Genomic DNA, 60,483 nt, shown 5'->3' on the forward strand with positions numbered 1-60,483 from the left:
TCGATAAGCCTAGCTAAAAGACAACTTCAGCAAAATTATTCTACCATGTATAAGGCCACTATGAAGCTGCATGGCTATCTTTTATCCACAGATTGAAAGTTGGGTTGAATCTTTTTATTCTATTGGTTGATCACACTCTATTGAGCCTAACACCGACTCAATTACACTGTATTTCCATTCCAAATTGATTCCCATTATAGCAATAACACTGTATTCAATATCTTTTATAAAAGACTACAAGAAGGGCACACCGGGTATTATAAAAAAAACTGGTCTCGCGCAAGTGGCATATTGTTTTGCCAAAAATCTTATTATTATTATTATTTTTTTTTCAAAAATCCAAAGAAACCCGAAATCTTGCTATTTCGTTCAATTTTCCTTGTTTTTGAATTAAATAGTCCTTGAACTTTAAAAACCTAACAAGCTTCTACTTTATAAATGTCACTAATATATATCTAACATATTTAATACATTTAAAATTAATGAATCTATTAAACATAAAAATTGAATTGTGTGCATTTGTATTGCTTCCAAGCTCAAACCATTGGAATTTTGATACTTTCTTCTTGTTATTGAACTTTGCCCTTGTGAAATCCTAGTCTAGGCTGGAGAGAACTTGGAGAGAAGGAAAAAAATTAAAGGATTAACGACATAAATCTGATAGGAGAAAATGGCTGACCTTTTGAAAGAGCTAGTTAAAAAGCTCGTGCGATGCACATGGTAAAAAAAAAATTAAATATAAATTTTACTAAATGAAATATTTTTCTTTTAAATATTTAACATGATTTATAAAATAATGAAAAAAATAAGTGAAATTTGAATAGACACGAAGTTTGTATTATTGGTCTCAAGGTCAGAGGATCAATTCTCCTACCACACAAATTAGAGAAAAAAACTCACAATGATTAAAAACCGAATATGAAATGTGTTGAACGTAGTTGAAAATCACTAGAACATAATTGTGTAGTGAAATATAAATCATGAATGAACATACATTTTATTAAATATAAATTTAAATATTTGACATTAAATTTAAAAGGAAAATGAGATCGAAATGGAAAAAAAATAAAAAAAAATAGATGAGTTTAGTAAAAATACATAAAGATGATGTAATTAAACAAAAGTTATATATTAGATTGTATAAATAATTGTGACATAATAAGATATCTTATTTCATGAGTAATTATGGTATGATTTCTTCTAATGAACTAACTTACAAAGAAAAAAATAAATAAATAAGTACTTTATATAAGAATTACAAGAGGAAAAAAATAGTTGGGATTTTCAAATTAAAAAAGTATTAAACTATTTTTTTTATAGAAGATTTCCTAAAATTTTCAACTTCTCTGTCCATATCTCCCTAATATCTAAAAAATTCTTTTATATAAAAAAACAAAATAAATATAAAAATATGATTGAATTTTGAAGTATCTCTAATTAGTCAAAATTGCACCAAGCATAAGTCAATTCACTCTTTCTCTAAGTATTTGCACATATGTTACTCTTCTCTCCGTCATTCTAGCGGAATAGAAGAAATGGTCATTAAAAATGAAAAAGAATGAAAATCTATATGAGTTTTGTGAAAATACATAAGGATGATGTAATCAAGCAAAAAATTATATATTAACTCATATAAATAAATGTGGCGTAATTAGATATCTTACCTCATGAGTAATTGTTGTGTGATTTCTTCTAATGAATTAGCTTATGGAGAAAAAAATGAAAAATAAATAAATAAGTATTTTATATAAGAATTACCGACATTGACATTTTTTAAATAATTCAATAAGTATTTAGTTAAAAAAAAAAAGTATTAAGCAAATTAAACATTCACCATTAGCATACAATAAAAGAGAATAAATATAATGAAATTAGATATGGAAAGAGAGGGAAGAAAATAGTTGGTTGGGATTTTCAAATTAAAAAATATTAAATTATTTTTATGGAAGATTTTTCCTAAAATTTTCAGCTCTTCTCTTCATATCTCCCTAACCTCTAAAAAAAATTCTTTTATATGAATATCTTCCAATAAAATAAAATAAACATAAAATCACGATCGAACTTTAAAGTCATCGGTAATTGGCCAAAATTGCACCATCACAAGTTGGTTCAATACTATCTTTTTCTAAGTATTTACAAATATGTTACTCTTTCTCTTTGTTATTCTAGTGGTAATAGAAGAAATGGTCATTAGGAAGGAACATATAACTCATGAGATGAAACACTACATCCAATCTATTTTTCTACTTCACATTTGATGGTCATTGGGAAGGAACATGTGACTCATGAGATGAAACACTACATCTAATCTATTTTTCTATTTCACATTCAAACGTAAATCTCATTTTAATTCTTCTATTTTTTTTTTCCTTTTATAACAAAAGAACATCTTCAAGACAAACCTTTCACTTCAAAAAAGTTTTCTCAAAACACACTACGAATTTACTCTACTCTACATTCAAACTTAAATCTCATATTAATTCTTCTATTTCATTTTCTTTTTTTAACAAAAAAAACATCTTCAAGGCAAATCTTTCACTTCAAAAGATTTCTCAAACCATACTACAAATTTAGTCGTTAGATTGATAACAATACCTCTAAAATGAGTTTCAAGCCCTCATTTTTAGTCTCCATAATTTCTTGAAAGATTTTACTTCTCCGATAAAAGAAAGGTTTTGCGGCATCTCGATATTTAGGATATTGAAATTTTGCAATGATAATGTAATGTGTTGGCCATCAAGTTCTTTATTTTTAAAGGTACATCATACACCCATATACTTTCAATGGAAGAGTTGTGTCTCATCATCATCAAACTCAAATAGTCATGACTCTTCCACATTAACCAACACATTAAATGCGTTTGAAACTTAAGAGATACAATGTTTGTTGAAGGGCAACCTAATTAGTTAGGAGGGCAAGAAGAGAATTTTTAAAATACATAAGGACAAAAAGGGGAGGAGAAAATTATCATTTATAGCTTCTTTTAATATAGTATAGATATAGATTAATATAAATGATACTTTCCAAATTCCAAAATCTAACCTCAAGCAGTCTAACCCTCGAGGCGGACTCAAAGGCAGTTGCCATGCATTTAGGATATGAAACTTTCATGTTTGTATTCAAATAAATACTTGAATTTGAAGAAAACAAATGTCAAATAGTTAAAAACTTATTAGATACAAAAATTCAAAACTCTAAACTTATTAAATAAAAATCAAATATTTAGGCTCCGTTTGATAATCATTTCATTTTTTGTTTTTTTTTAAAAAAATTAAGCCTGTTTTTTTTCCATTTCTTATAATCATTTACATCTTTCTTAAGTATAATGGTTGAATTCTTGGTCAAATTCCAAAAACAAAAACAAGTTTTTAAAAGCTATTTTTTTAGCTTTTAAAATTTGGCTTGGTTTTTAAAATATTGGTAAAAACTAGATAACAAAGGAAGAAATTTAAAGGTAGAAGTAGTATTTATAGACTTAATTTTCAAAAACAAAAAATCAAAAATCAAATAGGAACGTTAAGAATTTATTGGAAAGTTTTTATTATACGTCTAAAAGTTATGAACCTATCTTATAAAAACTTGAAAGTTTGAGAATTAAGAGACTTAAAACTAACTGTAATGATTTTTTTTTTAACTTTTCTTAAAATTTTAAAGGTATTTATGAAATTTTTGAAAATTCGAAAATATTTTTTACAAAAAGCACAAAGTTTAAGAGTATTTTCTATAATTTAATCGTGAAAGAATAATTTGAAGCAACATAAGTAGTAGGATTTGAAAGAAAAGCTACAAAATAGTTTCAATACAACAGTTCATGCGACAATCATCTACATTGATTCACATAATAAACAAGTTAAAATATAAATTTAATGTATAAATTTGGTTTCTGCACTTTCAAAAATGTCAAAAGTTCTTGAACTTTAATTTTATTTAAAGACATATTAGATACTTTTAAAAGTTTGGAGATAAAATAGACATGAACATCAAAATTCATACAGTAAACTTGTAATTTAACTTGATAATAAATTAAAAGTGATTTGTGGACTCCATAAAATAATAACTCGAGTGATCGTATACAAATATGAATGACAGCTTTTGGTACTCAAATTCAATTTATATAAATAATTAAAAGTAATGTGGAGACTTGCTAAAACAGTAGCTTAGATGACAGCAGAATATGAATGGTAGTAGTTGGTCAATTATATCATGAATAATCAAACAGTAACATGGAAATCAATAAAGCAATAAAGTTGTAAGCTAGTAGGCCAAATGGTCATGTAAACCACACATGGTCGTGGAAGACTAAGACTCCGTTTGATAATAATTTAGGTCCTATTTGATAATCGTTTGAATTTTTATAACTGTTTTTGAAAAGTTAAGTCTATTTCATCAACATCTGTTACAATGATTTACATTTTTTGTAAGTATAATGGTTGAATTCTTAGCCAAATTCCAAAAACAAAACAACTTTTTGAAAGCTACCTTTTTAGTTCTCAAAATTTGGCTTAGTTTTTTAAATCATTAGTGAAAAATTTAAATCAAGTCTATTTCTTGCCAATTTCTTACAATAATTTGCATTTTTCTTGAGTACAATGATTGAATTCTCAATCAAATTTTAAAAACAAAAACAAGTTTTTAAGAGTTACTTTTTTAGTTTTCAAAATTTGGCTTGGTTTTTTAAACTATGGTAAAAAGTAGATAACAATTGAAGAAATTGGGAGGTAAAAATAGTGTACACATACTTAATTTCTAAAAACAAAATGGTTACCAAATGGAGTTTTAGCTTTTTATTTTTTTGTTTTTAAAAATTAAACCTATAGACATTACTTTTACCTCCAAATTTCTTCCTTTGTTATCTACTTTTTACTCATAGTTTAAAAAACCAAGCCAAATTTTGAAAACTAAAAAAGTAACTTTTAAAAACTTATTTTTGTTTTTAGAATTTGGTTGAAAATTCAATCATTATACTCAAGAAAAATGCAAATCATTGTAAGAAATTGACAAAAAAGACTTGATTTAAATTTTTTTTTAAAAAAAAAACGAAATGGTTATCAAATAGGACCTAAATAATTAATCTTCAAAATGGTAATCGATATCATATCTACCAAACTATGTTGAGATGGACCATAGTTGATGTTAGCATTGTTCTATAAGCTACAATTTATAAGGAATTCTCTCAATTGATTGGGTATCTTCATACCTTAATGCTATCTCAAAAGTAATATCAAATACTCAAATATAATTAACTATGTATTAAATGATATCTAACTTTTTTTTTATATAATGTCGGCTTATATATTATTTAATACCTTTGATTCAATTTTAGTCATAAAATTATCTGCAAAAAAATAAACAAACACATAAAGAGAGGAGTCAAGGACAATATTCCGAATCCCACTGCCATCCCCAGTAAGAATCAGAACAACGTCAAACCAAATAACTGACTCTTTTACTAGTGGGTCCATGTGATTCAAAACTGGTGGACAAATTTGAGACATTATCATATTGCATTGAAAAATACTGTTGGATCCACTTCAATTTGTCACACGTTTATGGGACTTTCGAATGGATGATCCATTTTCAAAATGGAACATTAGGTTAAGATCTCACTTTCATTCTTTAGAGTTTTAAATTTTCCCACTCTTCTTTCTCTCTATCTTCTCTTGCTACTCGTTCTTGCTCTTTGCTCCTTGGTCTCAAAGTTTTCATTAAAAGAGAGTGAATAGTAAAAATAGCAAGGATCAAGAGTAAGGAACGAAAGTGATGATGTACATTAATGAGAGCAAGATACGGGAGTATCAAGAGGAAGGAACGAAAGTCAAGAGAGTAAAAAATAAGAATTAAAAGCGAGAATGAATCACAGCAAGAGCAAGAGCACAAGTCCACAATAAGATCGTTTATGTAACACCTGCTATTAATGACACAAAAATGGGTCAAAAAAATGAGGTTAAAACGTGGGATGGATTCCACTTTGGACCCAAAATTTAGGTCGACTGTACCATTATCTCATCGTTGACCTGTTTGTCATTTGCATTTCATAAGACATACATTTTTCCTACGTTGAACAAAATGGGAAAGGGAATACACCTGTTTCTTGTCAACTGGAAAGCAATGTTAAGCAACAATGAAATGGTCTCTGCACATCAAACAAACAAATCTGCAGATACAACATATTCAGAAAGCCTAATGGAATTAAATTTCTTTTCAAGTGTATGTGTAAACTGCAAAAATAAAACGTATAAGGTAAAAATCATTACATTCAACACATCTATTTCATCAAAAATTTAGCCGCATCACCTCATTTGTAGCCGTGATGCACAAGATACCAAGATCCTACCCCCTACAATTCTTGATATTGCTCGTGAAAAGCCTGAAAAATTAGCAGCTGAGGCTCTAACGACGTGGACTTCCTCATTTCTTTCAAGATGCAGTGACTTGTGTAGATGAAATCATTTGATTTATCAATCGTCCTGCCTCGAGATAAGCAAGCTGTAGCCGAATCCGTAAGTTGAGATTATAAGTTCTGACTAAAGTAGATATTCATGAAATATCTTGAAGGGTTGAAGCCTATCAAGATAACTGCAGGTAAAAAAGGGAAAATGAAATTTACTTTCAGCACAAGAGCTACGAAAAGGGGAGTTGTTCTAGGTTTCATTATGACTTACAGATTGGAGTAAGGACAAAGACCACACCAATTGGATAGAGGAAGAATGTAGTTTTCTCCAAAAATGGCAATACTGCATGAAGGCACACGGTCAAGTCAATAATTTCGTGGATGCAAGCTTACGGCTAATGGGAAACTGGGAAGACAAACTCAAATATATCAGTGGTCTCAGTTATGGATTCATATTTGACTAGAAAACAGGAACTTAGGCCCACTTGATTTTTTTTCCCCATAAGAAACGGCAAATAACATGTTTGTTTCTTCCAATTTTTCAATTATAGATTTCACCTTGTTAAAGAAACACTTGATTTATAGTTAAATTTTAAAATAAAAACTACATTTTTTTTAGTTTTCAAAACTTGACATAGTTTTTGAAAACACTAATAGAAAATGGATAACAAAACCTAGAAACTTAAGGGTGAAAGTAGTATTTTACAATTTTGATTGCCAAAAATCAAACATAAGAAATCAAATTGTCATCAAACTAGGCCTTAGTTATTGATTTCCTTCACTGATGTGTCATTGATCAATCCTCCCTCCAGTAACATCTAATATCATTGGGTTGTCTCATACCAACACTGATTAATTTGAAAAATATAAATGATATCATTTGAAGAAGACTATGTTTGTGGACTAAGAAGAGCTAGGAGTTGGGGACATGCACTTCCTCTCACCTCCACGAACGGCAAACTCGTATTAAGTTTTAACCAACACTATTCATCTCATTCACAGGCCATCCGTTGAATTAAAGTCTGTCTTTTCTTTATTTTATTATTTTTTTACTTAATTAAAATCTGCCTTAATTTCACCAGCTAACTCCCCCCCACTACCCCCTCCCTCCGTCCTACCCTTCAACCACGCCCTTAACTCATTAGATTACTGAATGAGTTTGACCCAATTTCTTTGCTGGAAAGTATTTTTTAACTAATTAAAAGTATCTTTTCGAACAAATATAGTTTTTACTTTACTCTTCGGACAGGCACAGGCACATAACTAATCCTTCTCCTATAAGTACTTGCGTATAAATGTCTTATCATTATGTCGAAAAGAAAATCTTCAGAAGCCATCCTAAACCACACTTAATCTCACCTCAACGTGGTAGATACAATAGGTTAAAATCCAAAGCACTTCCTAAATGGCACCCACCTAAAATTTCTAGAGAACCAAAAGTTCTAGCCATGAAGAGAAAAAGGCTTGTCCTCTCTGGTTCAATATTGCTTGAGTTATTTATGCAATCAACAAAAAGAATGTGTATGACCAGATAGGAACATGAAAGAAAATATAGCTTACCGTCATAGCCTAAAAAGTTGACATAATGGTAATACGAAGTCCCAATCATGAAAAGCAAATTTGACAGCAATAATGGAATGAAGCCATGGGCCACCAGAAGCGGTGACATAAAGTAATGGATAACTGCAACGAAACCAAGACTTCAGACTAGCATCATAGAGGCTGGAAAACAGAACAAAAACGGAAGCCCTTACCATACTTACCATAAAGCAAAACAAACATCGGGAAGAAAGAATTGCAGTGCACATCAAATGCATAGAGCCTAGAACCAGTGAAAATAAATAAATAAATAAACGATATATCATCCAGTAATTTAGAAGGCTCAAAGGAAAGACATTGGGTAAACATAAAAGAATACTAAAACCCAAAAGGCCACTAAAAACGCAATTCTAAGTTCCCATTTGATAACGATTTCATTTTTAGTTTTCTATTTTTGAAATTTCTATTTGTTTCCTCCCAAATTTTCTATTAATTTTTACCTTTATTGGAAATACTTGAATTCCTAGTCAAATTCTTAAAACAAATACTACTTTTTTAAAACCACTTTTTTTAAGTTTTCAAAAGTTTGCTTCGTTTTTTAAAACATGAGTAGAGAATAGATAATAAAAATAGAAACTCATGAGAGGAAGTAGTGTTTATAAATTTAATTTTAAAAACCAAAAACCAAATGGTTATCAACAAGGCCTAGAAATTGCAAAAAAAAGTAGTTTGGTCCTAAAAACTGATGTTCGACAGAAGTTTAACTGAAGATATAAGCAATCTTGAATAAAGCTAGAGGTGAGAGTCGTAGATCTTGCCATTCAACCCGTTGCTCAACTACATGACTGCCTGGTGTCTCTTCCCGAAGGTAAGCATTTGTTAGCAACCTGAAAATACGTTCAAGTAATGTAATTGATCACTATAAATTACAGCAGCATACCTCTTTTCCCAATAAGAGTTATATCAGCATACTGAAAAATTACTTGAACAATAAAGATTGGAAATGATTACGTAAAAATGCTCAAGTGGTCAACTGTGGTAATAATTCAGCATTGAAAGGTTGATAAAGGCTAAGAACCAACTTCAACATAATTTAATTTAACGAAGATATCTACAATAAAATTAAATCAGAGAACAGAGGATCTCAACAAGGAAAAGGGAAACAGCTAGATTCCCTATTCTAAGCCACATCTCTTAGCTGATTTAAAAAAATGCACAAGTTCTTTTTTTATTATATTTTTGTTTTTGTGAGAAAACTTGATTTTTATTAAGGAAAGATGAGAGAATACACCTCCCAAAAAAAGTCCACAAAAAGGAGCCAAATTACAAGAACAAACTCTAGTTAAGAGAAATAAGATCAAGCGAATAATTACAAAAAAGCCTAGAAACTGGAGCCTAGAGAGAAATAGAGAATCTAACAAAGGACCTAACATCATTAGAAGAACTACCATACCCTCTCTGAAGACAGTTTCTCTCACTTCAAAGCCCCCATAAAATAGCACACACACCCTAATAGAATGCATAATTATTCAAATGCATGCTCAACATACGATAACAGGAAAGTAATAGATTTACTATACTACATCAAATTAGGATGGTTCATATCCTCAGTGCAGTCAACCATTGTCTAAGAGATATGATCCACCAAAATACACGAAAAGAGATAAATCCTTCTGAGAATGTTTTTATCGTGTAGTCGAATTAACTGATCACCCTTTATAACTTTCCTTCATGTTGTCCATATGCCTATTTCACTGAGTGCAGAAACAAACAGCTGAAATTAAAGAGATAAATCCTTCTGAGAATGTTTTTATCGTGTAGTCAAACTAACTGATCACCCTTTATAACTTTCATTCATGTTGTCCATATGCCTATTTCACTGAGTGCAGAAACAAACAGCTGAAATTAAAGTCGGGGGAGCATTAGAAAAGGCACATCTTATAAGGACCGTTCAAGTCCTAAGGGAAAATCAGGACAGACAAGAGAACAAACTATCAGTCAATATGTAGTACATAAGCATTCGAGATCATAGCAAATGATGAATAGTACTTGCGTACATAGAAAAAAAAATTTGTTGGTAAAATCATGTAGTAACATGCACATACAACAGGGAAATAACTTACCAACAACAAGTTGCCAAAATCGCCCCAGTTATTAGCAAATGGAAGAGCAGTACAGAAATAACTACAAAAGAGGCATGTGCAGCACTATGATCATATCTGAAATTATTGACAAAATTTGACAATCAGAAAACACAACTGAGATAAGTTAGCTTAATTTCTAAATAGGGAACTTCATACAAAGAAGTATATATGGGGGGAAAAGGTCCAATTGTACCCATCAAGAAAAAGGATATTGGTTATCACATGAAGCGTACAGGTATACATATTTCTTTCGTGTACCTCTTGTTTAGGTAATGGTGTGAGTGCATGTATATTTTTCTTGGTGAGAAAGAGGGAGAGGCTGAAAGACCTTCTCAAGACTTTTGCTCTCTCCCTCACACACACACAAATATCTTGGGTACGGCGTACCATAACGGATGTGTGCTTCATAATAAAATAAATCAACAAAGCGATACGGCATAGAAGCATTGGCTACACTTACGCAGCACAGTAAGCCAGAGTCGCAACTGCCAAAAGAAGACTGCAGATCACAACAAAAGCAGGATCGTCACGTGCCCACTGATTCTTAGTTTCTGACACAAGAAAAAAGCAAAGAACTTTTCATTTTAGTTTTAATATACGGAAAACCTTTATACTATACATATTACATCTATTGTTACAAATATATATATATTCTTTATCTTTTCTCCTTTTGGAAAGGGAAACAAATTTCATTAATGCAATGAAATATGCGAAAGGGAGGAAGGCCACCAAGGCTAATGTGTGTTACAAAAATCCCCGCCAAAAAAGAGTATCTAGCTTACACCAAACGAAATCCTAACGAAACAGAAAGAGGATATGAGAAATATCCAACACAAAGGGAAAAAGAAAGGCGTACAAACAAATAGGAACTAAGAATAAGATCCTCAACATAAAAGATCCATCTCTATCACTTTACACTTCAATCTCTTATGCACAAGGCTCAATCACCGATTCTTTCAAAAAGCATCAATTTAACAGAACACTTGCAAAGCCCACACCAATACCTCTCAACAAGTTTCAACACAACTGGAAACCACTATATGAATAAGAAAATAATTAGAAACCAATCTGTTGATTAGAAAATATTAAATTTTGACTTGAAATTCTACTTTTAAAGCTTATGATTTAAGATTCATGATAACTTCTCCACCCTATAGCTTCTGAGATTAACAGAAAATTATTATGAGAAACATCCCAACACAACAAAAAGGGGAATCCTAACAAGCAAGAATTGAGACCTAAGGGAAGCACACAAACCATCAAGAGTCAGAGACCTAAGAATCAGTCTCCGAAAATTTAATGGTCCACCTCCAAGGCTCCATCACCTATTTCACCAATATCTTAACTAAAAATTTAAACTACAGCAATAAGCTTCCCCTATGTATCAACCTGAGTATAAAAACCCTGCATCTTTTTATGAAAATATTTTGTTTTGAATTTAAGTATATATTCACTGCCTTCACCTAGTAGCATGTTACATTGGTAGTGAATCTAGTGATTATCTATAAGAGGAACTCACCACAAAGTTAAGGGGTACAGTGGATATTGAAAAAGATCCAAAAAACTTGTAAACTGGACTACACATAAATAAGCTTAAATCACGAGTACACTAACAGATTCTTCAGCACCATTACAATCAGCAAAAGAAAACAGAAAAGAACTCTTTGATGTGAGATGTACTTACGTTTGTGATACTTGGTATGCTGATAGCTGCGTCCATTGCAAAATTCCAACAAAAATCCAAATACCAACGATTAGGAATGGGCTAAAACTAAACTTGAAACAAAGTTTGCTTAAGCTCTTAGTGAGTGACAACAGGCAAATAAGAACTAATTACTTACACAACTTTTGGTGAAGTGCATAGATGAAGCATTTGCCAGAATGTATATTCGATGTCCATTTGTTGCCACTGCAAGCAGAGAGATAAAGTGATAACTTGTTAAATTTATGGAAGCAAGCAAGCTACGTCAGGTGAGAAGACAATTGAAAGAAAATTAGTTTCATTTTAAGCCCAATTTCCGACAATTTATTTTGTAAACAAGAATATGACAAGATTTCAAGTAGAACAGAACTAGCCAAAGCATGTTGAGGAAGCAATAAATTATATTACAAATCCAGAGAACAACTGAAACTTGTTCTCTTCAAACACGACCAAGCTCTGAACTATCCAACTCACTGCTTGAATTCACAAGATCCAAGACTCCACGTGGCACCATACTCAATACATCGAAGATCAAACAGTAGTTGAAAAGCGTACTGTAAATAACGAATAACGGAACAAGCAATGATCTAACCAAAAATAAGCAGGTAAAAAGAATCGCGGCTAAAATACAAAATAAGAAGAAAATTTCAGAACGAACTAATAACAACACTGAGAAAAATGATAATGGCATAAAAATTCCTCAAACAACGATAACACCAAATCAGATAATCTCATACAGCCTTCATCAGGCATATTCGGGAAGATGAATCGTCTACAAATTGGAAGCGTAAAGTAGCAGTTTGATTAAGATATGGAACGGATCTGCTAGAGATGGAAAATAGGCATAATCTGAGGGAGAGAGAGAACCTTGACGATTCGACGAAGGTACTGCAGATACATGGGATTAGCTCGAGATGTAGAGGACGAGGAGCGTCCTCTGGAAGCTGTGGGCAACATCTCCGCTTGCTTCAAATTGCGCGACCTCCTTTCTCCGGCGACAGTTGAATTGTTGTAGCCACTTCTTTGCTCTGAGATCTGAGAATTCTCCGAACAAACTATCTCCTCTTCTCCGTCGACGAGTTTCAGAAAACGGGCGAAGAAGGTGGAAATGATCTCTCTCTCTCTCTCTTCAAATGTTAAAAATGATTTTGGCCCAAAAGCTTATAAGCATATTCTAAAAATTGTTACATCTCTTACGAGTCACAACATTATTCTTTATCTAATTAATTAAACTTTTCTTACAAAAAAAAAAAACAATTAAAATTTACCATATTCTTAAGTAATTAATTAAGTTTTGGTCGAAGTAGTTTAACTCAACGATAATACCTATATTCAAGGTTTGAAGTATTAATATCGACAGTAATATCGAGATCTTAATTTCAATAGAAATATCGATAAAATGTCGATTTCGATTGATATTTATGGAAACTATAAAAACAAAAAAAAAAATCAAAAAAGTAAATTTAAATTAATAAATAAACATTTTATTATTTTCAAACAAGTAAACATGTCTATCATTTTTATTATATTTTTATTAATGACATTTTGATGCTTACTCTTTTGTGCTTAGTAGATTTTTCTATAATATGATGGTAATATCGATTCATCCTTCATGTCGGTATCGAATGCATGGAAACATGAGAATATCAATAGAAATATAGACATGTCAATGGAAATTTAATATTATGCTTGTACTATCAATTTCAAAATCAAATGGTCAATTCCCCCACCTCATATATTGTAAAAAAAATCTTCCCTAGAGGTTAAAGATTCAATCATTCATCCCGTTGTAATATTAAAAAAAAAAAAAAAAAAATTGTGGTCAGATTATTTTTCGTATCCTCACCTTAACTTGTTTTTGTTGGTGTGCAAATAGAATTTGTCTTATTTGCACATGCTCAACATGACTTTTATAGAAGAGTTGACTTACAAAATTAGAGAAAAACTTGCACATAGTACGATATTTTGTTTGATACACTAAGTTAGAAAACACAAAGGTCAAATTTTTAAAACTATTCCAAATTACACCCTCTGGTGTTTTAATTTGAAATTAGTGAGAACTAAACTTATGTTTTTTGTTTGGTTATTACTTTCTAAAATGTATTAAAAACCCAAGTCGAGTTATGAAAAGAGTAATTAAAAACTTGTTTTTTTTAATTTTTGACAAAAAACGATTTCTAAATGGTTCAGTGGTTCTTTAAGTAATGTGAAAAGCAGAGAACATATACAATTTTAAATAACATAAAATTAAAACCGAAATCACAAAATCATTATCAAACATTAAAAAATTGCACAAACCAAATACATAAAACAACCAAGACCAAAGTTTCAACCATGTAAATTATTTTCTATTAAAGAAGAAAAAACAAAGTAAATATCAAAATGGATGAGGGATTTAAAACTCAAGACAGAACAATCATTGAATCTACACTTTAATAGAAGAGTTTGACATGGCTTGCCAGTCTTTTCTAATACAATACAAGAAACTTCCATTTAAGCTACCCGCAGGAAACACTTTCAAGGACCTCTGCAACTATTCAAGTCCCATACCAAGAGAACGCTTTTGATTTCTACCCACACCAGAAAAGAGAGTACCCCGATCAGATGGGTGAGATGAAAATACAAACGCCTTTGATTACGCTTGAAAATAGACATTAAACTCACAAGCAATTCGTACCGTGTCACCTCCGATGTCGAATCCGCTGATGGATTAACTGACTAGAAGGGTAACAATGGAGGTTATGCTATTCGGGGAATAGGAATACTATCTGTAGCAGGTAATGTCACCGAGCGCAGTAGCTCCAATGAGAAAACGAGCCCCAGGAAATGAGAGAGAATAGTGTTCGCAGAAGCCTGCAAGTAGGAAAGTTAAAAGAAGTCATTATATGGCGCAGGGGTATCTCATCAAGAATCAATGTATATTTTGGTATGCCTCATACAAGTTTGGTTCATTGGTTCTTTTATGCATAAGGCTCTTTTGGTTCTTTTCAAAAAACACATATTCCTTTATACTCTCATGACTGCTATTAGTTACAGGAGAAGAAGAATGATATGCTCTAGTGATCAATAAAGCATACATAACATTCACTGTTGCCATTGTTTAAACCACTATGGTAAAAGGCAGCAAGGAATTGCCAATTCACATGACATTTATTACACGTTTATAGTATGTTTGGAAACATGCTTTTATGTTATTCAACAAAATAACAATTGATGGAATCAAAAAACATACCTGTACTAGGAATACATCCAAAGCAAGAACAGGGCTATTCCCAGGGGAGGCTCCCTGGTAATATGGAATTGCTGAGGATGTAAGAGCCTTGGCAACTAACAATCCCACCGTTGCTTGCATCCCCAGAATGGCAGCACCCATGCCCAGTAGGTTCACTACTATCCCATTTCTTAGGCTATTCACAACATCGGCTCGGGGAGGAGCCTGAAATTAGGATCAATAAATAAGAAGAGGGAGCATGAGTTCTGTCACATTGCTAATTTATTTTATACATCCTCTATATTTAGCAGTGAAAATTCTGTCAAAATAGCTACTCCAGTTACAATATAATAGTGCAAAAATAAATGGAGGAAAGAAAGAAGGATGCCGAAAGCTGGCTGTCTGACCAAGTTGCATTTCTCAAGAAGGGAAAGAAAAGAAAAAGGAATCGTAACATAAATAGAAATCTTCTAGAGTTGAAGTGCCTGTAGAGTGGTCTCTCAGCAAGGCACCAATGTTAATGTCAGCCTAAAGTTCATGATGTTTATGTTTGGGTAGAAAAATGATAAAAAAGCTGATTAAGCCTTTTGAAATCTTTGCTTAGAGTAAAGACGGAATAATCCAAGTTGTAAATGTACAGATTTTGTTTCATTTTTCAAATAGATAAATGTCCTAACAAATAATAAGAACTCTTTTTTATAGCAAAGAAATCCTGTTTATTAGCAGATTAAATTGGATGAAAGAACATGGTTTTGCAGTTTAGTCTTACAGTAAATGGTTTCTTGCACACTAAAGCCTTACAGTAATCACAAGAAATCAATTAACATTTAGAAACTCTGCAATTATAATACCTTGGACGGTTGATTTGCAGTCCGTTGAAGTTTATCAGAAAGCCGAATGTAACCAAAGGACCAAAATACAGAAATGAAAGCTGCCACAATACCCCCAGCAGTAGCATAAAAAGTGGCAGGTGATGTAATTTTCCCGGTGATGACAACAGAGAATGAAAGAATGACGGCAGCGACAATTGTGCACACCAACTGTCCCCAAAATCCGAGACTACCCAACCTCTTGAAATACTTCGATGTCTTCTCTAATCTCTTTGCCACCTAAACCATCAAAGCAACTTAGTTCATTATATGATTTAGCAATAATGACAGTGATGCAGTAGTCTAGGAACCTCTAGAGAAAAATCACAAGAAATCATTATTCAATTCAAAAGTAGTGACTACAAAGACATAGCACTTAACCATATGTGCTGCCAAGTAACCAGCAATTACATAGTGAACTACTTAACAAACCACAAACTAACTCAACTAACAGTATCAGCAAGGCAACAGTCAGAAGCAAGGCAAACCAACTATGCGACATGGGAAATACAATATTAGCCTAAATGACATGATCAGATAGTTTATGTTTGTAAGAGTTGTAAAGAACATGGTATTTTTGAAATTTAAATAAATTTATAACTTGGTGGTCCAGTTTATTCTATTCCAGTCTACTTTGATCATAATAAAGAAGTATTTTAAAGACCTAAATGACCTGTCCATTTGCAATATTAAAGAGACTATGCAGAGGGACAGTTTCAGAAATAATTCAAGCATCATAAAATCCCATCATGGCCTCCCATTTCATAATACACACATAAGACGAAGGAATTTGATTCAAAATGCGATGATATTCTATGGTGATGGTCATCATTGCTGTCCTCTCTTACCATTTAAAATTTTTCCATAATGTACACCGCATTTGTCTAGACGACCCCCCCCCCCCCCCCACTCTCCTGGGTTAAGAAACATCAACAGCTGTATTAATCACAGAAAGGCACTCCCAAAAGAGCAAAAGAAAAGCCTTCAAGCAAAATGAAGACGAGGACCTAATTGGAAAAGAATTTTTTATGATTTGAACACCACCATGAAGGGATATGCTTTATATTCCTCCCAAAAAAAAAAGTCCATAACACCCTTGTATTTAAACAATCTCTGGCTTTGTTCTTTCCATAAGAGCCAGAGAGAGGCTCTAATAGCATAGTCCCACAAAATCCTTGCTTTGCTTGTGAGAAAGCAACATGTCTCATTCAAAATGAACAACCATAAGCGGGCAAAAAGACAACCCAAATTCCCTAATCAAACACATCCAACCATTAAAGGCACAAGAACAATGGAGGAAAAGGCTGCCTACCATTTCCTCATCCTTCAAACAATGGCAGCAAACTGAGGGAGGTGAGGCCCAATTTGGAACTTCATTTGGAGCTCACGTTTACACATTTGCCTACTCACTTCCATCACTTTCTCACCTGCTCTCTGCTCAAGTAATTTTTCTTCTCTAGGCGTTACAGTAGTACTACCATTGGCTTGATTGACTTTGTATTCAAAGGACTATCGGCTATAGTCTTCATGCATCCTTTTGGCATGATTATTGGTTAACTTGTGGAATCCTCACTACAGCCTATCTGAGATTGTTTAACTACTGCTAGGCCTAATGATTCTGTAGCACAAGTCTGCAATGGCGAACATCGTGCTTCATTTTGGTCTTCACTCAAACCTTAATGACAATGAAGCTGCTAAATGGGCTAGTCTCTCTCATTTTCTCTCCTTAGTTAATCCAAGGAATTTTGACAGTTCATGGTTTTGGTCTCTACAGTGCGATCATTGATGGAGGATTTAACACATGCAAAGAATTCATCTCCTAACTACCTTTATTCGGTGATTTGAGAGGACGCTTATCCAAAGAAAGTTAAAATATTTCTATGGGAACTTCGTCATGAGATAATCAACCATGTTGATCGCCTTGAAAAGAGAATGCCTTATATTTGCCACTCGCCTTCATGGTGTGTGATGTGCTTTCTAGTGATGAACATTCGTGCCATCTTTTTCTCCACTGTTCATTTGCCTCTCCTTATTGGTCCATGATGCTGGACGCTTTTTGGTGGTCATTGTCTATGCCTAGTAATATAAATGATGTTCTTGGTTCCATCTTTGTGGATCATCCTTTCCATGGTGTGAAGAAAACATTGTGGCAGCTGGACTCTTTGTTGTGAACAAAATGGGAGAATTTCCACGGACTCTGCCCAATAGCTTTTTAGATTTAATTTTATTTTATGCTCTACATTGGTATAATAGTATACATCTTTTTTATGATTATAGTCTTACTATAATTTTCAATGGAAAAGCTTCATTGCGATATACCTCTTGGTGTTTTTGAGAGTTTTTTTCTCCCCATTTCATTCATTAATGAAGCTGTTTACCTATCAAAACAAAAAAAAAAATGGTAATGCTCTTCCCTTGTACGAAATCACTCCTCTTTCACTACTTAGATTAACGCTAATTAGCCCTACGATATGTTAAATGTACAGACACCTTTCCACACTTATCAAGTTTACAGAAGATGAAAAGTGAATCTTAACCAAACAGAAGTTGATAAGAGCTAGCCTTCACGGTAATATGGTACAAGGTATTGAACTAATATTGAGCCAATGACAGCTATCTGGCCCATGTCGTGGTATTTGTAAGGTCTCCACAGAGCATGATACTTTCCTCGATAAATACCAATTCCATATACAGTGTAAGGATGATTGAGACCATCGAATTGAGTTGAGCCTATTTCCATGCTAAGTTCATTCCCTCATACTAGGCAACTCTTGACGAAGTCCATAGTAAAATTATCCCATGACAACAGTCAAATAAGTTGTGGCCACAGATAATAGTACATTAGGAGATTTTCATTAACACACCTGAATGTCCCCCAATCACACTACAACAGTATTGTTTTGGAGTAAAGAAATGAGAAGGGGTCCTTAGTTACCAAATACAAATGCCCTTTAAACCATAATTTATCCAACTCCATAATAAGGTGTGCGGGAGAGAGCTGGCCTTCCATAATGGACCACTTGACTCAGTCTTGGGCTAGGTAGAAGTTTCCTTTTACATGCTCCTTCACTGCTTTAATATGCTCTTCTTCACAATAGAGAAAGATATTAAAATTACCTATAAAGGTAAATATGAAGGAGCACCCACTGCTTTATTCTCTAGTTTATGCCAGTATTGAATTTAGAAATCATAATCCAACAACGTTGTCAACCACATGAGAGGTCCATATTTGCTAGCCTTTGTTCTATCAAGTATTAGAGTCTTATTCAATGTGGGTAACAAACCTCCATCTTATCAAGTAGACCGCCAGTTCTAAAGCAATGATAGAATTGCATGAATTTCTTCCCATGGATAGGTTTCTATTTCGCTTGGCATAGAAGGACCTGTTAATAGTAAGTTAATCTTTGACTCTTCACTTGCAGCACAAACACCCCATAACCAAATGCGTCGACTTTCACAATCACTTTAGAAAATCAGGGAAAGCCTACAAAAAGGACATTCTGGTCATGGGAGTTTTGCGTTGATCAAGATATGCTTCAATTTATGGGTACCAACCAAATTTATCTCTTTCCAATTGATCAGTTGGGCCCATTCAGTGTTACTATAGCCAACCACAAATTTTTTGGATGTGCCACTGCCACATAAGTCCTAAAAGTCCAATCCTTATTCTCAAAACAAGACCAAGAGTGCATGGCTTGAATTTAAGTTTGCTGAGATCTGCATATACCTCTTCCTCAAAAGAATGGCCAAGATTTCCAACTTCACTTGCTCAAAATTGCACCATTGATGATTGATCTAACAGGCATTGTTTTCTCAATACCTCCATAACATTTCATTTCACAAGTGTTTAATATCTTCCTATGATAAAATGTTGTCAAAGAGACGAATATCTTTAAAAAGTTTGTACTGAGTTCATCACCTAGAATGTTCTGGTTGGAGCATTAGTGAGCCCAAATAGTATTCTAAAGAATTTGTAGTAGCCTTCATGGGTTCAAAAAGCAATCTTGGATATCATCTACTTATACTTATCTAGCAAACTAGGGATGTGCAAGCAATCAACATATTAAGGTCTCGTTTGATAACTTTTGGTTTTTATTTTTGGCTTTTGAAAATTAAGCTTACAAACATTACTTCCACTTATTGATTTCTTTGTCTTATTGTATACTTTTTAGGAGTTTAAAATCTACGCTAAGTTTTGAAAACTATAAAGGTTGTTTTTCTTTTTAAAATTTGATTAAGAATTCAAATGCTCACTTAGGAAAGATGAAAACCATGATAAGAAAATTGTGAAAAAACAAGGACAATTTAAAAAACAAAAAACCAAATAATATATCCATTGTTGGCATTGATGCTAAAAACCAACTCTTTTAGCAGCAACACACTTTGGGATGAGACAAATGTAAGTTTCATTAATGTTGGCATTGATGATACCTTTCTTAAAAAAATCTTGAAACACCCTCAATATGTCGGGCTTAAGGATGTGCCAAGATTTTTTATAGAATTCGGAAGTATATCCATTGGGGCCCGGAGATCTGTTGGAACCAAGAGCGCAAACTGCCCCCCAAATTTCCTATTCAGTGAAAGGAGATTCAAGCTGCAAAGACTGCTGCATCATGAGGGAAGGGTGTTTGCAAGTGGGAAAGGCAGCAAGGCTATTCTTCTTTGTGTACAGTCTTGTGAAAAAACTCAGGAATTCCTCGACAATTTCTTGTTTCAGAGAGAAGATTAATACCGGCAGAGGATATGATTTCGAGAACAGTGTTTAATCTTTTCCTAGTGGCAACTATACGATGGAAAAACCGGGTGTTTTGGTCGCCTTCACTAAGCGAAGTGAGCTTGCATCTTTGCCTCCAAAGGGTTTCCTCTTTAGCCACCACCGAGATAAGTTGAGCCTTTAGGCTCTTCTTTTGAGCTCTCAAGACAGGCGAATGATCAGACGACTCCTCCATACCGTCAAGTAACATGATTTCCACAATAATCTGATTCTTTTGAGTGTGCATGCAGCCAAAGGTATCTTTGTTCCAGGCTTTTAGGACCTCTTTTAGACCCTTAAGCTTTTTAACAAAATCGTGCCCTGGGTGCCCGATCAAAGTATTCCTCCACCAATGATCAACAAGGTCTCCAAAATCTTTATGATGCAGCCACATATTTTCAAAGCGGAAAGAGGTAGGGCCCCATTTGTCAACACCAATGGATAGCAGGATAGGGAAGTGGTCGGATGTTGGTCTCCCCAGTCTCTTGGAGGTAGTGTATGCAAATTTCTGTTGGACGGTATCCGTGATCAAAAAGCGGTCAATGAGTATGAAAACCGGGTAGTGTCTATAACCTGACCAGGTATAGGAGCCATTTGTAGAGGAATATCAATAAGATCAGCCCCACCAATGAAGGCGTTGAAGGATTTCATGCTAGCCGAGAGTGGCTTACCACTGGATCTCTCATGGGTCCATCTAGAAACATTGAAGTCACCACCCAAAATCCAATTTTGTGTGCACAGACCTTAAAGATCATACAGCTCCTACCAGAAGTGAGGCCTGTCTTTTGCCTGAGAAGGGCCATATATACCAGATAGCCAAAAAGAGAAACCATCAGCCAAGAAAAACTGAGTAGTGAGAGAGTAAAGACCTTTAAAAACCTCACCAGCCACGATACATGGGTCATTCCACATGAGAATGATACCCCCTGACGAACCCGAGGCCTCCAACACAGAGCAATTGATATGTCTAGAACTCCAAAGAGACTTAATGTAAAACGGTCCACAACTTCCAGCTTGGTTTCCTAAAGAATGACCATTGTCGGGTTTTGTTTTAAGATGAGATTTTTCACAACCGCACGCTTCTCCCAAGCCTTGATACCTTAAACGTTCCAGTATTTCTCTCAAGCCAAATATTCCATAAGGACAGAAAGAAACAGTCTACCAAAGACATGCTCCTCTATCACGAAAAGGGGGTGGAATAACATCTCTTCCATCATAGCCCTACACGACCTGTTGGGAGCCATCTGAATCCCAAAAGACTGCATGAATCTATCTCAAATCACTGTATCATACCGACGATCCCATCAAACATGGTCCAGACCCATACTCTACACCACTAAGGACCAAGCATAGCAGAAGATTACTTAATACAATCTATAGTGTTGCTCCCATTGGCGATCTGCCAGGAAAAATATCTGACCTTCTTGGAGATTCAAAGCTTCACAGCCAGGAGAACAAGGACGAGTGGGAGGGCTAGGCCCACACGAGAGAGAGAGAAGAGCTAAATGGTTATGCAGCTAAAACCTTCAGTGGGAATTTAAGAAACCATCCATAGTCATTCATGAAACTAGTAAACACAAAGGTTCATCTATGATTAAACGAACACAACATTCTCTCACGATTTCAACCAAAGAATTCAAAGCAAGGTCAGCCTAGTTTTCAATGCTACATTTCCTGGTCAATTAAACATCACATCAAAAGGGATAAATAAAAGCATTAGAAGAAAGAGAACCTGAGCCAGTTTTGCCTTATCAGCCTCATCATTTGGGGGAACCGCCGGGGAAATGGGACTAGATGAAGCGTGTGTTTCCGAGAAAAACTGTCCTCTTCTATGCTCCAGAGTACCAAAAGTCTTCAAAAGCAACAACGAAGAAGAAGAAGAGGATCGAACGGCATTAAATGAAGAGAGGGAATTGGGAGGAGAATTGAGATTGGACGAGTGGCGGACAGAGAAGGGCCGGCGATGGAAGCGGCTGAGATGTAAATCCGATGAATAAACTGCGGCGGCGGCCGGGAATGGACCGCTGCGAGCTACCGGCGAGAGTAGCGACTGCATGATTGACGATCAAATACAATTGTGATAGCGCTGCAGGCAGAGAGCCTACAGTGGATGTTGTAGTTAGCGTTTTGCTGGGTTTAGGCTTTTGGCTCCTGGGGTTGGGTTCTACATTTTTTTTTTTCTCAATTTTTAAATTTATCTCAGACATTAAGGATTGTTTGGACGCTGAGTTGAAATGGAATGTCTGAAGTTCATGAAGTGCAGAGTTATTTGGTTTGAGTTTATATGTGTATTTGTGATGCAGGGTTGAGTTCATGTATCTGGTATCTAATGAATTTTTTGAACTCTAAATAATATGTTTTTATGATTACTATTTTTATTTTGAAATTTTTTTATTCAATAATTCCATCTAAGTTTGTTTGAATAAAATATTGATTGCAATTTTTTTCTTTTAATTTTTAAAACTTTTCTTTCTTTATTTCTTTCTTTCTTTTTTGGCAACGAACAACAATTAACCTATTAGAAATATGGTTAAGTAAAATGAAAAACTAAAACAAAATCAAAACTTTTTATTGTAGCTCATTTTTCTCCATGAATTTCATTATCATATTTTTTTCTTCTTATTGTTGCTCTATATTTTTACTATGTTATGAATTTTTTAATAAATTTCTCTTATTATCCTAACAGCCAATGAAATGTCACTACATTTCTTTCACTTTCATTTCCTCTAAATTTGGAGGATTATCAGAGAACAAATCTCTACTTTTCACTAATTCTTGCTGGAAAATGTTCTAGAAAAAAATTTTCATTTTGTGGTTTTTTTTGTTGTATTTACATACTTTTCGTCTAAATATTTTTAACACTCATTTGATATGTGAATTCATTACGTATAGATATTACACTTAATGTAGACAAAATAATATTTTTTATATAATCAACAACCTTTCAACATACTTTAATTCTTGTTGATCATCGAAGATGATTTTCGCTAGATATTGTAATCAGAGGTGATTGTCAGAGTTCGAAGTTAGTTGCATGAAGGTGGTATTAGAGTTGGTTATCAGAGTTTGTCATCGAAAGTGGTTGTCAAAGCCTCGAGTTGGTCGTCAGAGTTGCTCGCTCAAAGGTGATCATCGAATGTGATTTTCATCAGAGTTTATAGTCGGAGGTTGTTGTCAAAGCCTACGAAGGTGGTTATCGGAGTTGGACATTGGAGTTTGTTGTTGGAGCCAATTGGTCGTCGGAGTTGGTAGCACAAAGGTGGTCGTCGGAGTTAAGTCATCGGAGATGGTTGTCGAAGGCCAGAATTGGTTGTCGAAGTTGGTCGCGTGAAGGTTGTCGGAGCTCGGAGTTAGTTGGGAAGCTATCATCAAAGGTGGTTGTCGGAGTCCAGATTTCATCGTCGGAATTTTTGTCGGAGACCGAAGTTGGCCATCGGTGTTTTCATCGGATGTGGTTGTCGGAGCCCAGAGTTAGTTCTTGAAAATACAACTCCATCAATATTTAATGTTGGTGGGCCAAACCATGAGGACATATTATACCAACTCGACTCAACTCATGTTAGTGAGCTAAACACCCTCTTAGGTATAAATCTAGTTATACTCACCTATAAATGTCTTTAATAAGTTGAATTACAGGACAAAAAAATTTTGGCCCCGTTTGGTAATCATTTATTTTTTATTTTTAGTTTTTGAAAATTTAAGCCTATAATATTACGTCCACCTCCAAATTCCTTCCTTTGTTATCTACATTTTATCAACGATTTAAAAATCAAGTCAAATTTTGAAAACTAAAAAAAGTAATTTTTAAAAATTTGTTTTTGTTTTTGAAATTTGGCTAATAATTAACATCTATTTTAATTTATATTGTTTTTGTTTTTTTAGTTTAATTTATGTCATTTTTTAGAAAAAAAAATAAATTGATGGATTGATGGCGCCATTGTCGATAATAGTATGCAAGGAATCACAACCATTTATATGATAGTAGGCTGTAACCATTTAGAATATCTTACGGGTGCATCCATTCAAGAAAAGCAGATCTCCAAAATAGCCTGAACAAAATTAAAAAATAAAAATAAATAATAAAAGAGACTTAATTCCACCATCGAAATTTGTCATTACTATAGTATTATAACTTATAGCTTACATGAAAATTTAATATATTTAATATAACTCTCTCCTCCTTTACAATGGTTCTTTCCTCTCTTTTTAAGAAAACCAATCTATTTTATTCACCTAATTCACTCCTTTTTCTCCTCTTCCATTTTCTCTCCAAAATAACGTTTCTGTTGTTATATTTAACTAGTATGAAAGAAGCTAACAGAAGAGTAGCTCAACTTGACATAAAGCTTGTATAATCAATCCCGAAGTTAGAAGTTTAATTATCCACCCTATCATATTGTAAAAAATAAAAAAAATGAAAAAAAAAAAAGAAATTAATAGGAAAAAAAACACTTTTTTAAAAAATGAAATAATGACATATAGAAACCTCAAATCAAATAACTAAGCATAAGATAAGGTTGTCCTCGTTCAAAGAAAATGACAACCAACCAAGAAAGTTTGTAGACCAAAATGCATCATCGTCTTCTACAAATGAAGACATGCTCAACTCAACAAGAACCCCAACTCAGTAGCAACCAGTGCACAACGGAATATGAAAGGAGATACTTTTAAATAGTAATATTAGAATCCACATTGTGATAATGATACGAATGGAGGAATCTCAATCATGTCATATAAACATCAGAAAAGATGTTAATAATGAATCCTACTTGTCCAAAATTTTCAATCAAAAGAAATTGGTTGAGTGAAGTCAAATGAAATTGAAGAAGAATCAAGTTTCATATTAGGAACATAGACTTCGAGTGGTGGCTTCATGACTCTTGGATGGTCACAAATTAATGTTTGGCTGATTAAAAACAAAGAATTTTGGATTCATGGAGTCCATTAAATGTATTTTTAGCCTGAAAACTTTTCATATATTTTGTAGGTTATGTTTACATAATGACTTATTATGGTCATAAATTGTGATAGTTACAACCCTTAGATGCCTCATAAAATATCTAGGGTCTTGTTTCAAGGCAATATAAAGCTATGTAAGTTGTGCTTATTAGATATGAGAGGGTTTTGAAAATGTAGTATTTTGGGTTTTAAACCTTATAAAGCTTTTAAGTTTTATGTCTTGTGTTTTCTTATGATAGATATGGTGGGTTTTGGAAATGTAGTAATTCAGAAAATTCAAGTGAGGATTCATCTATCTTGTTGTGGAGTGTTTTGAATACTAGAAGTTGATGAAAGTTTCAAGTTTTGTCTGATCATTGAGGTAGTTAGATCATTTGAATAACCTGTAATCTAGCATACTTTAGGGGTTGAGAACAAAATGGTTTCGGGGTTGGGGATAAGTTCTTTTGGTCTTGTAGTTCAACATGGTTCTAGATCCAATGCTTGGATGTTTCTTATCATTTTGATACCAGTGGTGCTTTGATTTCATATTATTTTGATGCTAGAGTTGTCTTGATTTACATCATTTAACTTTTATTTGACCATTTGATTTTAAAGATACCTTGCACTTTTATACTTTCAAGTTCAAAAATGTTTCCCATTAGTTAACCACGTTAATTTATTATATATCAATAAAAATGAGAAAAATTGCATATATTTAAAAAGGTCAAGTTCTCCACATTGATTTTGAAAATTTGCATAAAATTTAATTTAAATTTAACTATATATATATAATGATCCAACTTATAACTGACATCTACCAATGCTATTTGACACGGATAGGTTTATCAATATCTATATATCACTGATAGACATCAATAATGACACTTTCAAGTTAAAAGATGTTTCCCATTAGTTGACCATGTTAATTTATTATACATCAATAATGACAAGAAAATTTTCATATATTTAAAATGGTCAAGTTCACCATATTGATTTTGAAAATTTGCATAAATTTAACTCCCTCCCTCTCTAGATATAATGAACCAATTTATAACTGACATCTATCAGTGCTAGTTGACATTGATAGATGTTTATCAGTATTTATATATCACTGATAGATAGTGACATTCTTCTATATATGAAAAATAGTTTCAGCAGTTTTATCATTTAAAATAATTACTCTATATATAAAGACTACATCATTTTTTAAAATAAATTTACTCTACTTATAATAATCCCACCATTATTTTTTTTATAACTATATTTTAGACATTTTACTTTTTTTCGTTTTAATCTATACTCTAATGTTATCTTAAATTACCAATTGATCCAAAAATTTAAGTTAATGGGTAAAGGTAAATTTAATCTTATATCATCTAACATCCTTTTGTCCTTATATTTTATCTTTTTCACTCCCTCCGACTTTTATCCATTTAAGTTGACGGTAAATTTAATATTATATTAATACTTTGATAAAAAGAAAACATGTGTGTTACCAATTTTGTAAGCAATGGAAATTCTGTTGACCCTTTTTTAATTTCAATTTAGTTATTTTTTATTGTTGTTGGATAAGAAGGCCCCCTATGTTAGAATATGATATTTCTTTATCATCCATTTTTGTTTTTGATACACTTTCCATGACGAGCGATTCCAAGATTAAAACAAGAGTAAAAAAATGTGCTTGTGACAATTTTTTTTGAGTCATGAAAATTATTTTTTGTTGTTGAAATTGTCAATTTGCTATGTTTTAAGGGAAGATTTCGAGTTTTCAGTCTTTGAAGAATTTTGTGAAATCTATATTTTAACTTAAGTTTTGGTTCTTGTTTGATTGTTGAGAAAATTGATGTAAGAATTGGATAAATGGGAGAAAACGAGAGTATCTATACGGAAAAAAAAATTAAAGGTATCTATATGAGTTATTTTAAAGTTGGTTTTTCCCAACTCAATTATAACTTTAAAGAACCTACTCTTTGGACATTGAAGTTTCTTATATTTATGTTTAAGCTTGCTTGGAAATGAGAGAGCTCCTCATTTAGAGTGTTTTTGAAATTGTCATTTTGCTATGTTTTGAAGGGAGCTTTTGAGTTTTCGGTCTTTAAAGAATTTTGTGAGATCTATATTTTAACTTTTTGGTTCTTGTTTGATTGCTGAGAAAATTGATGTAAGAATTGGATAAATGGGAGAAAACAAGAGTATCTATACGAAAAAAAAAATTAGTATCTATATGAGTTATTTTAAAGTTGGTTTTTTCCTAACTCAATATAACTTTAAAGAACTCAACTCTTTGGGCATTAAAGTTTCTTATACTTATGTTTATGCTTGCTCGGAAATAAGAGAGCTCCTCATTTAGAGTGCTAACATTTAAGAAGATAGGAAAATAGTAGAAAAATGGAGGAAGTTTTAGAGATTGAGGAATGAAAGAAAGAGATTAAGAATGTATTGAAAGAAATGAGGAGGAAAAGATGAGGAACGAGAAAGTGTTAGACCATAGATTGAAGTAGAGGAGAGAGAATTAAAGAGGGAGGTGTGATTGGAGTATAGATGAAGAGTTTACGTTCATATACTAATGACAAGCATTTTTTTTATAAAAAAAAAAAAAAAAACTTTTTATTGTCTCAAAAGTTAATGGTTTTGATGCAACATTTGATAGTTCAATGGTGTTTTTGAAATGAGGTATTATATTTTTCAACTCTTCTTGAAAGTTGGAGGGTACGTATGAAAAATTTTGAAATTAGGGGTTTTCGTAAAAAAACTAACCATAAGAAAATTTTTAATTTTGTTTTCTAGTTTTAAAGTATTAATGAAACTTTTGAAGTGATTTTGAAACAAAATACAAAGTTCAAGAATAATTTATAAATTTTAATCTAAAATTACTAAATTAGCGCTAAGAGTACAAATACAAAAATGAAGGTTAAGCATATAACTCGTTCTCTAAAATTTATTGTCACCGTTGCGTACACAAAAAATAATAATAATAATGATTTTGTTAAAAAAAAATAATTGAATAAAAATTGTAGGACAAAATGCACTCTTGAGCTTTAATATTTTAAGGGATTGGATCCCTTCGATTAAATATAATAGGAACGCATGAAGTTCTTGACTTATGTCTTTTAGTAAGGGTGAGTGTCGGTAAAACGGATTGGTTTTCCATGAAAATCATCGTCGAAACCGCCATATTCGGTTTGAAAAGTCTCAAAATCGCACACTTTATTTTGGTTGTATAAACCAACCAGTCTGGTAGGTTTAACCGACCAACTTTTTTTTTCTATATTCTTATTTTTTTTTCCATTTTTTGTTTCATTATCTTTTTTTCCTTTTTTTTTTCACTCTACTCATAATTTTCATGTTCCAATTATTTTAATATATACAAATATCCATTAAATAATACATAATAAATTAGTCATGTAAATTACAAAATCTCAACATAATTTATAATTAATAATAATAGAAAATTATTGAGTATCAAGTAGTGTCCACTATTCAATACAAAATTAGTAAGTGATATCCAGTCCACTATTGTATCCATTGACGTTATAATACTATCCAATCAATATCCCGATAACAATGCACAATCCATTATCCATACAATAAAACTGAATTTAAAAGTTCCAAAACAAATAAACTTAATTCATCCAAATTCAAACGTAATTAGGTAAAGTATCTCTCTTTCAACTTGTCGACGTCTTTTTCTCCATCCATGACAGCTCGAAATCCTATAAAACATACAATTAGAAATAAAAAAAGAAGAATTGAAAATTAAAAATTAAAATCAAAGAATTAAAAAATATTTTGAATACTTTCTTCAAACCTTAAATCTTCTTCCATGTCTTGATTTTGAAGGTCAAGATTGATTGGGTTTGAATTTAACCAATTTTGAGTGCATATAAGAGCTTCCACCACTCTTGGAGCCATTGAGCAACAATTTAAATTAACCACACATCCTCTAATACTAAAAGCTGACTTAAATGCTGCAATAGATATTGAAATGGCCAAAATATCTCTACTAATACGACTAAGAACCATAAATCGATGCTCATTCTGCTTCCACCAATGAAGAATGTCGAAACTACTATTAGCACACTCCACGAGGGATTCCAATAAATATACATCAATCTCTGACTCCCTATCAAAATTTATAGTCTCAGCAATTCGAAATCCACATGTGTAGCCCCAATCCTTTTCCATTACCACTTCCATTTCATCTTCCATGCATAGCTCCAGTTTCAACAGTTATATTTCATTTTTATAAATATGTCTTTCAATATCTATTTTTCATTAACATACATCTTCAGGATATCCCTAGCCATGGTGAATCGAGATGGAATGACAAACTTAGGTTGCTGGGAACATGTTAATTTACTGATAAATCCCTTAAAACCTTTCTTCTCTACAAACTTGAAAGATAATTCATCTACGATTATCATTTTAGCCAAAGCTTCACAACAACTTTCTAACTAAATGATTCACATACAAGTTCTGAAGGACCATCCCCAACACCTTCTTCTTTTAGGTTTGAAAGGTAAGGTATTTTGTGTCGGATCTTTCTTCCTTTGGTATGGGGATTTCTTACAAATATCTAAGTGATTTTCCATCATCCCATTACTATTACGCTTTGAATGACATGCATAAGTAACTCCACAATATTTGTACCTAGCATAAGGATTATTAGGATTACCCTTCAAACGCTCAAAATATTCCCAAACTATGAATGTTTTATTGTTCTTACGCCTTTTTGTTGGATTCTCAGTGACTTCTTCATCTCCATCAACATTGACGATCGTCTCATCGTCTATCTTTTTCGTTGCATTGATAGGTTTTTTCTTTTCTTTTTCCATATTCAACCTACAAAAAAATCATAATATAAACTTTTTAAGTTCTAACTTGAAGGTCGGATTATATTTCAACTATTAACTTTCAGTTGAATATTACAAACATACATGTGTCCACTATTAGATTATAAAAAATTAAAGTAAAAATTGGAAAGAAAAAAAAAAGTCATAACTTTTTAAATTCTAATTGAAATGTTGGATTATATTTCAACTATTAACATTCACTTGATTGTTACAAACATATATGTGTCAACTATTAGATTACCAAAAATTAAAGTAAAAATTGAAAAATTTTTTTTGAAAACTTACAAAAAAAAAAAAAAATGAAAACTTTTTAAATTATAACTTGAAGGTCGGATTATATTTCATCTATTAACATTCACTTGAATGTTACAAACATACATGTGCCCACTTTAGATTATCAAAAATTGGAAAACAAACAAAAACTTACAATAAATATATATATATATATCAAAACTTTTTAAATTCTATTAAAGGCGGATTATATTTCAATTATTAAAATATGTAAACTAAAAAAAAACTACATTAAAAAAATGAAAACTTACAAAAAAAAAAAAAAAAAAAAAAAAAAAAAAAAAAAAAAAACACACAAATCGTGGCTGCCGCTGCCATGGGAGTAAAGTTGATGTGTGTGGCCGACACCTGACGGCGTGTGGTGTGCAACTGCGTGGCCGGAGGAGGCGCCGATGAAGATTGCTGTCCGTGTCTGGAGCGGGAGGAGGCCCTATGAAGATTGAAGAAGAAGATGTGTGCACTTGTTGAAGAAGGTGAAGAAGGTGAAGAAGAAGAACATCAAACATTCAAACAAGGAAGGAAGAACTAGAAAGGAAGATTGAAGAAGAAGAGAAGAAGAAAATGAAAAGACAACTAAACAAGAAAGACCTTTGGACTTTGGACTTCGAGGTTGAGAAATTGGGAAAAGTGAAAAGTAATAACGATTATTTAGTTTGATTTGATATATTAATATTTAATAACATCAACAAATATTTTAAGATATTTGAATTTATTATTTATAATAAAAGTATATTATTATTAATAAATTATAGATGTTATAAAATAAATTCTAATAATTATATAATATTTAATTAATTTGATTGGGGTCGGGCGGTTTGGTCAAATTTTCAGATCGGGGTCGAGTTGGTTTAAAACTAGAATTCAATAAAACCATCCCCGACTAGTTTTTTTGAAAAAACCAGCCTCCAACCCTTCGTTTGGTTAGTTTTGATCATTCAGCTCAGTTTTTCGATCATCCCTATTCACTCCTACCCTTTAGAACCATTTAGATAGGCACGTTTGACATTTTCTTAGCTGTGCCAAAAAGTCATTAGAAAAAAAAAATCTTAACTATTTTTTGCATTTGATAAAACATATTTAAGTTAAATTTGTTAAAATCACTTCTAACATACATTTTAATTTCATGTTGACTCTTTTTAGATTCTCCTAAAATCAAGTAAAATTTTTAATTAATATTTAATTTTCAATTTTATATTTTGAAACAAAGATTTATTTTATATATTTATCTATTTCTCACCTAATCAATTATATTTTCTATTTTTCATGAGTTAAGTGCATCATTAAAAAAAAAAAAAAAAAGAGTATACCATATTTATTTTTTAAATAAAACTATTTTCCTTAATATTTCAAAATTAATCGATTAGAAACAAAATTTATCATGCCAAACAATTATTTAAAATTTTTTAAAAATTGATTATAAGTCTATTTTAGTTATTACATCTAAAATAAGATGTCTTTTGTATTTATTTACTAAACACTCTAATCTACTTTTTAAAGTTTGAGATGAAATTTATTGAATACTATTTTTTTTTTCACAACTGTTTTTTCTAAAAGCACAGATGACAATAATTATTTTAGAAGCTACAACAATTTCAAACAGAGGCATAGTCTAATTCAAATTACTTTATTTTTTATGCAAAAAAAAACTAAAAAAGAAGGGGGAAGTATTGCATAGGTTTCAACGATCATATAAAATAAGATATCTATACAATGGTCTAATATTATCTACTTTACTCTAGACATAAAGTGGACAAAATCAAAAGGTCTCGTACAGATGGAAAATGAATATTATGCCAGTTGAGCTACGCTCTTGTTGGCAAATCATCCTTGGTTAAGTAGATCATTTCCTTCCCTAATTAATTATGTAATGTATGGTTAAATGACTATACTCAAAAGTAGATAGATTAAGATGAGTAAAAAATAACGTCAGCATATTAATGTATAAAATTTTAATAAAATATCAGAATAATAGTGATCCCTACATCTAAAAGGAAAGAACATGATAAGCTCCAAACATTGTAAAAGTGTTTGTGACTTGGTTAATTCAAATCATCCTAATTAGTAAAATATTAAAAAGTTCGTGTAAAATATGATAAACAAAGTTAAATTATAGTTAAAACTAGCTAAAGTTGTATTATAAATTTGGTTTCCAACCAATGGCATTATATAGTCAATACAATAAAATAGATTTTTAGTGACATACTAACAAAAATAGATAGGAGAGAGAAAAAATAGTCATTAAAATCAAAATCACGTATTTTTATTTTTTGGAAAAAAACAGAGTTTTTTAAATTTTTCGAAATTTATGACAATTTTTTCGTATCATTAACTTATGACTGAAAATAATAGTCATTAAACGTGGAAAACCTCTATTTGACAGGAAAAAACAGATTTTTCGAAATTAATGATAAATTTTTCATGACAATTTTTTAGAGTTATGAAAACCTATTTTTGTTGTAGTGAGCCATTTTATTTTCACTTGTCTTTAACAAGATGACGGACTTATAGAATTATATCATTAGTTTTGGTAGAACATTAAAGGTGTTGTATAAATATATTAAGTCTTGATCCAAGAAAAGTAATATATATCTAAGAACAATGGTAACAAATAACAAAATAAGCCTAATTATTTACTAATAGAGCAAAATTCTTAAAGTGGCAAATTAAACTTGTTTTTTCAATTTCAATGTTGTCATCTTCTCCACTGATTTTACCCTTTCACCTTGAGGATTTGCTTGAATTAAATATAGGAAAAAATGTTCTTTTTTTAAAGAAAAGTCATTTTTATTTAACCAATATTTTGATTAAAAAATGTTTAAAATAGTTTGAAAGTGTTTCAAATTCTATTTTAAGTGGTTGTCAAAATACTTCATTTTTTTTTCTAAATTAGCTTATTTTCAAAATTAAATACTTGAAAAGTTAAATCAAACACAACATGTTATTTGGGCCAACACCATGTAGCTGGACTCCTCTGCAATGTATGGGAGAAAGGTTGATTTCATATGGTATTAAGAGGATATTAAGACTAAGAGTCCTGTATTGACTATTTATAAAACTTTTATCAAACCATAAGACTAAATTCTAACTAATGGTGGAAACGGTTCGGTTCGGTGGTCAAACCGAACAGAATCGAATTTTCTAATATGTGAAATCGATCCGAATCGAACCGCATATAGTTACAAATTAGGTTTTGGCATTTAAAAAAAAAAAATCTATGTTATATATTTTTTAATTAAAAAACGGTTCGGTTCGGTTCGGTTCAGTTTTAAATTCGGTTTTGTTCTTTAAATTAAAAATGATTTGGTTTTACTATTTTTATAAATATATAAATATATATATTAGTTAAACACAATTCTGTTCTGTTTCAAATTTGATTTTCGAAATTGAAACCGAACCAAATCGAATTAATTCGATTTCAAAATTTCTTCAAACCGGATCAAACCATATGTTTCGGTTTCACTAAGTTTTCGGTTCAGTTCTTAGAAACGGTTCAATTTTTGCAATTTGAATGACCACCCCTAATTCTGACTCTCTTTTGAAAATGTCGCGTGCCAATCTAATGTTTATGTCAGTTTTGTGTTGTAGGAACAGATGGTCATCGCTGGATCATTTTGGATGGATTCGAGAGCATGGTACGAAGATGAAGTGGTGACATACTTAGTGGTGTTGTAGCACATTTGGGAGGTGCGTAATCGTGATGTCTTTTGAGAGAATGGTGGTACATCGGGGATCCTGACTAATTTGATCATGAGGTTCCTCTTGGAGTATTAGAGCACAACTAGTATAGAGACACAAGTGATTGTGGGTTGGCGAGACTTAGTGAGAAGGGAGGAGGCAACTGATAGCAAACGAGGTGTGTGAGTTTGCCCTCCCGGATTGGTGGATGACTTTGTCTTGTGATGCTTCTTAGGATGTAAAGGTGGTATTGGTTGAGTGCTTCGAGATCATATGAGTGAGTTTTGGACAATGAAGAGGAATGCAGTTCGAAATTTTAAGGTTTGTACATTTGTCGATCTAAAAATTTGGTAATTGGTGGTATAACTTGTTTTACAAATAGGGCAGAGGCTCATTGTTGATTGGGTGACTTTCCTAATTGACTTTGTAGCTTGGTTGAAGTGGATCTAGCCTCAATGTCTTTGTAATTTATTATCATTGGCTCTTAAAAAAAAATCTAATTTTCTCAACCTAATTTATAATTTAACTTAAATAAATATGAGCCAAACAAAATAATATAAAATCTCTTGTGTGTTAGGCGTAGGATGTACATGGATTGGGTTGAATTGAGGGTATTTTTTGGACCAATCTAAAATTTGGATTGGTTTGATTGGCAACCCACCCAAATAAAGTTTCCAACTTAACCCTTAAAATTCGGGTTGAATTGAGTTGGATATGTCGGGTTATAACTTATTTTTTATTTTTAATGAAAAATATATAAATTTATATACAATACGTGACTAATAACTAAAATCTCATAAAATTAAGATATTAAATATCAAATATCTATGTATTGTAAACTTTAAACAAAGACAATATCATAACAATTTTAAAAGAAAAATATTATAAATTCAAAAATTAATCAATACAAAGAAATAAAACTTTATATAAATAGGAATATATATATATATATATATATAATTCGGATTGGGTTGGATCAACCAAATATTTTTTAGCCAACCCACGATCCAATACAACCAATAAAAATAGAAAAATTCAACAAAACCAATCTAACGGATTGGATAGTCCGAATTGTTTGGATTGTGGTGTTCTTAGCTTCGCATGCACACAAAATATAACAGAAGGGATTAATAAGTCGGCTTCTTTTTTCCTCCACCAGAAAAAGCCAAAACACGTATTTCCTTTCAACAAACCATTCATCATTTAACACCCAACCACCGTGACGACGGAATATAAAAACCCACCACCACCACCACAACCATCCGCATCCCAAAATCATGGCGACTACGACCGATCCAGATCCGATCCACACAAATCCAACTCTCAATCCACCGCCAAACAAGCAGATCTTCATCCTCTCCGGGCAGAGCAACATGGCGGGACGCGGCGGGGTCTTAAAGAAGCTCCACCGGTGGGACGGCGTGGTTCCACCAGAAGCAAAGCCGCACCCGTCGATATTCCGGCTGAGCGCGAAGAAACATTGGGAGGCGGCGCGTGAGCCACTCCACGCGGACATCGACACAAAGAAGACGTGCGGGGTGGGGCCGGGGATGGTGTTTGCGAACGGAGTGAGAGAGAGTGTGGGGGCGGTGGCGGTGGCGGTGGTACCGTGCGCCGTCGGAGGAACGGCGATCAGAGAGTGGGCGCGTGGGGAGAAGCTGTATGAGGAAATGGTGAAGAGGGCGAGATATAGCGTGAAGGACGGCGGGGAAATTAGGGCGATTTTGTGGTTTCAAGGAGAAAGTGACACCTCTACTGAACATGATGCTGATGCGTATCAGTGGAATATGGAAAAGTTTGTTGCTAATGTGCGCCGGGATTTGGCTTTGCCTTCTCTCCCTATCATTCAGGTCACATTTTTATCACACTCAAATATTACATTTTAGTTTTCCCCCCTTAAATTTTAACAAATTTTAATATTTTACCATTTTATATTTAATGTTTGAGTTTTGTTTAAACGTTGTTTGATTTTAAAATTTATATTTTTATCCTTGTTTTTCCGTTGAAATTTCAATTTTTGCATTAATGTATATTGATTAATTAAAAGTTATTAAATAAAATTTAAAATTAATTTAAATAGTGATGTACAATATAATAAAATTTAACTCATAATTTTTTTAAAAAAATCAAATTAATTAATACATGTTATTTATGGGGCATTTGACCCCCAAGTTTGGGTTAGGTTGGGTGGGTAAAGAAAACCTACTCACCCTTTGGTTCACAAATTATTAAAAAGGTTTATTACCTCGTTATTTGTGTTAATTCACATTTCTCATTTCGTTATTCGCATCAATTCTTCCAATTACTCTTCTCCTATAATAATTACCAACCCAATTCAAGCGCGTCAAACGCCCCCTTAGTGTATTCTCGTAACGATAATTTTTTTAAAAGTGTTTTTCTTCAATTTTAGAGATTTTACGTAAATTTTGGAATGATCAACTTATTTATAAATATAACCGAATGTCATTATTTATCAGTGATAGACCACATTAGCCATCTATCAGTATAAGTGATAAATATCTATAGCATTTTATCGTGATCTATCATTGATAGACAATGACATTTTATTATATTTGAAAATATTTTCAACAATTTTATTATTTAAAATAATTATTCGTAAACTTTTGTATTTCCTATTTTCCTTTCTTTTTTTTGTTCACACGGTAAAAGTGAAAGCTTTTACTTTTGTTCACACGGCTAGTATGTATGAAAGTGATGCATACCTAGAGGGGACTAGGGCGTATGAAAGAGGTGCACACTCAATGTGATGTATATATGAAGGAGGTGTATATATAACCATGTGCATGAAAAAGGTACACATCCCTACTTTTATAGAGAAGACCTGGGGTGTACGAAAGTGATGCATTCTTAGAGAGTTCAATGTATATGAAAGAGATATACATTGGACCTGATGTGTGTGAAAGTGACACACGTCTAGGAGAAAGGTAAAACGTAAAAGCGTCACTCAAGTAAGAGAAATCTTTAGGTCCTACTAGTATAGAGTTTCAGTTCAAATTGCATTTATTGGACATAAATGATTAGCCTGATCCCAGTAGTGGGGTTAATTGCTGAGTATCTTATATTCAATCTTTCTCATGTAAGGAAATAACATGTCGACAAATGATAAGCGAAATCTGTGATTAAGCCAGTGGGACCAGTCATATTTTTTCGCTCATGTTTTCAAGATTTTATATTTCAAAATTTTTAGTCTTGATGTTTGGACTCGAAATTTTAGTATTTGTGCTTTTGGACTTTTTAAAAGATTTTTTTAGTTTTGTTTCATGGTTTTAAGGGTACCTTGTTAAATGAAATTCAATTATTTACTTTTATTAAAATTATTTATTTCATAGTATTTATTTGGTTTTTACCAAATCATGGAAAAATGTTGATTTGAAAGGTATACATGCATGTAATAACGACCTAGTATAAGTCCTAAGGAGCCGAGTCATTACATTGTATCAGACCATCAAAGAAAGAAGTTTGACAAGAAAGCAACCAAATGTATCTTTGTTGGATATGATAACCAAATAAAAGGGTGGAGATACGTTGATCCTATCAGTGGACGATGATGAAGGAACACTTATCAAAAAAATCTTTGAGCTGAAGCAAGATCGTTCCAAACTCATTGTGACAGAATTATCACATTCATAATCAAACAGACTAGTTATGCACTTAACAACAAATTACAACATGCTTTAAACTTTAAACAACAAAGAGAACAAGATACATACCAGTTGAAGAACTCTTTTTCGCCTTTCAATCTTGCTCCCGTCAAGGAAGCAAATCTCGCTGTCGCTGGGATCGTCCAAGCTATCGTCCACCAAATCTTGTTGTCGTCCACCCACGAACGGACTACTCACGAACAAGGCAGCAGGGAAGACACCACCACTCGGAACCCTTGGTATTCTTAGAGTGAGAATCCAGGAGGTGTGGGTTCTGTTGGATTTGATAGAGGGAAGGAGGAAGGAACGATCGTTTACCATGACCAAGCAAGTGGGAGATATCAGGTGTCTATCGTATAGACGGATGCTTGATCGTTTAGGTAAAGGTACGTGATCGTGTAGTAAAACGGGCTTGATCGTATAGACGATCATTTAGTAAAACGCTCGTGCGCGCGATCGCGTAGAAAAAGCTAGACGATCGTTTAGGTAATTCTATGCGATCATTTAGGAAATGTGTGCGTGTACACGATCGTTTAGAAACTTTGAGCTATCGTGTATGCTCTCGGTTTGCCATGCGATATGTAGTGTACTCAATCGGTGAGCGAATGTCTGATCCTTTGCAAAATGAAAACAATTTTCATTTTATCCTTCAGTTACAAAAAATGAATGCAACCTCCTATTAACTTATTTGGTTACGGAGAAAAAATCGGGCAACAATTATCCCATAATCGTTTAATTAAAAAAATAAATATAATCATATTATATTTATAACCTATGGTTTAATATCACATCATATGCAATATATGAACTAGTCATTTTCTCCTCTACTAGATATAAATCATATTTATATCATTTTTCTCTAATTATTGTATCTCATAATTATGTCAACTATATCATATATAATTGACTAGTTTAATCATATCATATATAATTGAACACTCTCTTATCAATTTGAACACTTCAAACTGACCCAAAAACTGATTCTCAACTTGAATCCATTGAGCTACCAAAGGGACCTTATGGACCTATGGCTCGAAGCTCCAACGGTACGTGAATAGCTGACTAAACTCTTTAGCCACGAGATCCACCATTCGTTAACTGCCACACATTCTACTAAAGACTGACAGCTGCGCTCTTCTCACCACAGATATATTTCTGTGTCCATCGGATATAACCAATTAACAGTATGATAACCCTTCACAGATGCTCGTAAGTACAGTTGAGCCAATTTATCGTTTTGCCTCTATAATCACATCTAACTCTTTAAGTACTAATGATCCCTCTAATGAACAATATAACATAGTCTTACTATGTGTGGACACCTCTTGGGCCATGAGAAGGTGTGTGGCGCCACACTGTTCAAGTCCCGGAATCAGCCCTTAAGGGAGCAATCTATCTACTTACCTCTGCTTCGAGGAAGGAGTGCATTCCATCTTGTGTAGCTGAGTTCCCAGCTCCCAAATCAGATGAATCCCCAAAGTGGTAGGTTTAAGTCAGTGATCTGGCCACTCGCACTCATGCAAATCAAAAGACCACCCTCAAAGGCAGAAGTTCCCAACTCACTCAAGATTGAGGTCATGTTACCTATGGTTATTCTAGTGAAGTGAAGTCTCTGTCATAAACGGCGTTATATAACGAGACTATAACACTTCGTGGTCCGGTCTTATACAAACTCCTTTGTATAGGATGCCCCGCTCGCATGTCTCCACAAGAATGATCAGGATTAGACCATCTGTAGCAAGTCACAACACTTGTAACTATTCTACAAAGCGGGTCGTATCCGTAGCGTTACCAGAATAAGGTTTCTCTCTTATGTCCATATACTACAGACCATTTTGGTTATCACTTAAGACATGATCCACCTGTATGTCTCCATATAAATGCTTAAGTTACAACGAAAATCAGGGATCTTAGTTTATTGGTTCGTGGTAAAACAATTAAAACATCCAATGTTCCATAGACAAAAGTGAAGAAAATATCATATATTATTACATCACAAGTGTTTGTTCAATACTATGTTTACAAACTACAGGACCCAACGAGAGTTTAGGACATCATCCCCAACAGATGATATACATCAATGAATGTCATATTTGTTGAAGGGGCACTCGAATTAGAAAAGACACCCAAAGATGAGAAGTCTTTCAAAGAAGAACCAAAAGAATAAATAAGTGAAGTTCAACGAGCTCTAATAGAAAGAGAAGAAGAAAACGACGAAGACAAAGAAGAGCAATTAAGAATACAAAGTCTTTGACAAAGTGGACTACATAATTAAGAGCCACAATTACGGAGATCAACAAGACTAAGAAAACCTAACTCCAGGTAAATGAATGCAATATTAGCAACATTTGAGGAGCCAACAACATATGAAGAAACGTAAAAGAATGTCCACTGGAGAAAAGCCATGGAAGAAGAAATTTATACATTAAGAAAGAATTGAACATGGGACTTGGTGCGGAAGCCTAAAGATGTTAAATCCATATTTTGTAAATAGGTCTACAAAATTAAAACTTGAGCAGATGGGACGGTAGAGAAATACAAAGCTCGATTGGTAACTCTTTCTCAACAATATGACTTGGACTATGATGAGACGTTCAATCTTGTAGCAAAGCTCACCACTGTTTGAGTCTTATTAGCACTTGTTGCTAGTAAGGGATGAAAGTTGTGACAGATGGATGTTAAGAACGCTTTCTTAAATGGAGAGCTAGATTGAGAAATATATATGGAGCAACCAAAAGGTTTTGAGGATGAAGCTTATCATGACTACGTATGCAAACTGAAAAAGGCTTTATATGGTTTAAAGCAAGCTCCAAGAACCTGGTATAGGAAAATTGCAGAGTTTCTAGATGAAAGTAGCTTTGCATTAGCTCCAACAGATTCCAGCTTATTTGTCAAAGCTCAAGGCTCAAATGTCACAATCATATTAGTCTATGTGGATGATCTAATCATAATAGGAGACCACATAGACGAAGTTCGACAAATAAAGAAAAATCTAATAATCCGATTTGAAATGAAAGAGCTTGGAGAACTAAAACATTTCCTTAGACTAGAGGCGGGACACTAAAAAAAAGATTGTTTCTTCAATAAAAAAAGTATGTAAAAGATCTTTTATAGAAGTAACATCAATAGAGGTTAACAAAACGTTCTGCATATATGAAGGAAAAGATCTTGCAGACTCAACGATATATCGTCAATTGGTAGGTAGTTTAATCTACCTTATCTTAACAAGACCTGATATCTCATATTCCGTCGAAGTTGTAAGTTGTTATATATAGAATCCGAATAAGCCTCATCTTGAAGTAGTTCAAAGAATTTTAAGATATTTAAGAGGAACAAGTGAATATGGTCTTTTTTATAAGAAAGGGGAGGAATGCAAGTTAGAAGGCTTATGTGATGTTGATTATGTAGGAGATCATGATACACGACGAGCAACTACTGGTTACTTGTTCAAACTTGGTCGTGGAGTAGTTTCTTGGTATAGCAAGAGGCAAGCAACAATTGCATTGTCTACCACAGAAGTAGAGTATAGAGCAACAACCATGGCAACACAAGAGAATATGTGGATAAAGCAACTAATGAAGGATTAACACCAGTGACTTTATACTGCGACAACTAATTTGCAGTTCGCTTAGCTGAGAATCCTGTATTCCATGTAAAGACCAAGCATGTGGAGGTACATTGTCACTTCATTAGAGAAGGTACTTCAAGAAGAAATTGAGATGAAGCCAATAAAGATAGAAGATCAAATTGCATATATTTTCACAAAAGGACTACCGGCAAACAAACATGCAAAGTTTTGACAGTAGCTCGGGATGATTGAACGACCTAGAATAGTTAGTGTTGAGGGGGAGTATTAAAATATATAACAACACTAACTAGTCTACAAGGTTGTTGGAGTATCTCCCATATGACATAAATATGTAAATGAGTTTTTCTAGGACTATGTTGTAGTATGAATAAATATCTCAAAGGAAAAATCTAGAAATATTCTAGAACAACTTTAGATAAGAATAAACCAAGAAATATCTAGATATTTAGGATCCAAGAATAATCTAGAGAGATCTTTTTGCTTGGGCTCCAAGGATCTCATGCCTATAAATAAGAGGTGTAGCTCCATTTGTAAGCCAAGCAAAGCTAGAGAGCTAGTGTAGAAAAGTGAGTGAGTGTCTTGAGAGTGAAAGAGTAATTTCTAAGTGTTCATCCTTGTGTATTTCTAAATAAAAGTTTCTTTCTTCAAAAGAGATCGTTTCTCCTCCTTTTGTATCAATTTCTCCAACACATTATAAGAGATGGTTAACCTACTGGGGTTATTTTCCTACCAGTTCAAATTCTCATATGCCCTAGTTGAATTCATAATTTTTTTTACTAAAAAAGAAAGGAGGAAGAAGAAGAAAAATCTAAGTTACTACTCTTCCAAGTAGCTACACATCTTCCTTTTTCGACAATTGAAGATACTACACACTTTAAAGTTAAAATACTATGTTCTTCTTGTACTCTCGAATATTTAACATCTTTTTAGTAACTATTTGGTTTTTTTAAAATTGAACTTATTTCTTTCAAATTTTTTACAATGGTTTTTATCTTTCTTAAGTATGAGTTGAATTCTTAGCCAAATTTAAAAAATAAAAAGAAATTTTTAAAATTTACTTAACAATTTTGTTTTTAATTTTTAGTTTTTGAAAATAAAGTCTATTTTCTTCCAATTTCTCATAATGTTTTACATTTTTCTTAATTAAAAAAGTTGAATTTTTAGTTAAATTCTAAAAACAAAAACAACTTTTTAAAAACTACAGCCTGTTTAATAACTATTTGGTTTTTGGTTTTTGGTTTTTAAAAATCGAGTCTATTTCCTTTCAATTTCTTATCATGCTTTGCATATTTTTTAAGTAAAAGATTGAATTCTTAGTCAAATTCCAAAAACAAAAACAATTTTAATATATATATTTTTTTAGTTTTCATAACTTAGCTTGGTTTTTTAAAATATTGGCAATATATATATATATATAATAACAAAGTTAGAAATTTTAAAGTGGAAATGGTGTTCATAGGTTTTTTTTTTAGAAAAATAAATGATTGCTAAATGGGACCTAATTTTTTTAATGTTCAAAACTTGGCTTAGTTTTTTTAAAACAACGGTAAAAAGTAGGTGATAAAGCAAAAAAAAATTAGAGGTAGAAAGATTGTTTATAGGTTTAGTTTTCAAAAACTAAAACTAAAAAAACAAAAAAATCAAATAGTTACCAAAGAGGACTTTAGTTATCAAAACTTGATTTAGTTTTTGAAAGTATTGGTAGAAAGGAGATAACAAAAGTAAGAAATTAGAGGTGGATGAAGTATTTATAAGCTTAATTTTCAAATATTGAAAACCAAAAACCAAATAGTTACCGAATAGGATCTAAACATTTAGATTTTCACCCATTCATGTGATGTTACCTATTTATATTTGGATTTTCAGTCGTCTGAAATCCACCCCCCCCTTTTTTTTATATATATATAAGAGTTTTTTCTAATGGATCGTAGTTTTTTTTAATTATTTAGCCACATAAATTCTTGTGTTTTATATTTTTATTGTTTTCTTCTAACTTCTCATTTTTTTTATTCCTGTCATGGTAGATATAGATTTTTCTTTTCCAAAATATAAATGTCACAACAAATCAAATTGTAATCTAAAAATGCTACAGTTCATCAATGTCAATTGAAATATGACATCAAAAGACATGTTTAATTATAGACATAGAAATATCAATTTTTAAAAATGTGTAGTGTGAAAATGGAAACAGGTAGCACTTGCATCAGGATTCAAGTACATTGAAAAAGTGAGGGAGGCTCAATTGGGGATGAAAGTGGAGAATTTGGTGTGTGTTGATGCAAAGGGATTGGAACTCCAAGAAGACAACCTCCATCTCACAACAAATGCTCAGGTCATTCTAGGTCAAATGCTGGCTGATGCCTATCTCACCCACTTTGCTGCACCACTTTCGAATGGATGTCCTAGTTCCATTTAATAATTATTTGGTTTTTATTTTTTTGTGTTTTCAAAAGTTAAGCTTATATTACTTTCACGTTGGAATTGTTTTTCCTCTTCTTTCTGTTTTCTACTTTTTATAGATGCTTTCAAAATTCAAGCCAAGTTTTGAAAACTAAAAAATAAAACAAGATTTGGTTAAGAATTCAAATATTTTTTTTTAAAAAATAGAAAGCATCGCAAATGGTAGTAAACAAATGCAAATTTCGAAAACTAAAAAACTAAAAATAAAAAATCAAATGGTTATTAACGGTATTTTTATGCAGCCACCTTTCTACTCCAAGATTATCCCTCAGTTTGTTTGTCTTGTTTTTGTGGATGTGGTTTCTTTGTTGGAATCATATTTGTGTTTTTGTAATCATATATGTAATGTATGTATTACCCTCTTTGATTATTTTGTGTTTACATTTAGAGGGGGTTCTCATGGTTTGGTATTTTGTTTGGCAGTTGTGTGGTAATGAAGTGATTATATTAAAGTGTGACCCTGAAATTAGTGTAAACTATAAATTATAGACATGCTTCATCAAATAATGTAGAAAGTATTACAAAGTATCAAATTCACAAGACTCGTTTATATGCTCTTAAGGGATGATGATTAAAAGGCAACATGCTTAATCAAATAATTTAAGAATGTACGTATTTCAAAGTATCAAACTCATAAACACTTGTTTTTATATGCTCTTAAGGGATAATTATTAAATTTAAAGGCAACAAAAATAAGATTCTGTGCATATGTATATAGATATATTATAAAATTGAAAGTTCAAGGACCTACTTAACATTTATAATGTTCAAGGACCTTTAAGTGCGAAATTGAAAGTTAGTAATCTATTAATGTGTTGGAAAGTTCACAAGAGTATTTGGGGATTGACTTAGGTTGCGTTGAGTTGAGTTAAAAACCCTACTCAATGTTTAGCCATTGGTGTGAAATAATTCAAATTCCATTGACTTCAATAATGTTCACTATTAAAGTTTGCACATCTATGGAGGAACTCCATTTTCTTCTCTTTTTTTCTCCATCCCTCTAATGAGTCTAATAATTCCACTTGCCATCCACCACTATTGACCAACTCTGGAAACAATCATCATTAGTGACATGCTTCGACGATCACCTCCAATGCCCAACTCTAGCAAACAACCATCGTTGGTGACTACAACCGCCTCACTTCGATGACATGCTTCAATGATCACCTTTGACTGTCCAACTCTTACAACTACCTCCATTGACTACCTTCAATGAGGATCACCTCCGACATCCAACTCTGCACAATTACCACCTTCAACGGTCAACTTCTTCAATCACTTACGGTAATCAACTCCGAACATCGACTCCATCAATTATCTCCAATGACTAACACTAATGACCAACTCAGTCAATCATATACTCATACAAACAAAAAAATAAAAACAAAAAAACTTGGCAGGTGAAAGTATTTTTAAATACAATATTGAAATGATTAATTCATAATGTTTACTAGTTGTCTTATATAATAATTTAACATTAATAAAAATACTTTGAACATATAGTCAAAGCAAACAAACTTTGTGAATAAAATTACCTTTGAGAAAATATAACCAAATGCATTTGTAATTTTATTTTAAATAGTTTCTATAAAAGGTGTTTAAATACGCATAAATTTCTAAAAAATTTCATCGCATGTTCGTTCTCATATCCCTTGTTAGGGACAAAGACCTCGTGGAAATCAAATATTAACTGGGGAGGAAATAACATTGCAAGAGTTTGACCACCTGCTCTGATACAATCTTTAAAATGATTCAAAATTAGCTGAGGATGATCACAAATGAAGTGGAATTTCATTAATTTCATTAATCAAGTGATCAAGCATAATAACATTTTATAGAAGATACACTATGTAAAGCCAAATAAACAAACTATTCAATTGATTATCAAATAATCTAACAGAAAATTAATCAGTTGATAACAAAATTTAAATAAACACAACTAGCTTAATGAGCTCACTTAATACCACTCTCTCCCCTTCAAGCCTATATGGTGAGAAGCACACACATTGAGCTTGTCCCTTAAAGGAAGAAACTTTGCAGTAGAAAGGATTTTTGTAAGAACATCTGCAATTTGGCATGGACTGGAAGATGTTGCACTCGAACTTGCTTCTGATGTACAAGACCCCTCACAAAGTAAATATCGATTTCAACATGTTTCATACGAGAGTGAAGAATTGAATTAACACTTAAATGCACATCATTTAAGTTGTCACACCATAGTATAGGAGATTGACATAATCGAATATGTAACTCAATGAACAAGGAATGCAACCAGATCAATTTTGACGACACAAGTGCTAAACTTATGTACTCAGCTTTTGTGCTAGATCTTAATATTACAGATTGCTTATTTGATGCCCATTGTATCAAATTACCTCTAAAAAGACACATACTTCTGAGGTTGATTTTTTTTCATTTGGCTGAAGCCTAATCCGCATCAGCAAAGCCATGAATATTTAGATCATTTGGCTTCTTAAACAACAAACCATGATCAAGAGTCCCTGTCAAATATCTAAGAATTCTTTTTACAGTTTGTCAATAAAAATTGTTTGGAGAATGCATAAATGACATACTTTGTTGACACTATATGCAATTTATGGTCTTGTTGGAGTTAAATACTATAAAGCTCCCACTATACTCCTGTATAATCAAACATCATCAAATTTTTTTCAATGATAAGTAGATAGAACATAACCGTTAACCATAGGAGTAGTGATAGACTTAGCATCTTGCATTTTTGCCTTATACAACAGATCAGATACATACTTCTTTTGTGAAAGAAACAAACAACCATCAGCTAAGTATGAAACTTCATTACCCAAGAAGTAGTTTAACAATCCAAGATCTTTAAGAAAAAATTGATTATTTAAATCAACAATTAGCTTATCAACCATCTGTGAAGAACTACTAGTGATGATAATATCATATACATAGACTAGAATATAACAAACCATGTCATTTTTATGATAAATCAGAAGAGATAGATAAGCTTTCGAGTTGACAAACCCCAGTGAATGTAAAAACGGGGTCAATCTAACAAACTATGCTCGTGGAGCTTGCTTCAAACTATACAATGCTTTCTTCAATTTACAAACCATTGTAGAAGCAGACGAATCAACCATCCCTGGTGGTTGAGTCATACACACTTCATCTTCTAACAATCCATGAAGGAATGCATTATTGATATCCACCTGTCTCAGTTTTCAACCATGATATAAAGCAAGTGTAAACAGAATTTTAATGGTCATAGTGATAACTTGTAGAAATAAAAGTTATTCTACTCTTTTATTGAGAACAATTAAGAATAAGAAAGATCAAAGGAAAATGTGTTAAGTTGACAAAGAATTATCGTGAATAATTATACTTTGCGATCATGAGATTACAAAACTAAAAATCCTTGAAAAAGTATGAAATATGTCACTTTTGAACACAGGATGAATGAAAAAGAGCAAAAAAAGCGACAGCCGAAAATGTATATATGGATACCAACTTGCAATACATAGCGCCATGCGATGATACAAAACACGACAAAAAAAAAAAAAAAAAAACGAAAAATGCGTCAACGATGGAAGTCAAGTAAACAGAACAAGTTGGTAGTCGATGTGATAGGTTCATTACACCACTAGTGGATCTTTGACGTGTAGCAGGTGGTAGTAGAGCATGAAATTTAATGCGAGGCGTTCAATCATCACTAGAAAGAGGCGATGATCTTCACCTTTTGATGCCTATAAATGGTCCACCCAAGAAGTTGAAGGTAGCTTCATCCATCGAGAGAGGAGAAGTTATGTCAAAATTCCGCCCTAATCTTCCATAACCACTGTTCCTCCAAGCTTCTCGGTGAGAATTTTGAGTGAAAGCTCGATAATTGTTGGGGAGAAAGAGGGAAGTTCTTCAGTGAAGAAAATCGATCACGAGGATTTCCATGAGCAGCGGAAAAAATCATTCCAAATTACAATCATGTATGAACATTACAATTACATTCGTAAACAGAAACAAACGGTTATGCAATCAATACAGAAATTACAACATGATACAACAAAGAATCAAGGAGAAACTCTACGCACGTTGGTAGACTCATCGCCAATGCTCCTTGATCACGACCGCTCGAACACAGCAACCTCGAACGTTCGTCCAACACGATCGCTATATAGCACGAACACCACGCACTCGTCCTCAGCGATCGCCTCGGTCATGAACACCCCAACAACACGAACGACCTCCACAGAACCTCAACGATGTCGAGTTGATTCACCTCTTTTATCGATGTCGAATTCATGAAAATGTGTAAATTTCGATGAAAATTTCGATATAAGGATGGAAATGTAATACCATGCATAGAAGAATTTTTTAATTCTTTTACTACTATAATTTTAGTACATTTTTATTTTGGCTTGTTGATTGTTAACTTAAATACGTGCAACTTTTGCTAATAGAATACGATTCAAATACGCAATATTCAGCCAAGATGGTTATATATTTAATTGGTAGACATCCCTTCGAGAAAATTAAAAATATATTGTACTTTTAAAAACAATTTAGAAAAATATGGTACTTTTCAAACTATTTAGAAAAATATTGTTGTTTTTTTTAATAGGTCGAGGGTAGGTCAAATTTTGAACCCTCGACCTTACCATTATTTTTTTTCTTTTTAATTATTTAGACATTCGACATTCTTCTTTCTTTCTTTCTTTTTTTTTTTTTTAAAAAAAATTCCATTTTATAAAAACAATTTCTAAAAATATTATTTTATTTAAACTCTAAAAAGAATAAATTAAAAAAATAATAATATCTCATAAAAATAAAAAAAAGTGTAAATTAAAATATCTCATTTATATAAAAATAATTACAAAAATCAATGTGTCCGACAAGGCAGACGTTGTCGATTTCGAGCTGGTTGTCGTCGTCGACTTCAAACGTGAAGTTGCTCGGGTTCTTCTTAATGTTGCTCTGGTACCTCTGCAGGCGCTTCATAATATAAATATTCATTATGCTCTCCATGACCCCGACCATATCCATGCATGTATGAAGACGAAGGACCAGCCTTTGAGTCATAATATCTTGAACCAAATGCTGGCATCATCATCATCGGACTAACATAATCAGTTTGACTCTGCGTCTGCATCATAGGGGCAACTCTTCCACACTATGGGCAACCTCATCAAACTCATCCTCTTCCCAAACAGGTCCTCTACGTCTAGGAGCTAGTGGAGAAACAATAGGTATATCGCATATATAATGTATTTCCTCCATATAGCTTTGGTTGTCACTACATATAGCAAGAACCTGGTTCGGATCATTTGCAACCTCACGTAGTCTACGGTTGTTCGATCTCTGTGAATTATAAAACAATTAGATAATATTTAAAATAAATTTAAATTAAAAATAATTAGATAATATTCATTCATTTACCAGATGACCCACAGCTGCTCCCAGACGAGTGACGTAGCATCTTGTGATATTATTATACCAATGAATATATTCTTGAGTGACATCCCTGTCAAACTGTTCAAGAGAAACTCCCACTGCAATAAACCTTGCACGATAGTGCCATCGCACTATCAAATATGCAACTTTTTCGGACCAATCTCCAATCCTTAAATCAATATCGTGGGTTCAGTATTACAAGGCGATGGGACACTCACCAATGTGAAAACATATGAGAGGACTCATCGTCCGCCATATGTTATGACCATTCGTACAAAAATTAGGCAAATTATACATAATAATTTTGTACGGCTCCCAAATAACCTGAAACACAAAATATTATATTAGAGAATATTAAAGACAAATACAATAAAAATGTGTATAAAATAATCAATTAGGTTCAGTGTAATGTACCTGATCAAGTTGAAGTAGATCAAACATGTATTTATATTGGCTGACTACATGTGGCTGTCCTAGTCGCACAAAATTTGTCTCTCCACCTAAATTTTTAAATTGATAATTTAGAATCTAAATTAACTAGATCAGTGATATAAAAATTAAATTGAATTAAAACAACATACCGAGAACCGTAGGCTCGTCCAACTAACTGAGTGTCATTAACATGTAGCTGTGGAGCCATTGTTGGAAATCGCTCCCAAGCCCATAGTTGTAAAAGTATGAGAGACCCAACTATCTTCCGAACCTCAGGTCTTGTTTCTTTGCATAGTTGTCTATACAACCATGTCAAACATGCTCCACCCCACGAATACCGCCTCGTATAATGAAGGTTAGCTAATAGTGGTAGGAACATCAAGTGAACAAAATGACTTGATTTATCTGAAAACAGACTTCCACTCATCATTTGTAGTATATATGCTCACGCATATCTTATGACGGTTTCCTCGTCTGCATCATCTGTGAGCTCATGGAATTGTGTTTCTAACCATATCGAACTTAACCTTGATCCTTTAATCTTGTCGGCAGGTGGGGTCGCACCAAGGTACAGTTGACCTGGAGAATCCAGATGTGCGCAGTAGCGGTAGTATTTGAGGGTGGAGCGGGATAGTGCGCTGGAGAACTGCCTCTCGACGCCTGCAAGATATTTCTCCAGTAGTACGATCTTGCCATACAACAGATGATCGATGAATGGACTGGTCGTACAAAACATCGGGATCAACAGGTCTTGGGTTTAAAGCCATGATCTGAAAAAAAAAAAATATTTATGTCTTAATTAAAAAAATCTTTGTTTCTCAATTAGAAGAATAATGTACAACTTAATTAACTTAATTAAATAATGTACCACTTAATTAAAAGAATAATGTACAACTTAATTAAAAAAATAATGTACAACTTAATTAAAAGAATAATGTACAACTTAATTAAAAGAATAATGTACAACTTTATAAATTATAATAAAAAATTTGAATATACAATAAAAGTATCTACACTTAATTAAATAAACATGATAAAAGAAGTATTTATTTCTCAATTAAAAGAATAATGTATAACTTTATAGATTACAATAAAAAAATTGAATATACAATAAATTATTATAAAAAAATTGAATGTACAATAAATTATAATAAAAAAATTGAATATACAATAAAATGAATATATAATAAAAAAAATATTTAAATATTAAAATTATATGGTTATATGTATTTAAATATTAAAATTATATGTTTTTTGTGTGAGTATTTTTTTTTTTTTTTTTTTTTTTTTTTTTTTTTGTAGATTGACATGGAAAATTCAGCAAGTAGTAGCGATGATGATAGAAATATGATCCCACAAAAACATAGTAGAATAAGTATTCCACGTGGCTCAACTACAATGTTTGAGTTGGCACAAATAAGAACATCTGGGCAACAGTTGACCACTGATTATAATGAACATGGACAACCGATTGGATTTGGAGCAAAGAAGATGCAAAGTTATATAGGAGTTTGTGTTCGACAACAAATACCTATAACATATAATTCTTGGAAAAAAGTTCCAAACCATTTAAAAGATAAACCTTTTTATTGTGTAGCAATATGTTTTCTAAAATTTGAATTCATGTGTATAGTAGTTTATTAGTTTATTGTTTAACTACTTTTTTCATTGTGCAGATGTCGTTCGATGTGGACTCTAAGTCCAAACATGGTATACTCATGTCTGCATCTAGGAAGTTTCAGACTTTCAAGACCACATTGATTCAAAAGTTCATACTTCATTTAAGGATGAACCCTCGGTCTTGCAATTTTCTCTCCAACAATATTCTCATATAGAGCAAGATCAGTGGACATCATTTGTTAATAAATGATTGAGTGAAGAATGGGATGCAAGTCATTCTAAATAAATTAAATATCAATATGATCATTATTTTGATAGGTAACTTAATTAGATTTGTTGTATAGGAGATCAGTCGTCTTAAAAAAGAAAGACGTGCGAAATATGTATATAATCATCACATTTCTCGGAAGGATTATGCGAATCTTACCCAAGAATTAGTAAGTTATTCGACTTAAATTAAATCTTTTATTCTAATATGTTTATACTAATTAAATATGTATGTTCATGTAGAACCTATGGAGTGATCCTTCTTATCGGGTGACTTTATGGAAAGAAGCAAGAAAAGGAAAAAATAATGAATACTTTGATGAAGCTACTTGAGAATATGCTAATCGAATTGTAAGTTTATATTGTGCAAAGTTTAAGATGACATATATATAATGTCTGAAACTCGTGATGATATAGATATTGTGTGAATATTGAATATGTTTTACATGATAAATTGGCTGAAGTCTATGAAGGTGAAGATGTTTTGACCAAAGCATTGGGTACAGAGGAACATTGGAGACATGTTAGAGAAATGGGTGATTTTGTTTCCCATTCCCAATATTTCAAATTAGTAAAACCAAAGTCCTCAATGAGCTAAGAAATTGAAGGAGGCTTTAGTGAAAAAAATATTGTTCAACATGGTAAAGTGTTAGAAAGAACTCACAGCAGACAATCTCATCAGTCCAAATCATCTGTTGGAAGTGTTGCATTAAGTGCATCTAAAGAAGAAAATACTGAGAAGATTCCTAAAGAAGATTTGGAGGTAATTTATTTGTCGTGACTTTTAAATTTTAATCATATTGTGCTTAACCATGCATGACAATAGTTCTTTTAAATTTGTTAAGGGGACACCAGGCCACTTAGCTATAGGAACTGTAGATAATATTGTTACAGTAGCCATAGCATTTGATGATGATGTGTCATGCTTAATTGTTAAAGTTCTTATTGACATTGTCATGGGAGAAGATTTGCCTATACCAATTCCTGTGAAGGGTAAAATAGAGTCCTTAAATCAAGCAATGGGCAACTTTGTAACATGGCCTCGTGAACTTATAGTTATGGTTGACGAGAAAAAAGTATGCCTCTTTTTCAGGATATGAGTTTGGTTATTTATTATTTTTCCTACTTTGAATTTTTGTAACTTTGGTTATGGTAGGACCATTCAACAATTAAGAGCTTCGACCAGTCCTCCAAATATACTGACGCCAATCGTACCATCAAACTCTTGAACGGACATGCCATGCATAACATGAACGATGTAGACATGATCCGTATCAATTTGGACGAGCATATATTTGGAAGAGATAAATTTATTTATTTAGCACGCGATGATTTGATCCAATATTGTAATATGGTTGAAATAGGCTACATGTGTATTTTGAAATACATTGCATAAGTATTACTCATCTAGATTCACTCATGTATACTTTGTTTCATGTTTAAATAATAACTTTTACTTTATTTAGGTATCTTCGATTTTATTTGTTTCAAAAAGATTTTGTGTTTTCAAATCAAATAATAATTTTATCTACGATTCATTGGAACAAAAAAAGCCCGACTAGGTACTGACTAGGCCAGACCATGGAACTAGAAAGAAAAGAATGTGGTCGTGATATTACGAAGCTGTTTTTTATAATTGATTAAGCAAGAATATCGCCACACATGAAGTCTCAAGATATTCGATCCAGAAATTTAGCCAATCAACTAGAATTGGCTAATTTGGACCAATTAGTCCTTATTCCATATAATAAAGGGTAAGTAAATACAAGTTCTTAAGTTATTTTTAATTTGCATTATATGCATATTAATATTTCAAAATCGTTGCTTGTTATAGTTATCATTGGATATTGATTGTAATCAATCTACAAGAAAATTGTGTTTATGTTTTGGACTCTCTTCGAAGTAAGGTTCAAGAGGATTTTCATGGAGTTATAAATATGTAAGTGTAATTGAACTTTATTAGCTCTTAATTGAAGTATTTATGTTTAACTAATGTTTTCAAACTATTTAGTGGATTGAAAACATGGCAAGCCAAGCACGATCTCCAACACCATCGGTCTTCTCCAAAATGGAAACCTGTAAAGGTAAATTTGCATTCATTTTTTAACAATTTATGTTCATTCGAACATAAAAATAATTGTTTTCAACTTCTTTATATGCAGTGCCCCTGTCAATTAGATTCTGTAGGATACGGATACTATGTGCAAAAGTATATACATTAAATAGTGCATAATCCTACTACTCCCATTACTAGCCTCGTACATAAATTATTTATTTTTTATATACAAGCTTTAATTTAATAAATGAATGTAAACTTATGTTGAATTTATCTTTTTTTTCCTCTTTGTAGTTCAATACAAAAAAATGCATATACCCAAGGAGAGCTTGACGTAATTCAAACCCAATGGGTAAGTTTTGTTGACTGATTTGTGTAAGGATGTAATTCTTGTTTTTTATCTCAATAGAATGTAAATGCTAGCTTAGAATGAATGCAAATTTATCTAACCATGATCTGTTTATTGGAAGATTTATGTATAATATTTTTGTGTATATGAGGTATTTGGTGTTAAGTATTCATGGAATTAGTACTAATTGATATTTGTGAATGAGAGAAATGACGGCTTGGTGTAAGTATTCTATGAAAGTCTGTTATTGTTATACAAATATTGGTGATTAGTGTGTTTATTTCGTATTTAATGAGTATATGTAATGGATTGGAAATATTAATTCTTGTTTATGGATAAGTTCATAGGTGGAAGACAAATATTGATGGCTTGCCATGCAAATTTTTTTTATACTTTTTAATAAAAAAACAATGATAGACATTTCTTGACCCAACACGAGACATATAATGTCATTTTTAACTTTTTGATCGAAAAAATGGATTCGACAATGGAATTTAAAAAAAACGGATAATAATTGATAAAATGGACAGATTCTGAGCTTCAATGTCGGTTTAAAGGGTTTCAATTGATTCTTGGGCTTCGGTTGCAACCGACATTAAAATACTTTAATGTCAGTTGCAAATTTCATTAAAGGGCTTTATTGTCGGTTGCAACCGACATTAAAGACAGTGTTATTAAAACCCTTTGATGTCAGTTTAAAACCGGAATTAAAGAAAACCGACATTAAAGAGCTTTAATAACACTATCTTTAATGTTGGTTGTCAACCGACCTTAAAGCCCTTTAATGTTGGTTTAAAAACGACATTAAATCCTGAAATTCTTGTAGTGCTCCTTTAATCTTGTCATTTCTTTTGTGTTGTTCTTATTCTTGTGATAATATTCTAGTTTCACAATAAGATATTTCAATTTTATGGTCCTTATTAATTTATGTGTTGATTCATCTACTTACATCAAGAAACTCCACATAGATGATAGATCTTTAGTTTTTAAACTTTTATGTCGGAGATATCTGAAGAGTTGTTTGGTATGTTGATTTGAGTTTAAAAGGTTAAAGTTCATATGTATGTGGAGTTAGGAAGGTTGTACTTGGAGTGCAGAGTTGCTTAGTATGGAGTTAGAAAGCATGTGTTTGACGTTTAGAGTTGAGTTATTAAGTTAGGGTATGTGGTGCATATTTTTTTAATCTAAAAATGTATGGTTATTTGGAAACTATTTTTATTTGCTTAACTTTTTGTTTGACTCTTCATGTAACGACCCGACCCCCTAGGACTTAGGTAAGGTCATTACTAAAATAAATGCATGCAAAGGATTTAAAACGACGCTCAGTTATTTGAAATAAATGCTAATTAAAACAAGAGAAGTTCAAAAGACATTTATTAAATGCAACAATAATAGGGTACCCATAAATCATAAAGGTTAATAAATACATATGAAAAATAATTCTTAATAATAAGTTTCAAACATCAAAACTAAACATTAAGAGAAACATGAAAAGAACTCTAAATCTCATGATGCGGAAGCGTAAAAACTAGTCTCAGTGACACGATCACGAATTCCGCTGCACCATCGCCGGTGCATCTCTACACTTACCTAAAACATCAACATAAGAAAGAATGAGTATGAAATACTCAGTAAGTAGCCCCACCACTGGGGTCAGGCTAGGCATCTATGTCCTCTAGATACCCACATATGGCACATAAACACATGAAACAGACAAGAGACTGAGTTCTATCCTATTGTAGTTAAGTATGCCCACAAAACTGGTGAATCCCGAAGGAAACACAAAACTGGTGAATCCCGGAGGAAACACAAAACTGGTGAATCCCGAAGGAAACACAAAACTGGTGAATCCCGAAGGAAACACAAACTAGTGAATCCCGAAGGAAACACAAACTGGTGAGCATCTAACTAATCAATGAGGATATTCACATAGTCTTAACGTGCTAAGATTCAACATTGTACGGTTCTAAAACATACATAAAAATTCTTGATGCCATGACTTCATCACATACACATATTTCTTAATAACATATTATACATCATCCATGTATAACTTACATCATAAATCTACAACATGCAAGTATGCCTCAACACCAGCAGATCAGACATCGACATATGAAAACACATACTATCACATATTAACGATCAAGTACTTAGGTGTGTATGTAAACAAATCAAAATTCGTGCCAGGACGTACTTTGATTCAGGTCATACTGTTAATCAACATGCTAACATTTACCATAACATACACTTATCATGCTAGCATACAACTAAAGCTTGGCCCATGGCCAGTTCCAGTAGTAAGATTACTTACCTCGAAATCAAATTCCGATTTTTTTAATCCAAGCTAATGATCTCCAACCAAAAACCCCTGAACTAAGTCCCCTAATACAAAACATAACACAAATTTTAAATTCTTGGTACCAAGATCCATACATACAAATTAAATTTAGGGATCACCAATGAACTTACCCAACGAAACTTGATCAACTAACATTCGCGAGATTTTGGCTCAAAATTTTCTCTTAGAAGATTTTAGAACCCAAAGGATGACGACTTGGAACCTTCGAGAAACTAAAACCAAACTCTCCATCAGTCCAACAACCAAAAGGTGCCTAACAATCAACAACAAGGGTCACAACGCTTACCAAAAATACTTGCTGAACGAACTCGAATCTGCTAAACAACACACTGTGCACTCCGAAGTACTCCAATCTTGGATCTGGATTCTAAATATAGAGATAACAAATTTTTAACCCAAAATCCAAATGGGTAATCAAACTAGATCAACCAAAATCTTGCCCAAAAAAATAACCAATCGCTTATTCAAAACACAAGTCTTGTGGTGTAGGCGGGTCCTGGCGACGAACAGGGCTGGCGACCCTGGAAGCAGCCGGCAGTGACGCGGTGGGCGGCGGAGGAGAGACTCGGCCGGATCTGGGCGGAGGAGGACGTCGGTGGCTCGAATCTGGTCGAGCTAAGAGCGGCGGACGTGCGGTGAAGGAGTCGGCTAAGCAGAAGCTTACACGGCGAGTGGCGGTGGAGACCAGCTTGGGCTCGGGCGGCGGTAGTCTGGACGAATGCTCAACTGGACTGAGGCTCTTGGCATCCGATCCAGGTGTGATCGACTTTAGCGCTCGGGTGGCTCGCAACGCGACAGGAATCAGATTTGGGTGGCGCGAACGGTCAGCAGCGAGGAGGTCGGAACTTTTGACCGAGATCGGTGGCGGGAGTGAAAGGCTACTAGGTCTGTGTGAGGAAGAAGGGGGAAGGAGAAAGAAAAAGAGGAAAAAGAAAAAGGAAAGAAAAGAAAATGAATAAAATAAAATATATTTTATTTAATTTCCTTCCTATTCTTCTTTATTATTTTTATTATTATTCTTTTCCATTCTTTTTCTTTCCATTTTTAAAATAACAAATCTTGCCTTTGATTTCCAACACCAAACTCCGGAATTAATTTCTAATATTAATTTCCACTTAAATGATTTAAATTCCAACAATTGCACTTAAATGTCCAAAAATTCCAAAAATGTCTTCAATTAGTAAATTTTTTTACTGAAATTACATTAATACTACTAAAAAAATACGGGGTGTTACACTGCAGTTGCACTCAGATATTTTGACACTCAATTGACATGTCAATTTAAAACGTTCACATATATTTTATAATTTTTACATGTAGGCATGTAACTATTGTACTTGATAAAATACTGTTGTTTCATACAAACAAAAGATTATAATATGCCTTCACATGAGTGTAATATGCACAAAAAAGTATGTTATCAAAGGATTTAGGGCTTTTCATGTCATTTTATGTCAAATTATAGGTTGGATTTATTATGCATGTATGTTGATGTTGGGAATGCAATCAAGGTCCCCGCATTGGCTAGGTAAAGGTATTGTTAGATGATATTAAATTTTTCTTCATCCATGAACTTAAGCTTTTGGGTCAATTGGTGATTTAAAATTATTTGGAGAGCTCATTAAGCTAGTTGTGTTTATTTAAATTATGTTATCAATTGATTGAATTTTTTGTTAGATTGTTTGATAATTAGTTTAATAGTTTGTTTATTTGTTTTTACATAGTGTATCTTCTATAAAAGGTCATTGTATTTGGTCACTTGATATCAATAAAATTCCACTTCATTTGTGATCATCCTCTGCTAATTTTAAGTTATTTTATGGTATCAGAGATTAAAAGTCTAACGCATATCTTGGAATTTTTTTGCCGAGCATAGATTCTCCATATAGGGTTCAATTATCAACATCAAATGTGTTGGGTTTTAGGATAAACACACTGAGGCCCAAGTCTAAGTATAGCTCAATGAAGGTGGAAGACAGTTGTGAAAACAAGTTAATCTTCTGAGGCCACACCACAGATCTGAAGAATTATCATAAAGGTATTGTAAACAAAAGTTCCTTTTCACTTTTGCTCCGTGAATGATATTTCTTTGGAGAAATCCTCTCTCATGGTGTTTTCGTATTAATGAAGATGAACTTTGCATGCAGGGATAACGAAGCAAGGTAGATGAAGTAAAGAGGGAAGAAAGAAAAAAAATATGAGACACTGATTTACGTGGTTCGATCTGATTAATCTACATCCACGAGAAGGAGCTCTCAACCTTTTAGAAAGAAAATCACAGGCAGTGTTACAAGTTAATTTCTCTTGCCTTTCTCTCTTCTCTCTATATGTTTGTATGTAAAAAATAAAGGTTTGGGTCTCCTTTTATACTTAAAGTAGATTCATTACAATGAAAGTTAGTTAAAGGAATGTGAATTTAATTTCATAATTTTTACAAATCTCCACCTTGAAATCAACTAAAAAAGTTTAAGGCTCCTTCCGATCTGATCTTCTTCAACCTTTTTCAGATAGGTCAAAACCGATTAGCTCGAAGCAGTTCTGGAATTTGAGCTGAGTCACCAGCTTGGTCATCATGTCATCTGCATTATTAGAGGTATGGATTTTTAGAATTTCAACTTCTTCCTTTTCTAACATTTCTTGAACAAAATGATACTTTATATCTATATGTTTGGTCCGATTGTGAAACTATGAGTTCTTTTATAAATGTATGGTGCTTTGATTGTCATAGAATATTTTGATTGTTTTCTGTTGTATGCCCATATATGTCAGTAATCCCTTTAACCATAGAGCTTCTTTGATTGCTTCTGATAATACTATGAATTCAGCTTCTATAGTGGATAAAGCAACTACTGAGTCCACAAAGCCATATAACTTTGTTTTTTTTATTTAGGACTGTTCTAATAGATGAGTCTAGCCTCCCTTGTTCCCTTAAGATACCTAAGTATCTATTTAGTTGCTTCTCAATGCCTTTTCCCGTGGTTAGCCATGTATCTACTAACCAAACTGGCTGCATATGACAAGTCTGATCTAGTTGAAATCATCAAATACATGAGGCTTCGCACTACTTAACTATTAGGGTACAGCTGCCATCTGATTTTTATGGTCAATGTCTATTTCTTTAGGAGAATTTGCTGCTGAGAGTTTGAAATGTGAAGCCATGGGAGTAGTCATAGGTTTAGCTTCATAGAAGTGAAATCTTTTGATTACTTTTTCATAATAGGCTTGTTGACTTATGTATAGAAGTGACTAGTCCCTATTTCTTGTGATGTCAATACTAAGGATTCTGTTAGACTCCCCCAAATCCTTCATGTCAAATTCTTTCTTCAGAAGATCTTTGACATGATTTAGGTCCCTTTTTGAGCTTCTAACTAGCAGGATGTCATCAACGTAGAGGAGAAAATACACCTTATCCCTATAGGACTTAGTATTCACATACACAGTTGTCAAATAAGCTTCTCTTAAACCTATTGTCTGTATATAATCATTAAATCTCATGTACCAATATCTTGGAGATTGTTTTAGTCCATAAATGGACTTGTTTAACAAACAATATAGGTCTTCTTTACCCTTCACTTCATGTCCTTGGGTCTGGATCATATAGATTGTCTCTTCTAGATGCCCATAAAGGAAGGCTGTTTTGACATCTTGTTGATCCAGCTTCAAGTTGTTTTGAGCCACCAAAGAGTAAAAGTTTGATTGATGTTTGCTTGATCATTGGAGAGAATATTTCAGAATAATCAATTCCCTGACTTTGACTGTAGCCCTTAGCAACGAACCTGGCCTTATATTTAGGTTTTTGAATATCATCGATGCCTTTTTTCTATTTGAAAATTCATTTAGAAGCTATAGGCTTATATCCATTAGGAAGAGGAGTTAGAGTCCATGTTCCATTA

The 60,483-nt window shown here is 32.7% G+C and overlaps 3 protein-coding genes across 4 annotated transcripts; 1 reads left to right on the forward strand and 2 right to left on the reverse strand.

The window, feature by feature from the left end:
• Positions 1-6,087: 6,087 nt before the first annotated feature.
• Positions 6,088-12,973, reverse strand: LOC120078329 (UNC-50 family protein). Its single transcript, XM_039032569.2, has 10 exons — positions 12,644-12,973; positions 11,916-11,983; positions 11,759-11,784; positions 10,535-10,625; positions 10,054-10,149; positions 8,749-8,817; positions 8,155-8,213; positions 7,952-8,074; positions 6,663-6,734; positions 6,088-6,576 (listed from the first exon to the last, which is right to left on the reverse strand). The coding sequence occupies exons 1-10, from the start codon at positions 12,731-12,733 to the stop codon at positions 6,512-6,514; spliced, it is 759 nt and encodes a 252-aa protein (XP_038888497.1). The 5' UTR covers positions 12,734-12,973; the 3' UTR covers positions 6,088-6,511.
• Positions 12,974-14,170: 1,197 nt separating this feature from the next.
• Positions 14,171-22,828, reverse strand: TIC21 (translocon at inner membrane of chloroplasts 21). Of its 2 annotated transcripts, XR_005482041.2 has the most exons (5): positions 22,342-22,779; positions 15,839-16,096; positions 15,009-15,212; positions 14,454-14,629; positions 14,171-14,346 (listed from the first exon to the last, which is right to left on the reverse strand). XR_005482041.2 is itself a non-coding variant. In XM_039032836.2 (4 exons), the coding sequence occupies exons 1-4, from the start codon at positions 22,663-22,665 to the stop codon at positions 14,516-14,518; spliced, it is 900 nt and encodes a 299-aa protein (XP_038888764.1). In that variant the 5' UTR covers positions 22,666-22,828; the 3' UTR covers positions 14,171-14,515. The 2 variants fall into 2 exon arrangements, 1 of the variants encoding a protein (XP_038888764.1); XM_039032836.2 differs by having other exon boundaries at positions 14,171-14,629; positions 22,342-22,828.
• Positions 22,829-35,190: 12,362 nt separating this feature from the next.
• Positions 35,191-44,546, forward strand: LOC120078124 (carbohydrate esterase, putative (DUF303)). The gene is made up of 2 exons (XM_039032343.2): positions 35,191-36,219; positions 43,812-44,546. The coding sequence occupies exons 1-2, from the start codon at positions 35,647-35,649 to the stop codon at positions 44,034-44,036; spliced, it is 798 nt and encodes a 265-aa protein (XP_038888271.1). The 5' UTR covers positions 35,191-35,646; the 3' UTR covers positions 44,037-44,546.
• Positions 44,547-60,483: the final 15,937 nt, after the last annotated feature.

Source organism: Benincasa hispida, chromosome 5 (genome assembly GCF_027475165.1).
Source record: "Benincasa hispida cultivar pf3 chromosome 5, pf3_genome.v1.1, whole genome shotgun sequence".
Lineage (NCBI taxonomy): Eukaryota > Viridiplantae > Streptophyta > Magnoliopsida > Cucurbitales > Cucurbitaceae > Benincasa > Benincasa hispida.

Bases quoted from the DNA above. Each gene is read 5' to 3' on its own strand.
- LOC120078329 (XM_039032569.2), bottom strand. From the start codon at position 12,733: ATGTTGCCCACAGCTTCCAGAGGACGCTCCTCGTCCTCTACATCTCGA. The intron at 8,214-8,748 runs GCAAGATCTACG...CACTGGTTCTAG, and splicing joins GTTGAGCAACGGGTTGAATG to GCTCTATGCATTTGATGTGC. The intron at 6,735-7,951 runs GTAAGCTATATT...GCCTTCATGCAG, and splicing joins CAACTTTTTAGGCTATGACG to TATTGCCATTTTTGGAGAAA.
- TIC21 (XM_039032836.2), bottom strand. From the start codon at position 22,665: ATGCAGTCGCTACTCTCGCCGGTAGCTCGCAGCGGTCCATTCCCGGCC. The intron at 15,213-15,838 runs GTATTATAATTG...TCCTAATTTCAG, and splicing joins CTGCAAATCAACCGTCCAAG to GCTCCTCCCCGAGCCGATGT. The intron at 14,630-15,008 runs GTATGTTTTTTG...TCCTACTTGCAG, and splicing joins TGGATGTATTCCTAGTACAG to GCTTCTGCGAACACTATTCT.
- LOC120078124 (XM_039032343.2), top strand. From the start codon at position 35,647: ATGGCGACTACGACCGATCCAGATCCGATCCACACAAATCCAACTCTC. The intron at 36,220-43,811 runs GTCACATTTTTA...AAATGGAAACAG, and splicing joins CTTCTCTCCCTATCATTCAG to GTAGCACTTGCATCAGGATT.